This window comes from Lactuca sativa, chromosome 8, assembly GCF_002870075.4.
Source record: "Lactuca sativa cultivar Salinas chromosome 8, Lsat_Salinas_v11, whole genome shotgun sequence".
NCBI lineage: Eukaryota > Viridiplantae > Streptophyta > Magnoliopsida > Asterales > Asteraceae > Lactuca > Lactuca sativa.
The window spans coordinates 94,196,524-94,268,612 of NC_056630.2; the positions used below are offsets into that span (position 1 = coordinate 94,196,524).

General features: G+C 37.5%; 2 protein-coding genes across 2 annotated transcripts; one reads left to right on the forward strand and one right to left on the reverse strand.

Annotated features, from left to right (window-relative positions):
- The first annotated feature begins 20,576 nt into the window (after positions 1-20,576).
- Positions 20,577-22,143, forward strand: LOC111908354 (protein IQ-DOMAIN 19). The gene has a single exon (XM_023904176.3). The coding sequence runs from the start codon at positions 20,703-20,705 to the stop codon at positions 21,852-21,854; it is 1,152 nt and encodes a 383-aa protein (XP_023759944.1). The 5' UTR covers positions 20,577-20,702; the 3' UTR covers positions 21,855-22,143.
- Positions 22,144-48,179: 26,036 nt separating this feature from the next.
- Positions 48,180-48,808, reverse strand: LOC111908353 (uncharacterized). The gene has a single exon (XM_023904175.3). It carries the CDS (start codon positions 48,750-48,752, stop codon positions 48,417-48,419), a length of 336 nt encoding a protein of 111 aa, XP_023759943.1. The 5' UTR covers positions 48,753-48,808; the 3' UTR covers positions 48,180-48,416.
- Positions 48,809-72,089: the final 23,281 nt, after the last annotated feature.

Consider the following 72,089-nt stretch of genomic DNA (forward strand, 5'->3'; position numbering starts at 1 on the left):
TACTTGGAAAAATAACTAAGTTACCCTTCGCTGGTACTTGTGCTAGCGGTGAAGGTTTGTTGGACCTCATACACATAGATGTGTGTGGACCCTTCAGAACCGCCACAAGAGATGCGAGCTGCTTCTATGTGACTTTTACTGATGATTACAGTAGATATGGTTTTGTCTACTTAATCAAGCATAAGTCATAAACCTTTGAAAAGTTCAAAGAGTTTAAACAGGAAGTGGAGAATCAGTTTGGCAGGAACATTAAGATGCTTCGTTTCGATTGAGGTGGAGAGTATCTTAGTACAAAGTTCCTTGACTATCTTAAGGAATGTGGAATTGTTTCACAATTGATACCTCCCAGAACACCACAGCTTAATGGTGTGGCTGAGAGGCACAATCGAACCTTGTTGGACATGGTTCGTTCCATGATGAGTCGAGCTTCGTTACCAATCTCATTTTGGGGGTATGCCTTAGAGACTACCGCCCATGTCCTTAATCTAGTCCCTACCAAAAAGGTTGCCAAAACACCTCATGAGATGTGGACTGGGAAAGTTCCGACTTTGGACCACATTAAGGTTTGGGGTTGCAAGGCTTTCGTGAGGCGCGAGACTCAGAACAAGCTCGAACCTCGAAGTGAGTGATGTATTTTCATCAGCTACCCACAGAAATCCTTTAGTTACCTCTTCTACAGACTCATTGAGAATGTGGTCTTTGTGGCAAGGAGAGGAGTCTTTCGCAAGAGAGAATTCATAAGCCAAGGAAATAGTGGGAGGCAAATTGAACTTGAAGAGCTTTAGGATTCAAGTGGTGAAGGAACCTCAAACCCTAGCAATCAACCTGAGGAGGAAACTCATGTTGAACCAACTGATGAGTCTATACCTCTGAGGCGTTCCACTAGAGTTAGAAATCCGCCTGAGCATTACTATGGTTTCCATATTACTGCAGAAGGTGATACATTTATTAGTGATAGTACACTGGAAAATATGGATGAGCCTAACAACTATAGGGAAGCCATGGCAGGCACTGAGTCTGCTAAATAGAAAGAGGCTATGGACAGCGAGATTCAGTCCATGTATGACAATCAAGTTTCAAACTTTGTTGACAATGCACCGCGTCATAAGACAGTTGGGTGCAAATGGATCTTCAAGAAGAAGACCGACATGGATGGGAAAGTGCACACTTATAAGGAGCGACTGGTTGCAAAGGGCTTCACCCGAACTCAGGGAGTTGACTATGATGAAACCTTCTCACCAGTAGCAAAAATTAAGTCTATTAGGGTTATGCTAGCCATTGCTGCATTTCATGATTATTAAATATGGAAAATGGATGTCAAAACCGCTTTACTTAATGGAAAATTGGCTGAGGATATTTACATGAGTCAACCAGAGGGTTTTGTCAATGCAAAGTACCCTGATAAAGTGTGTAAGCTTGAGAAATCCATTTATGGATTGAAACAAGCATCTCGCAGTTGGAATCTTTGTTTTGAAGAGAAAGTCAAAGAGTTTGGTTTTTCGAGAAGCGAAGATGAGTCCTATGTATATGTCAGAGCTAGTGGGAGTATAGTTAGCTTTTTGGTACTGTATGTGGATGACATACTACTAATAGGAAATGACATCCCAACTTTGCAGGAGATTAAGTCCTGGCTTGGGAAGTGTTTTGCTATAAAGGACCTTGGAGAAGCTGCCTATATCCTAGGGATAAGGATATTGAGAGATAGGAGTAAAAGACTAATTGGACTTAGTCAGAGTACCCACTTGGATAAGGTGTCGAAAAGGTTCAACATGCGGAATTCCAAGAAAGGTGATTTACCGATCCAAAGCAATGTCAAACTGAGCAAGTAAACTGAGTAGGTCAGACTTGGGGAAGTCTGGTGAGCACATAGGGTTTCAAACCACAACAACTAAATTCCTTAGTTACATTATTTACATCAAACAATTCAACCCTATTACCTATTCCCGTTATCCTCACTTTATGACCCTAAATACTAGTCTCAAGGGACCTATCCTAAGGATCATTGTAAGTATCGAGATAGAGAATACATCTTCGGGGATTCCATAGAGATACGTGTAAATAACGCAACCCTGGTAGATGGAGTACATATTTAGTGAACACATGGTTCAAAATACGTACAGGTTGTGAACCTGCTAACGTTTCCCTCTACTGTCTAGAATAGTTTGTGATCTTCATCTATACTCCGCTAGACGAATAGATCACCTATAAAGTTAAGGCCTTTCATCTTATCATCATTTCATCTCATTTATTTGTAACATCCCGAAATTCAGGTAAAGCTATTCAACCCTTCTCTTTTGTCAAGTTGTCAAGTTTAGCCCTTGAGTCGAAATTGTAGCAATTGAGTATGCTGGTCGTACTGGGGAGTATGTTGCACGTACTCATGCACTTAATTTGGACGCAGACTCGCCTAGGTACGCTGGGCGTACCCAGGGTTACGTTGGGCGTAGCGGGCCCAGATGCAAACCCTAATATTTGGCTTGTGCACTATATAGGGGATGCTAAGGCTTACTCCTCAGCCACCATATCAGAGAGTGAAACCCTAAGAGAGCCTTCCTTCATCCTTTAGCTTGTGTGTGAGTGTTTTGAGCTAAAAGTGCCTTGGTGTGTTATTAAAGAAGAAGGAGAGGAGCTTGTGGAGGCTAGGGCTTGAAGTGCAAGTTTGGATCTGAGATCTTCAGAGGAAGGAGATTCATCTAGAGGTATAAAGTTCAAAACTTTCCTCTTTATTTTTGGTTTGGTGTTGCATGGACCATTTCTAGGGTTGAAAGTCCCAAAGGTGGAGACTTTATGAGTGTAAGGGACTCCATGGACCTAGATTTGTCCCATTTCAGTGATATTTGTGTTATAGATCCATAAAAATCCCAACTTGATCGTTGTTATGGGGTCATGCTTGAGTTATGAGCTTTTCTAGGGTTGGAAATGGAATGTTATGGGTGTTAGTGACTTGTCCGACCATGAAAAGGCTTAAAGTCACCAACTTTATGGATTAAGAGGCTTAGAAATGGTCAGATCTAGAAGTTGGACATGTGTCTTAACTGTTTAAGACCCCAAGAGCTAAAGAGTCTGAAACTGGGAGTTACGCGGGACATAATCCCAGTACGCACGACGTTGGGGGTCGTGTTCCCTGTTTTTGTGAGGTCACCGAGTACGCTCAGCGTACAGGTTTGGTATGCGCAGCATAACACAAAGAGTTGACTTTTGTTGACTTTTAGCGTTTGGTCAAGTCTAGGGTCCTTGAGCAATGGGAGGACTAAAATCATCTTTTACCCTTCTGAGATTACTAAGAGAGAGAATAGTCTAGCCTTGAGAGTTGTATTGATTAAGAGTGTTTATTTCATATGATTAGGCGGAGGCTAGACCAGATTTTTTACTGAGTTTGAGATTACCGAGTTACCCGAGGTGAGTCTTCTCACTATACTTTACCAAAGAGTGGTAATTAGAGTTATGTGACAGAGTATCTTATATGCTTTTGTATGATGTGATTTCTATGTGATTTGTGCTATGTATGATTCACAGTTTATAGAGTTAGGACCGAAAGGTCCACTGAGTTAGGACCAGAGGGTCCACAGAGATATGGGATTGGAGGGTCCCACTGAGACACATTGACCAGAGGGTCATACAGAGTTATAGCCTCTATGTGGTATTTTGGGGAACTCACTAAGCTTGTATGCTTACAGTGTTGTGTTATGTGTTTCAGGTACCAATGAGGATCGTGGGAAGGCGCCGGCATGATCAGTACACACATGAGGAGTTTTTACACATTATGATCTTGGGTTGTGTTTTTATGAATTGAGATGTGATACAATGACATTTTTCATAATATTTGTGAATGAAAGTGTGTTTTTAAATTGTGAAAAATTATTTGAAAATTTGGGTGTTACAAGTTGGTATCAAAGCCTTGGTTTGAGGGATTCGGGTGCACCTTCGGGCGTATCTGAACTCAAACTGAGGATTTGAGAGATTTTCAAAATAAAAATTCACAAAATTTTTCTGAAATAGTAAAAAGTTTTTGAAAGAGCAGAGCAGAGCAGTGTGTACGATCAGCCAGGGCCCGAATGGTGATTTCCCAAAATACCCTTACATTATGAGTTATGAGATATGTTATGATATGATATGCATGCTAGAGTAGTCTAGGTATTCTTATTAGGACTAGAGTGGCCTGATTTGTGATGCCTTAGCCTAGGGGTTTTGCTGCAAGGAGATGCTTGAGAGTGAATAGATAGCAGCGAGGAGCTTATGAGAGTTCTACTAGAGAGTAGACTATGCATAGAGAGAGTAGAGTACTTGGGACTTGGGATCCTAGGAGGAGGACTTGGGGTGAATATTGATGCGGTGTGGATGGTAGTATTTGACCCGTACTACCGAAGGCACCGGATCACTGCGCAACCCAAGTAAAAATCCTTAGGGTACCAGGGATCGGATAGGAATGGGATATCGAGTGTGTGTACACTCGAGCATGTCTCTGATATTTTGTGTTGTACTTCAAAGAGACATCATGGTTGGGACACGCCACATGCCTAAGAGCAGTGGTGTTAGCGATGAGGAGATCCGCAGATTGATTCACGAGGAGGTGGTTGCTGCCATCCGAGCTGAGATACCAGAGATGTTTGGGTCTATCAAGACCACCCTGATTGAGACTTTTGACAAGCGTTACGTTGCTCTTACTGATGTTGTTGTTGCTGCGGCCACCGCATTCGTTGATGCTGCGAGGCCACAGGGGGGTGACTCGTTGTTGTACTGATAGTTCAGCAACACGAAGCCACTAGAGTTTGATGGGACGCAGGATCCGATCGCTGCGATGAGATGGATTTATAATATTTAGGGATGGTTCTATACGTGTTCTTGTCTGGATCATCTGAGAGTTTGGTTCGCACTGAACCAGCTTCGCGGGAGCGAAGGACTAGTGGAAGTTTGTGACAACACACTTTTCTTCTGCAGAGCTTGTCGCGGTGACCTGGGAGAGGTTCACCGCTATGTTTCTTGATAAGTACGTTCCCCCAGTGGAAAGGGAGCGTTTGGCCCAGGAGTTCATGACCCTCAAGCAGGGTACCAAGTCTGTTACAGTGATCACCAGGATGTTCCATGAGAGGGTGATGTTCTGCCCTAAGCACATGTCTTCCAAGCAGGCGTACATGAGCAGATATTTGAGCATTTTGAGGAGAGACATCCGCGAGTTCGTGGCGAACTCAACATACCAGAAATATGTCGAGCTTCAGGAAAATGCCCGGAAGAGGGAGATTGAGTTAGAGACTCAGGCCAGGGAGGAGGCGGAGTCTCAGGGGAGGGATCGGCGACCGGCACAGTCCCAGCCAACTGCCAAGCGGGCTAAGCACTTCAATTCGAGATCGGGAAACCAGAAGGGCCGCACTTGTGGCAAGTGCGGCAAGAGTCATGAGGGGGTGTGTAGGTCAGGGTCTTGCTACAAGTGTGGCAAGGAGGGGCACATGGCCAAGGATTGCCCCAAGGGGTTTGCAGTCTGTTTTCACTGCAACCAGACCGGACACCGGAAGGTCGAGTGTCCGCAGTTGCGGGGGTCAGCTTAGGGAGCATCACAAGGATCTGCACATGCTGTCGTACGAGCTACGGGGAGTCAACCGGTGAAGCCTGAGGCGCTGAAGGCTCGCGGGAGCGCCTTCCAGTTGACAGCGGAGGAGGTTCGCGCAACGTCCGATGTTGTGGCTGGTATGTATTCTTTCATCTATTTATTTTGAGTTTGTTGTGTTATGCTTATATTATGATATGCGTAGGTACATTTCTTGTGAGTTCTGTACCTGCTTTGGTGTTATTTGACCCGGGTGCGAGTCGGTCTTTTGTGTCGTTGGCCTTTAGTCAGCACATCAGTATCTGTCGAGAGGCATTGAGTCGACCTTTGCGTGTTTCCATAGCTGACGAGAGAGCGGTGTGTGCTACTGATGTGATTCGAGGATGTGTACTCGTGTTGGGGTGTAAAGTTATTCACTCATGACTTTGTAAATGTTTGGCTTGTGTAAACCCACTTGCATGTGGTGCTTTAGCCTTTAGACTCATTTGTTAGTGAGAGTGAGAGAGAGACATGTAAACACCTCTATATAAGGTGGGTTTGTCCACTTGTAGAGGTGTGCTTGAGAGATGTAAAAGTGAGTGTGTAAGTGTGTGTTATTTATGTAGTCTAGATCTAGATCCTTTTTGTGTAACACCATATACAATCAATACATCTCTTGAACACCCAAATCACCATGTTCAATTGTACAAGCTTTAATTCTGCATGCCAAACCATGTTCTTATGTCACTACAATTGGTATCAGAGCGGGTCTTCAAGATCAAGGTGATTTTTGAAGAACGATTCTCGGTTTGGCAAATTTTGTTGCAATTTGAACAATTTTGGTGAGTCTCTCTCTATGATCTCTCATAATTTCATTTAAATCGTGCATAACGCTTTTGAATTTTGATCGGTTTGTTTCGTTGGATCTAATCCGTTTCTAAACCCTGTGAAGATCCAATAATTTTTTTTAAGATCAAGCTCGATCAAAAGATTTAATCCATTTCATTTGTTCAAATCCAAATGTTACGATATGCTTTCTATTCATTTAATCGAGTTTTTAAGCCCAAATGATAACAGTCTGTTACTGTTCATAATTCATACATTGAGCCCAAATGTGTTTGATCCGATATCTTAAAATCAAGGGTCCAATATTTCGTTAGTTTATGATCCAAAAGAATGAGTTCGGTTACTGTTCATCTGATTAGAACCCAATACATTTGTTTTTGATCCGCTGTCATTAGGTAACCTCAAATTCGATTCCAGCGTCTTGATTTTTTAGCACGCTTCAACTGGATGTACCTTAGAACTCATACGCATCTGTTCTTGCTTCTTAATCTACTGCGTTTGAATGTTCTAATCAATTTCTCGATAATTTTTTCCTTCTTTCTTTGGATCGATCAATGATTAGAAAAAGCTTTACGATTTCATATGATTCATATATGATGAAATCGATTTTATATGAGTCATATCTTTGAAATCGGAAATTGGTACTTTGATTTTGATGAAATTGTTGATCAAGAACACTTGAATGTGTGAAGAACTGTTGAAGGAACACATTTTGATCTGAAATTGGACCTTAGATTCGTCAATTTCGTGTTTATGGTTCGTTGACTCTAAAAAGTCAAACTATGAAAAATATGATTGTGTGATGAATCGATGAATTTGTAACTAAAATTGGTTAATACAACTTGCTTTGAGGTTATGGATGTCGAAATCAAGTCCGATTTGGGGTTTAATTTCGAAATGGGAGTGTGTTCATGATGAACGAACACTGTGTTCGTTCATATTTGCACGAACAATTAAGAACGATTTCAATGCTCAAAGGATTAAGAACGATTGAAGATTTTGGAACGTATAATCAAAATTTTGGTGTCGATTTTGAGAAACCAATGATTTGGCTTGCACTGAAATTCAAAATGCGAAAGTTTGGAGTCTGGATTTGTTAATGGGATGTCGTATGTTGGGTTGGATATCAACTGGTATTTTGATTTTGATATTGCGAAGGGTCTCAAGAATTTGGAGTCGTTGATGTCAATTTTGCGAAAATATAAAAATCGTGTTCGCATCTATGGATTGTGTTCGATGTGTGCTGATTTTTTTTGGGTTCGCATATGGGTGAAGTAACATCGAGTTCGCAATCCGGATATTTTTTTGGGAATGTTCGCATACATGGTCAAAATGGTTCGCATATAAGATAGTGATGTGGTTCATTCGCATTTGTTGAAGTTGATGTGCGAAAGATTATTCGCATTTGTTGAAGAACTGTATAAAAGTTGACATGCGAACACTTTGACTGGAACATGCGAAGTATTTCACTGTTAGTGAATTGGGGAAGAAAGCAAATAGTTTCGAATTTGGCCCCTTATATTTTCACGAAATGACACAATTGGTCCAACTTCGCAAATGGGATCATAAAATGACAAAAATGCAGAATATCATTTCGCATCCCTGCAATCTTCGCAAGATGGCAAATTTTACCCAGTTTCGCATTTGGGGTAAAAATTTTGAGAAATTGGAATATTTTCAAATCTGGTCCATGCAGGTTGTGCGAAGTTACATATTCTACCCAGTTTCGCAAATGGGAATGTGTTTCGCATATTTGGCTGTTTTTCGCGCAACGGGTCACTGCAGAATTTTGAAATTGACAATTTCTACCCACTTTTGAGAAATTTTGTCAAAGGCGATCCGTGAAAGAAGCTAAAAATTGAATATTTTTTGGATTTTCCGGATTAAAGCACAAAGTTTATGTCACATGTTAAGGGAGAGTTTTGACATGAAAAATTCCAAATAGAGCACGTTCTTTTTCCTTGGAGTTTTATAATCAAATTTCGATTGTAAAAAGGGGGAGAAGTTTTATATGGAAATTCGAAATTGAATTTTTCATATTACGCGGATTTGAAGACCAAAGTGATCTTGAAGTTTTAAAGCTCACGAGATGATGCAATTGGAAGTTCGGAAGTAATGTATTCGAAATGGGTTTGGTTTATTGAAGATTTTTGGGGTGTGTTTTTATGCGCAACTTTAGGGTGATTATTTGGAGTTTGGAATACTCTTGATCATTCGTTGCTGCTCGGTTTGTATGGTCTCACATCCTAGAGCCCAAATTGAAGAATCAATGAAGCATTGAAGATTGAAGTTCGTTTCAACATGTGTCATCTTTGAGGCTCGAACCGCGTAGTGCTTGACTTTGGAAGATTTGAAGTGGGTCATTCATTCCTAACTTTGAGGGGGAGAATGTTGGGGTGCAAAGTTATTCATTCATGACTTTGTAAATGTTTAACTTCTGTAAACCCACTTGCATGTGGTGCTTTAGCCTTTAGACCCATTTGTTAGTGAGAGTGAGAGAGAGACATGTAAACACCTCTATATAAGGTGGGTTTGTCCACTTGTAGAGGTGTGCTTGAGAGATCTAAAAGTGAGTGTGTAAGTGTGTGTTATTTATGTAGTCTAGATCTAGATCCTTTTTGTGTAACACCATATACAATCAATACATCTCTTGAACACCCAAATCATCATGTTCAATTGTGCAAGCTTTAATTCCGCATGCCAAATCATGTTCTTATGTCACTACAACTCGAGATCTTCGGCGTTGACTTTCCGATTGATTTGGTCCCGATTGCTATGGGAGATGTCTGTGTCATCGTGGGAATGGACTGGTTGAGCAGATTTGGAGCGGTTATCGACTGCGAGTGACAACTGGTGACCATACGAGACCCTAGTTGGGGAGTTCGTACGATTTAAAGCGAGGGTACCCGTTCTGGGTCACCATTTTGTTCGGCCACTAGGGTGAGGAAGAGTCTACAGCAGGGCTGTAGTGGGTTTGTGGCTTATGTGGTGGATACGATAGTAGGTGTAGAGAGACTGAGGTTGGTCGATGAGGTCCCGATAGTGTGTGAGTTCCCGGATGTTTCCCCGAGGAGTTGCCGGGTGTGCCTCCCGAGAGGCAGGTGGAGTTCCGTATCGATTTGGTTCCGGGGGCAGCACCTATTGCCAAGGGGCCCTATCGCCTTGCACCTCCAGAGATGCAGGAGTTATCCTTGCAGCTTCAGGAGCTGTTGGGAAAGGGGTTTATACGGCCGAGTAGCTCGCCGTGGGGAGCACCAATCCTGTTTGTCATGAAGAAGGATGGTTCACACCGGATGTGCATTGATTACCAGGAGTTGAACAAGCTAACGGTCAAGAACTGTTACCCCTTACCGAGGATCGACGATTTGTTCGATCAGTTGCAGGGAGCTTCTTAGTTCTCAAGATTGATTTGAGGTCTGGATATCATCAGATGCGGGTGCGTGATGAGGATATCCAGAAGACAGCGTTCAGGACTCGTTACGGGCATTACGAGTTCGTGGTGATGCCTTTCGGGCTCACCAATGCACCGGCTGCGTTCATGGATCTCATGAACAGGGTGTGCAGGCCGATGTTGGATTGTTATGTGATCGTGTTCATTAATGATATTTTGGTGTATTCGAGATCCAGAGAGTAGCATGAGGAGCATTTGAGGGAGATCCTCGGAGTTCTAAGATCGGAGAGGCTTTACGCCAAATTCTCCAAGTGCGATTTCTGGTTACGAGAGGTCCAGTTTCTAGGACACCTCTTCAACCAGAATGGGACATTGGTCAATCCGGCCAAGATTGAGGCGGTGATGAGTTGGGAGGTGCCGAAATCCCCTTCATAGATCAGGAGTTTCCTGGGGTTGGCCGGTTATTATCGGAGATTCATCCAGGATTTCTCCAGGATTGTTGTTTCTCTCACCAGACTGACTCGGAAGGGCGTGGCTTTCAGTTGGGGCCCGAAGCAGCAGGCCTCATTCGAGAAACTTCGCCAGAGATTGTGTAAAGCCCCAGTGTTAGCCCTTCCGAATGGAATGGAGGAGTTTGTGGTATATTGTGACGCGTCAATATCGGGATTGGGTGCGGTGCTGATGCAGAGAGGGCCTGTGATAGCATACGTATCGAGGCAGCTGAAACCTCATGAGATAAGGTATCCTACCCACGATCTGGAGTTGGGGGCTGTGGTGTTTGCCCTCAAGATATGGCGTCACTATTTGTATGGGGTTCGGTGTGCCATATACACGGACCACAAGAGCTTGAACTATCTGATGGATCAGCCCAACCTGAACATGAGCCAGAGGAGATGGTTGGACGTGGTAAAGGATTATGAGTGTGAGATCCTATACCACCCGGGCAAGGCTAACGTGGTAGCCGATGCCTTGAGTCGTAGGGCAGAGATTGCCCCGATACAGGATGTTTGCTTGAGGTTGACAGTGATGACTCCTATGTTGGACACCATTCGGGAGGCCTAGGTAGAGGCCAGGAGACCGGAGAACAGCAAGCGAGAGCGGGTGATCGGACATATATCTGAGTTCATTGCCGATACTCGGGGGCTTATGACCTTCCAGGGCCGGATTTGGGTGCCATTTGAGGGCGGGGCACATACCATTTTGATGGAGGAGGCGCACAAGTCGAGGTTTTCGATCCATCCCAGGGCCACTAAGATGTATTTGGACCTGAAAAGAGATTATGGGTGGCCCTGTATGAAGAGGGATGTTGCGTGGTTTGTAGAGAGGTGCTTGACCTGTCGCAGGGTTAAGGCCGAGCACCAGTGTCTACATGGCAAGTTGCAGCCACTTGACGTTCCCTAGTGGAAGTGGGAATAGATTTCCATGGATTTTAACACCAAATTGTCGAGGACTATGAGAGGTGTCGACGCAATTTGGGTGATCATTGACCAGCTGACAAAGAGCGCTCATTTTCTTACTATCAGTGAGAGCTCTTCCACAGAGAGGTTGGCAGAGGTGTATGTGAGAGAAGTGGTATCGCAGCATGGTGTACCGATCTCGATTGTGTCAGATCGAGATGTGCATTTCACTTCCAAGTTCTGGAAGAAGTTCCATAAGGAGTTGGGTACTGGGCTGCATTTCAGTACAGCTTACCACCCACAGACGGACGGACAGAGTGAGCAGACAATTCAAACGCTCGAAGACATGCTTCGGGCATGCGTGTTGGACTTTGGAGGGAGTTGGGACACGTATCTGCCATTGGCTGAGTTTTCTTATAACAACAGCTACCATTAGAGCATTAGTATGCCTCCCTTCGAGTTGTTGTGTGGGAGGAGGTGTCGGACTCCCATCTATTTGGGAGAGGTAGGGCAGCGAGAGATGAGCAGCACTGAGACAGTGCTTCAGACGACAGAGCAGATACAGCAGGTTAGACAAAGGTTGCTGACGGCCCAGAGTCGCCAGAAGAGTTACACGGATAAGCGGTGATCCGAGCTCGAGTTTCAGGTTGGAGATTTTGTAATCCTAAAGGTGTCTCCTTGGAAAGGAGTGATTCGATTCAAGAAAAGGGGCAAGTTGGGGCCCCGGTACATTGGACCGTTTAGGGTAATCGCGAGGGTGGGCAGGGTAGCATATCGTTTGGAGCTACCTGCGGAGTTGAGCCAGATTCATGATACATTCCACGTGTCTTAGCTGAGGAAGTGTATAGCCGACGAGTCGGCAGTGGTGCCGTTAGAGGATATCCAGGTGGACGCGAGTCTGAATTATGTTGAGAGATTGATCGCGATCTTGGACCAAAAGGGCAAGGTTCTGAGAAACAAAGAGGTGCCTCTGGTTCAGGTCCAGTGGCAGCATCGAAGGGGGTCCGAGCTAACTTGGGAGTCGGAGTCCGAGATGCGGGAGTAGCATCCGGAGTTGTTTTCGGCATGAGACTTCGAGGGCGAATTCTGGTTCTAGTGGGGGAGAATTGTAACATCCCGAAATTTAGGTAAAGCTATTTAACCATTCACTTTTTTCAAGTTGTCAAGTTTAGCCCTTGAGTGGAAATTATAGAAAATGAGTATGTTGGGCGTACTTGGGAGTACGTTGCGCGTACTCATGCGCTTAATTTGGACGCAGACTCGCCTAGGTACGCGGGGCGTACCCAGGGTCACGTTGGGCGTAGCGGGGCCAGATGCAAACCCTAATATTTGGCTAATGCATTATATAAAAGATGTTAAGGCTTATTCCTCAGCCACATTTCAGAGAGTGAAACCATAAGAGAGCCTTCCTTTGTCCTTTAGCTTGTGTGTGAGTGTTTTGAGCTAAAAGTGCCTTGGTGTGTTAGTAAAGAAGAAAGAGAGGAGCTTGTGGAGGCTAGGGCTTAAAGTGCAAGTTTGGATCTGAGATTTTCAGAGGAAGGAGCTTCATCTAGAGGTCTAAAGTTCAAAACTTTCCTCTTTATTTTTGGTTTGGTGTTGCATGGACCATTTATAAGGTTAAAAGTCCCAAAGGTGGAGACTTTATGAGTGTAAGGGACTCCATGGACCTAGATCTGTCCCATTTCAGTGATATTTGTGTTACAGATCCATAAAAATCCCAACTTGGTCGTTGTTATGGGGTCATGCTTGAGTTATGAGCTTTTCTAGGGTTGGAAATGGAATGTTATGGGTGTTAGTGACTTGTCCAGCCATGCAAAGGCTTAAAGTCACCAACTTTATGGATTAAGAGGCTTAGAAATGGTTAGATCTAGAAGTTGGACGTGTATCTTAACTTTTTAAGACCCCAAGAGCTAAAGAGTCTGAAACTGGGAGTTATGTGGGGCGTAATCCCAATATGCGCGGCGTAGGGGGTCGCATTCCCCGTTTCTATGAGTTCGCTGGGTACGCTCAGCGTACAGGTTTGGTACGTACAGCGTAACCCGGTGAGTTGACTTTTGTTGACTTTTAGCGTTTGGTCAAGTCTAGGGCCCTTGAGCCATGGGAGGGGTAAAATCGTATTTTACCCTTCTGAGATTACTAAGAAAGGGAATAGTCTAGCCTTGAGAGTTGTATTGATTAAGAGTGTTCATTTCATAAGATTAGGCGGAGGCTAGACCAGATTTTTTACCGAGTTCGAGATTACCGAGTTACCCGAGGTGAGTCTTCTCACTATACTTTACCAAAGAGTGGTAATTGGAGTTATGTGACAGAGTATCTTATATGCTTTTGTATAATGTGATTTCTATGTGATTTGTGCTATGTATGATTCAGAGTTTATAGAGTTAGGACCAGAGGGTCCATAGAGATATGGGATCGGAGGGTCCCACTGAGACATATTGACCAGAGCGTCATACAAAGTTATAGCCTCGAGTGGCTAATATGTGTTATGTGTTTCAGGTACCAGTGAAGATCACGGGAAGGCCCCGACATGATCAGTACACACATGAGGAGTTTTTACACATTATGATCTTGAGTTGTGTTTTTATGAATTGAGATGTGATACAATGACATTTTTCATAATATTTGTGAATGAAAGTGTGCTTTTAAATTGTGAAAAATTATTTGAAAATTTGGGTGTTACATTAGTTCATCATTATAATCCCTATTCTACCTTATATATATATATATATATATATATATATATATATATATATATATATATATATATATATATATATATATATATAGACACACACACACGATCAAATAAAACCATGTTATAATATTTCATCTTGCACAGATATTGGGAAGTATAGATAATAGGCACATTTAGCATATAATTCAGGCAGCACTTTACTTCTAGTCTTTGACCTTTCCTTTGGCATGAGCTAGTATCATTATTACTAATTCTTAGTCTAATGTTTATAATGATAGCCTAGACCTAGTAATCATTCCAATAAATACGAATACTTCTATCAAATAAGGATTAGTCAATCATGACAACTGGAAGATAGGACCATTTCGGCATATAGCCTTTATTTAATCCAACAACCAAGTCAATGTGACCAATCTAGACACCTCTCCCATAAGCAGATTTTCAAGACAACTACTATGACTATAAATATAAATTACACTAAAATAAGGATGAGTGTAATTTAACTTATTGAGATTTTCATGACAAAATAAGCACTTGTTGAACTTTGACTTGCTAGCTACTAGATGACAGGCTCTCAAGGCCTCAGGGCTTCGCCAAAATGCCAAAAACTCTAAGAAAAATTCAGATTAGGGGAGTAGAAATAGAGATAGAGAGAGAGAGAGAGAGAAAGAGAGATAGAGAGTTTTAAAAAATGTGGGGAAAGGAATGAGCATTTAACAACAATTTATAGACTGATCAGGACGCCAACAAGCCGCGTACAGACCAGATGTGTGTCGCGCACTGTCATGGTCGTCCATCTCTACTGCTGATACGTGTTCGAAGCCTGGTGGAGCTACGTGGCAGCACCGATTACATATTTCAAAATTGCATAACTTCTTCATATGAGTTATGTTTTTGACGTTCTTTATATTCACGCGTAGCAATCGACGAGATCTACAACTTTCATTCAGACTCTGTCAGATAGTTTTGATATTATTTATTTTATATAGGCTTAAACTGTTAAAGCTCATATAAAATGCATAACTCTCTCATCCGGCGTCTGTTTTCGACTGTCTTTATATTGTTGGACTCCTATTTACGAGATATTTCAACTTTCGTTTAGATTGTTTCAGCTAACAATCAACTGATCAAAATTTTGATTTATGTGTCTGCACTATTGTGGTGAAACTTCGAAAAATCATAACTTCCTCTTATAAATTCATATTCGGACGTTCTCTATATACACGCTCTCAATTTAATGACTATTAGGACTTTTTTCTAGATCACTTAGGCTGAAAAGTAATATATCAAAAAATCACTTTTTCCGATATGTAGAGTCGTGATGGTTCAATCGCGAAACTTTGAAAAAGAATAATTTCTTCATACGAAGTCAGATTTGAGCCTTCCTTATATCTATGGAATCCTTTTTACGACTAGTTCATCTTTCATCAAGGATATTTGGCTTAATTATTATTTTATTTTAGATGCCTATTTTATCCTTATTTTCATTATATTACTACAAGTACATATACATCATATAATTACATGTAAGTCACATAATACTCAAATAATTCTCTTTATTTATTTCAAAAAATGTTAAAATTATTGAAGGTAATTATTACATCATATTATTAGTTCCTAGCGAGGAATACGGGCATTACACATTTGTATCTTTGTTTCCCATAATAGTTTTCTCAAGTGAATCCATACTTTATGCATATTTGAGTCTTTCTTGAGTTCCATCTAAAGAAGAGATTGAGATATTGCACCGAACGTAAATCTAAACGTTGATAACAAATTCGGTCTTCGTCTATTCTTGTTCCCTTGGTTTAGGGATAGAATCGTCATAGGTATCATCTATGTGACGAGCTACATCATAATCAATCCAATGGGAGTTCAAAAGTTCCGTCCATGCATTTGATTGAGTTTTTCAAGAATAAGGGGGACATGTGATTTTATATTTGTGATACCGAATGCTTTGTGAAGAGTGTCGATTTGGTCTTTACATGCAATGAGGTGTTGGAGAGAGAGAGAGAGAGAGAGAGAGAGAGAGAGAGAAAGAAAGGATCAGATGATGGGAAAAACTAGGATAGCTTTTAGGAGAATACTAAGGGAGTGATCAATTTGCTTAGATACCATGATAAACTATATATTTCAATAATTTTCACAAGGGGAAAACATTACATATTATATATAATCGATGAGAACCAACACTACTAGAAAACAAGGGGTTTTGATACAGAAAAATAGCTACGCAAAATTTCCGTAGGTAATAACCTACACAATACCTACGGAATACCTACAGAATGTGGTGCCCTAATTTAGTAACGAAATAGCAACAGACAATAATCCCTAGTTATTCTGTTGGTAATTAGCTACAAAATAGTTACGGAATAGCAACAAAACTAAATTTGTAGGTTTTCCATAGGTAATTAGCTATAGAGTAGCTAAGGACTGTCGACGTAAGAGAATGACTACATAATAGCTACAAAATACCTTCAGATTTATAAATTATTATTATTATTATTATTATTATTATTATTATTATTCACAATATTATTATGTTTTATTATTTGAGTCTTAAAACTTTTTTTGGATCGTTTTGTTTTTACATATTTAAAACACAAACAGTTAAGTAGTAGTAGTAGTAGTAGTAGTAATAATAATAATAATAATAATAATATCATTTATCTGTTTAATGATGTTAATTGTCGAATAAGAACAAACATAAATAGGTTTTTGTATATATATATATATATATATATATATATATATATATATATATATATATATATATATATATATATATTAATGGGTTATAATGATGCATACATTTGTATTTAAGTTTATGTTATGTATAACTTTGTGAAAATAATGCAATCAAAATATAATGATATTGTGAAAAAATGAAACGAAAAAAAATGGCATTTGACCATTTAAAAATTGAAAAAAAAAAAAAGACCGTAGGTAATCCGTAGTTACCTACCGATTACCTTTATATGTAGTTAATCTACAAGTATTTACCTACATATTACCTACGGTCGTTTTTGTATTTTCTATTTTTCGAGGGTCAAATGTAATTTTTTTCGTTTCATTTTTTTTACGACATAATTATACTTTCATTGTTTTGTTTTCATCTAGTTAAACATAACATAAACTTACATACAAATGTATGCATCATTAGAACCCATTACTCATTTAGAACGTTTTTTTATATTAATAATAGTTATTTTCTATACACAAATACAAATAAGTACACATATTTACATACACACCATATGTATGTATTATGTTTGGTATATCATGTGTTTGTTTAATGATGATAATTATCTATTAAGAAGAAACATATACAGGTTTATATATATATATATATATATATATATATATATATATATATATATATATATATATATATATATATATATATATATATATATATATATATAGTAATTGGTTATAATGATGCATACATTTGTATGTAAGTTTATATTATGTATAACTTGGTGAAAACATATCAATCAAAGTATAATGATGTTGTGAAAGAAATGAAACGAAAAAAAAAAAAAAAAAAAAAAAAAAAAACATTTGACCCTTTAAAAATAGAAAAAAAAAACAGATCGTAGGTAATCTGTAGGTAAATACATACTGATTACCTTTATCTGTAGGTAATCCGTAGGTATTTAGGATTACCTACAGATTACATACGGTCGTTTTTGTATTTTCTATTTTTTGAGGGTCAAATGTCGTTTTTTTTTTTTCATTTTTTCACATCATTATACTTTCATTGCATTGTTTTCATCAAGTTATACATAACATAAACTTACATACAAACGTATGCATCATTAGAACCTATTACTCATTTTGAAATTTTTTATATAAATCAAAGTTATTATCTATACACAAATACAAATAAGCACAAATATTTACATACACACCATATGTATGTATTATGTTTAGTATATCATGTATTTGTTTAGTGATGATAATTATCGCTTAAGAACAAACATAGATAGGTTTTTGTATATTATATATGGTAATGGGTTATAATGATGTATACGTTTGTATATTAGTGTATGTTATGTATAACTTAGCGAAAACAATCCAATCAAATTATAATGATGTTGTGAAGAAAATGAAATGAAAAAAAATGACATTTAACCCTTTAAAAAAAAAAAGACCGTAGGTAGGATCCATGGATCTTCACTTTTTGATGACGGGTGCATATTCTTCTGAGTCAATTTTAGCTTCTGCTGACTTTGCAAGTCATAACAGGAGGTATAGTTATTTGCATGATACTTTAAAGAGAAAAAAATTAAGTAAAGAGGTACCTAATATGGATGAAAAAAGTATGTTGATACTGGTAAAGTACATTGCTGTTATGGTTAAATTTTGAAATACATTGCCATTATTAATATTAGTTAAAGTGTTTTGCTATTATGGTTGAAAATGATACCATGTTGCTAATATTAAATTAGGTACAACATAATGCTATAATGGGTGAAAATTATAGTATGTTGCTATTATTGATATTAGGTAAAGTAAATTGTTGTTATTGATAATAATTTAAGCACGTTGATATTATGGGTTGGATATGTAAAGTACAATGCTATATTAAAAGTTAGGTACATTCTTAATATAGTATGTTGCTATTATAGATGAAAATTAAAGTATGTTATTACTATGGATATTAAAAACAATGTACATTATTATTATGAGTAGTGCGTTTTTATATTGAATTAAAAGTAAAGTACATTGCTATCATGGTTTAGAGTTGAATTACATTTACTAAATGCATGTGTTTGTCTTGCTATTTTTAGATAAATGATTGTGATAACAAGTGTCAAACATGGAACAAGGCATGGATTAAAAGCAAAGTCAAACGGATTTGCAACTGCAACGAATGCGAAATGAAATGGAATTGCAAGTGTAATGACAATTGGCGGCCTTAATGAAATATATCGATCCGTTAGGTAATCCACCAAGTAGTTTTTAGTTTTTATTTAAATACTTAATGAATGTTCTATTATTGAATGGTTCTTAGGTTTTGGCATGGTATTTCGAGTATTTGATTGTGTGAATGGTATGTTATTAACTATTTTAATGTTAATTAATGTAATTGTATTTGACTATTATTTTAATTACTTTTTAGGTTTTTTTAGTAAAAGTTTGGATATTTTTTAAATTATAAATTTAATATAGCAATAGATTTTTGACTGAATTTTATTTAACAAAAAACTGATAAAAAATCATAGAAAAGTTGTAGGGAATAAATATTCTGTAGAAAATAAAATGCAATAAAGTATGTGGATAATCTATAGGAAAAACAGTTGGTAGATATTCCGTAGGAAAAACTGTTGGTAGGTATTTTGTACGAAAAGTTGTTGGTATGTATTCTGTAGGAAAAACAGTTTGTAGGTATTTTGTAGGAAAATAATTCGTATGTATTTTATAGGTGTTTCGTATGTAAATAATCCATAGATACTCCGTAGTAAACGTGTTTCGTAGATATATTTGTGTCAGAATATTCCATAGGAAATGCGTAGGAAGGTTTGTAGGTAATTTGTAGAGAAAAAATTACCAACAAGGGTTTTTCCTACAACCCGTTTTCTGTAGTAAATCTGTAGGTAACACCTTGCTCATACAAATTTCCTACACATATGTAGGTAATTACTTAGTTCTCTAGTAGTGCTCCAAATTAATTAAAATCATTTGCCCTAGCGGTAATTAGTGATTCTGTCAATTGAAAGGTCAGAAGTTTAAATCTTACTAAAAATATATGTAATAGTTATGAGTAGATTTATTGTCGTTCCAAAAAATAAATAAATATACAATCAATGACAGAATAAATATACAATCGATGACAGCCCATGAGCCGAAGCCAATAAGCTAAACACGTACAAGTTAGAACATTAATAAATCGGAATATATACATAGTTTAACAGTTTCTTCTAGTCATATTAAATATTATAATTAACAATTATTATTGGTATATTAACAGCAACACTCAATTCATATATGGATTTTCTATTTGACGAATTGGATGATTTTGACACACAAACTGAACTTCAGACTTTATTTCACTTTAAATATGTGACCTTCCATGCAAAAAATAATAGAGACATGCATATTGATTCAGAGTGGGTCCGATAGTCGATCATTAACTATTATTTTGGAAATGAATACATGTTAGCATGTATGATTTGAGATCACTGGACACATGAACATGCATGTGTCGTCCAGACTAATATCCTCCCAATTATTTTGAATCTTCAGCCTGTCAAAGATGCTACATTTATACTGTTTTGCTTGTATTATATTATCGTCCACTTATTTATAATTTAATTCATCAAATTTATAAATTTTATGTACCAAAAAGAATATCTTGGACAACTTAACGTGTTGTGTTGGTTTAAGCAGTCCAACTATCTCAAGAATATTAGTGATTTATATAAAAACTTACTTATAAACAATGCACAGTTAATTACTATAAAATTTAGCATATTCAGATTAATTTTGTTTTTCTAAATGATTTTATTTAACTAAAAATTGTGCGAATGCATATATTTTGATTTTAGAAATTAAAGTTTAATCGGGAGAAAAAATATATAAAAAAAACATGTTCACTATCATTTTCTTAATAGGAATAAAATCTGAATAAATCTAATTCAATAGAGACAAAATATTAATTGCATGAAACATATACAATAATCCATTTTTGAATTATTATAATAAAGATTGGTCGATCATAATGTTTTCCAGGGAGCAAGTTGGTAATGATAATCAATTAGAAAGAGAAATTTTGATCTGCATATTATTGGGTTTTGTGATCCTTATAATTCATGGAAAAGTTTGGAAGATAGTCCCAGAGAAATAATGGGGAAGGCAAGAAAATGGATCAAGAATTTGTTGGCCGGAAGAAAAGTCAAACAAGCCGTCGATGCAACCCAAACACCACCCACTTCCATCGCACCGGCAACTCCTAAGGAGAAACGTAGATGGAGCTTCCGGCGGTCATCCGCCACACCTCCCACAAGCACAACCACCAACTCCATAGACGTAATCTCCTCTGCACCACCATCGTCATTAGTGCATGAAGCAGAAAATTACGAGCAAAAGAAGCATGCTCTGGAGATGGCCTTCGTGGCTGCAGCCACTGCAAATGCAGCAGCCACAGCCATAATTGTCAAACACACTGCTGCCACAAAGATTCAATCCGTTTTCAGGTCCTACTTGGCGAGAAAAGCTTTGTACGCTTTGAAAGGATTAGTGAAGCTCCAAGCGCTGGTGAGGGGTCACTTGGTACGGAAACGGGCAACTGCGACGCTCCGGTGTATGCAGGCGTTGGTAACAGTTCAGGCCCGAGCTTGTGCCCGACGAAGGCGCAGTAACGATGGAGTTGACTCTTATAATTACGGGTGGCCGGACTCTGAACTTTACCAGGGTTTCAGAACTCCGGACGTATCTGAAGAACACATCAAAATTGTAGAAATGGACACCAGAAGTACTAGAAAGAGTTACTCCAAAGAACGAGTCTCCATGCACTTCTCGCCTGCACCATCGGAGCCAAGTCCGAGGGCTTACTTCCGCAACTTTGAGGACTTTAGATTGGCGTCCGCTCAAGGTAGCCCTACCATGAAACCTGATTATGCCGAATCACTATACGAATTCCCAAGTTACATGGCGAACACAGAATCATCGAGAGCAAAAGCACGATCCCACAGCGCCCCAAAGCAGCGCCCAGCGGATTTTAGTTCTGTGTATGAGAGACAGTCTTCTAGCGTCACTAGACGGAGGCCTTCCATAGAAGGAAGGAACGTCCCAAGAGCTGTCAAGATGCAGCGGTCTTCCTCTCATCTGGGTTCGAATTCAGGTGCTCAAAATCACTATCCATGGTCAGTCAAGTTAGACAAGTCGACTGTTTCTCTTATAGGAAGTGAATGCGGTTCAACAAGTACAGTCCTAACCAATGTCAATTACTGTCAATCACTCATCGGATTTGATACTTATCATCGAAACGAATACTGAACGGCTGATCATGTCACGAAGCTCCTTGATATATGATGATGCCATACGTCCATACCTTTTTAGTTTATTTCTTTTTCGATCGCTTTCAACTTCTTTGTATAAAGTAAGTGGATTATCCAGGTTTTTTAAACCACAAAGTTTAAATGGTCCATCTACTTTTATGAAAGTCAAAACAATCCAAATGAAAATGATGTAAACTACTTGAATACCGTTAAGTTATTGGATTTTAAATATTTAAACAGTGTGATTTTTCAATGTTCAAAAGTATTAATGTATCAAATTTTTCGACGAGTGTTCAACATGCCATCGGAAATGCATTGTTAGGGTATGAATTTTCTTTTGGACCACAAGAACTTTTAAAATACAGTCTATGGCGCATTTGACAAAACTAGAAGGTATAATCGGTAATGTTTCATTAAACGCATCATGCGATAGCTTTTAGATATAGGGTGTGTTCGACACACGGTGTTTAGGAGCTTAAAACGCTGGTAAAAAATGTCTCGTTGGGCGATAGGAATGTTTAGCTTTTTAACCTAAACAAAACACTCCAAAAGCAAAAGATACATGGAGTAGCTTTCAACAAAACGCTCCAAAATCAAACGCTGCCTGCTACCCGCTATCCGCTACTAGCTAGTTTTGTCGAACACGCACATAGAATGTTTTGTGTAAACTAAACGCTAAAACTTTGTAGTATCAAATGACACATTTTTTTTTCAAAACGGAACGTTTTATAAAACGATAGAAGCTAAAAAAATTCCCAAAAACTCTGTGTCAAACACACCCTATATTACAAATTAGAGATCTATTTATGACAATAATCGCATGCGACACAATTCGACCTAATCACTAGCCAAAACTACAATTCTTCACATTCAAGTTAAAAGGCTTTTTGGTTTAGTGATTCTAGATGATCCACATGGTTCCAGCGAGCAAAACAAATGAATCACTTGATAAATCAAAAATAACATGATTCACAAAAAAAATCTCGGGAAGATTCATTATGATAATTTATTCATATTCACTAAAATTGTCATAAAAGTGAATTTTTCTTGATTTACTTAAAAATGAATCATGAAGGTTTTTTTCGAGAATCTATTCTTGTGAATCATCTTACTTTTGAATAATCTAATAATTCATTTAGGGATGTCAACGGGGGCAAACGGGACGGGGATTTCATCCCCCGCCCCCGCCCCCAAAATTTTCCCGTTCCCCCGCCCCCGCCCCCGAAATCTCCATCCTTTCCACCCCCGTCCCCGCCCCCGAATTCCCCTTCTGACCCCCGCCCCCGCCCCCGATTGATTTTGGGCTAACTTATTTGGGCTAAAATAAGTTTTTGTTTGGGCTAAAAGAAACTATTTAACAAATAGATATTTATAACATAATTTTACATATTACAAACAACTTAAAAACATGTTTTTGTTGAATTTTTGTACGTAAAAATCATTTCGTTGTTTATTATACTTATATAATTAACATATGTCAATTTATATAATCTATTAATGGGGCCCCCACGGGGGTTTTGGGACGGGACTGCCAACCCCTGCCCCCGCCCCCGAAATTAAAACGAGGGTTAACCTTGCCCCCGCCCCCGCCCCCATCCCCGATTTATTTCAACAAATGCCCCCATACGGGACGGGGCCCCCGCGGGATCGGGGTCCCACAGGACTTTTTGACATCCCTAAATTCATTTTGTTTATTTGATAAAAAAATATGTATATAACAAATTTCTTACCTTCTTACCAAAATTATCTATCAATATCATGTGATGGGCTCCGTCTCATCACATCCATCAGATGGAATCAGGTGTTGCCTGGTATACATATGGGAACATGACATACAATAATCGCTAATACAAATTACCTACAATACACTCATCAGGCCTTGCCTGGCATCGGGCCCTGCCCGATATACATAACACATACATTCAACGCAAGAGTCACACAGACAACTAGCATCCTAACCATAAAAAATCATGGGTCGGCATTGGTGTCTTTGACCCGCCAAACATAGTGAGGAAACTCTCCTCAAGCTGTCAAATATATCAAATAAAAGCTCGAACTATCGATCCGGAAAATCCACACGCTATCTAATCAAATAAAGCCCAATTAATAAGTTGGGTCATAAACCAAGCTATGAATCTCATTCTTCAGTCCAACTCGTAGGGTAAACGACCATTTTAACCTTTTCACACTTGGCCTAATCCAATAGCTCCAAAAGCCCAAAATCCTAAATGGCCCCTAAAGCCCATTATGGCCCAATCCAAGAAGGCCCAATGTCCAGCAATAGCCCAAAGTCCAGAAATGATCCTTAGAAGTTAAGGGTCCAAGCCCAATCAAAACAAAACTCAAATAAACCAAGCCCATAACTCCATCGACCCACTGATTAGCATACGCTCGACGTACCAAACTCGTACGCCCAACGTACGCGATTGATCCAAAGACGGGGCTCGCACCCAGTATGCTCAGCGTACTTAGAAGTATGCCCCGCGTACTGGCCTGATTCCAAGCTCTTGATCAAACTTCTTAATCACTTAAGAACTTAACATCTAACCCTCAAACCAACATCATATTAAGGTCCTAAAAAATAAAATCGAAGAATTTAAGCCTTTTACATTGCTAAAAACACCCCGAAGTCCAAATCTAGCATCTTAACTCCATTAAGAAGAACATCAACCTTGCATGGTTTAGCTAAACCCATCCAAGTATCATTTTTATGTACAAGGGACCACTGGAAAATCCTAGATCTATCATCCCAAGCTGCTGGAGTAACCTATACTCCCAAACAAGGCTTAAAGGGCCCAAAAGTCCACAAATGAAGCCCTAAATTAGATCTAGCATAAGGAACCATCAGGTTAGGAGCTTTATACCTCAAATAGCTTGCAAATTTAATGAAGATCCTGGGTCTTCAAGCTCCAAGTCCACCAAGGCCTCTCCACTAAGCTTCACTTCCTTCAAGAGGCACAAAAACACCACAAAAATCATACGAAGGCTCACAAACACTCAATGAAGATTAGGGTTTGGTTCATAGGGTTTGGAGAAGTGGAGGTTGATCATAAGATGCACCCAAGGCATCATAAGTTGTTTAAATAGGGCACAAACCTTAAAAATTAAGGTTTGCCCCTGCTTAGTGTATGCCAACGTACGTGGGTACCTCCGTATCCATTCTTCGAGCAAGTATGCTCAACGTACTGATAGAATATGCCCTTCGTACTTGGGTAGGGACCAATAATGAAAAGAATTTACACATAGCGGTTAAAAGGAACATACCCCTAAATCGCGAATGTTATAATTCTCCCCTACTTGAACCAGACTTCATCCTCGAAGTCTGCTACTGCAAATAGCTTTGGGTAATGCTCCCTCACATCGTGCTCAGAATCCCACATCCATTTTGAAGCCTTGCGGTGTTGCCACTAGACTTTCACCAACTCAACAACCTTGTTCCTCAAGGTTTTCGTATTTGGGTCAAGGATCGCCACCGGCCACTCGATATAATTCAGGCGATCATCCACCTAAATATCCTCCAATGGAACCACTATGGAATCGTCCAACAAACACTTCTGCAACTAAGAGATGTGAAATGTGCTATGGATTTGACTAAGCTCCTCGGGAAGGTCCAAGGGTCTTATCGATTATGCGTTGATTCTTCAATCCTCATTTGTCATCTTTCTTGGGATCTTATAGTAACTGGATGTTATAAAGAGTTATTTTGTGTGTGATTTAATATGTAAATTGTATGACTATATAGTCAATGTAATTCGTTCCTCTTTCCCTAATAGGAAAAGCAACATTTGTGGGCCTTTCGATGATTTGAGTTGATCTATGAAAACTAGGTGCCTGGTCCGAACTAATTTGATGCGTTCAATTTAGTAGTCTGAAATTTGATCACAAATTGGGAAATCGGGAAACATAACAATTGAATCAATGACTCAGTTCATACGATATCGTGTAGAACGAAGTAATAGCTAATCACTTATCTTAGGGCCAACATTTAATTTTAATCGAAGTTAGGCAGTAAATTTGGAAAGCACTCTTTGTTGTTTAGTTCAAGGTATATACTTGCAATTATAGTTACGGACTTATCAAAGTGAGAGACTATTGGATTAAGGTATAAGAAAATTCCTTTTTGGGTTGCTCTCATAACTAGAAATAGATAGAAATGATATTAGGAGAGAAAGGTATAATTTATTAGATTATTATATGATTAATAAACTAATTGAAAATTATGGAAAAATGATTTATTAATATATTATGTGATTAATATATTAATACGAAATAGACAGCTGATTTGTTAATTTATTATGTGATTAATAAATTAATATGAGATCGATTGGTAAATAACTGATTTGTTAATTTATATGATTAATAGACTCATGCGAAATCCATTAGAATTGATAAATTATTAATCATAATTAATTTGGATTTAATTTGGGACTAATTGGAATTAATTAAAGATGCAAGGGTGTACTGTAATTGCTCAATAGTTGAACAAAAGAAGCAATTCTAGAACCCTCCATGCTATGAACGGTTTTGGAGGGTTTCCTAGGGTTTCTGGAAACCTCCTGGTTGCATAAAAGGAAATGATTTGAATTACGATTAAATCTATTATTTAATTAATTCAAATATGGCTTTGCCTTCAAATTACCTAAACTATAAATAGGACCCCTTGGCTTTCAATTTTCTTTCACCAAATTATCTAAAGGTATAGGAACAAAATTCCCTTCATATCTCCTCTCTCCTCCCCATTCTAGGGTTACTAATTTTGGGTGTGAGCCATTAGAGGCATCATCTTTTTGGTGCTTGCTTTCCAAGGAACTTCAAGAGGATTTGATTTTATTATTTGCTATAATAATCAAAAGGTATGTAAACCATAATCTTTATGTTAATTTAGATTTTTATAGCCTCTCTCTAGGGTTTCTTGATCTTCATAGTTTATTGCTATCAACGGAGAAAACATAGATCCTTTCTAGGTTTCATGTGAACTTAAGTGTTTAAGTGTTTTTCCGCCACATGAATTTTTATAACCTACAAAAACCCATCACATTGGATGTTAACGACATGAGAAATGCCAAAACAGAAGTGGTGAAGATTTTATGCAATCTTGAGTTGATATATCCTCTAGCATTTTTGACATAATGATTCATCTAGCTCTTCATTTACCTGAAGAATCCATTCTTGGAGGGCCAATACATATGAGATGGATGTATCCCTTTGAAACATAGATGAAAAAATTTAAAAATTATGTCAGAAACAAAGCCAAGCCATAAGGCTCAATAGCAGAAGGTTATGGTGCAGATGAAGTTTTGACATTCTGCTTTATGTGTCTTGAGGGTATGTGAACCAAATTCAATCATGTTGATAGAAATGATGTCCTTCCAAAAAGGCAATTTCTCTGTTCTCATCACAATGTCGACCTATGTCCACTAAGAAGCTCGTCGAACTTTGTAAAGAGGTCAAAAAATCATTGCATTGGTTTGTACTAAACAAATTGCGATAAGGATGAGATGAAAGGCTACAAATCATAAGTTTTGTGATCTATTAACTACTTGTTTATAGTGTTATGATATCTTCAAACTATTCTAATTGTTTTGTCCCACATCTAGCGAATTTGAATCAAAATCGCTTGAAATTGTTTTGAAAACGGATTTTCCTCCATGGTTCAAAAGAAATGTAAATATGTTATATTCTAATTGATAATGTAAAAATAATTTATATTGTTACATGAACGTACAATATTATATTTCCTTATAGATTTATCGTCTCCAAAAAAAATTGCCTTCGGAATATAATAACGAATTAAAAGTGTTGGAACACAGTCCGTTGAATGCAACTTCTTACACTGCATGCATAGTAAATGGTGTTTGATTTGTTGTGCTTAGCCGTGATCTCCAACGCATTACATTAGGAGTATATGTTACATAATTCTATGGTCAACCGGAGGACATCATAGAGTTGCACTATTTACATGGTTATTCAGTTGTACTCGTTTATGGTAAGTGGTTCGTTGTTTCTTAAGTAATGGAAGTTTAATTACTAAAAAGAGTATGTTTTTTATTGATACCGGTCATGAATGCTATGTCAGTAAAACATGGTATGATGATCAACAATACATCTTAGCCACTCAAGCTAAACAAGTGTTTTATCTCCAAGATCTTACTCGAAACAATAACTCGAGAGTTGTGGAAAATTTTCATCATCAAAACTTTGGGATCATCCAAGTATCAGTGTTAATGAGATAGATGTGGAGAATGACACTCGATCAAATGATTTTGCCTTAACTGTCGACTTAGGCGATGATGGTGATACGTACTCTGATGATGGTGATGATATGTACTCTTTAGATAATGATGACAAAGGTGAATCAAGTGTGGCTCTTACTATAAATGATGATGATTTCATTAATGGTGACTATGACAGTGGTGATACGTAGTCTTTAGATAATGATGACAAATTCATTAATGATGATCTTGTACATGTATATTGTTCTAGTGATGATTCTGATTGATGGTATGTTACGGTTGTTATACATTTTGATTGCTTAAAATTGATAATTAGTTTTTTTAAGTATGTTTAGTGTATTTTATAATATTTGTTAAACAGCTGGAAACACATGTTGCGAGGGAGAATGGAGAAGACGACAGGGAAACACCTCCACACGAGGGCGCAGTCAAGATACCAACAGGTTGTGAATCTTGTAAGTTACATCAAATTTTTAAGTATATTGAATATATTTTTAAAGTTTTAAATTTCTTAACTTTCAATTCTATGTGTCAATGTAGCAAACCCGACGCGTCAGCGTGGCAAGGGAAGATGTTTAAATATGCGAAAAAACGTTCTCAAGCAATGGTGCAAACATTTACACATGGAAGTTGATAGCGATAGGGAAACCTATAAATTCATAAATGGAAATGGAAAAATGTTGACAAGATTTATGTCAAATTATGTGACAGAACATGTATCACTCCATTTAAGGTCTTAGAGGCGTGTTTCTTTCCATTTCTATGAACCAATGTATCTTGAGATATAAGTAAGTACACAATACTTTTTATATGTGAAAATGTTTATACTTTTTAAATATTTTTTTAATAATTAAATTTTTTTTATTGCAGACATATTGTGATCTTTATATGTATCGGGGTACATATATGTGGGAAACCGTTCAAGTGGTTGTAAATAGCGACTATCAAAGAGCTTATAAAGAACACATGTGAAAAGATATTTTGATGAAGTTGGCGGATATTATGATGTAAAAGGTGTAAGAGAATGTTCCTTGAAGATATAGACGACCAAGCTTGGGATGACATGAACGATCTTCTTTTTTTGGACGAAGGTTATAAGAATCAGTGCAACAAAAAGTAAAGAAAGTAGGGTCAAACTTCCACATACGAGTTCTTATGGAAGTAGATAAGGACGTAAGTAAATTTATTTGTATTATATAAATTTTTTATTAATAGTTATATAAATATATCAATTGTTTTTAGCTTATTATAGAGAGCAAAAGGACAAGACCCCCAACATATTGGTTGTTGCAGACAAATGTGCTTTAAAAAAGTCGGGATTGGTGTACACTACAAGCAGAAGTAGATTGGGTAAGTAATAAACAAAGTTAATACATTCTTTGATAAATATGTTGTTGTTATTGTTGTTGTTATTATTATTATTATTATTATTATTACTATTATAGATATTTTAAGGTATATTATTAACATTTCAGTGTATAAATATTGTTATTTGTTAATTTTAATTAATGTATGTTTATTGTTTTTCCTTATTTTAATAAAAAAATCAACGAGAGAGGATGTTGATATAAGAAACGCTCAACGAGGGAGAAAAGCTAAATGAAAAACATTGTCTGCCTCGTGCCAACGGTGAGAGATGCAGACATATTCGCGGAGTTGGAAGAAAATCAAGCATCAACAACAATTTAATTCCAAATGAACATTTCAAACGTTGCAAAGCTTCCACATCCCAATTTTCAGATAATATAGATAATTCCTAAGTTGTAGCATTAACCCAACAAATGCAATACATACAACAACAAATGTTACAAATGCAACAAATGTATAATAACACATTTGCGTCCGTAATTCCTAACTTACAACCACAACCAATACCACGATATCAATTCAATCCCAATATGTTTTCACAAAATACCATCGAAGCAACCAATAAACTTAAGGAGAATAAGAGCAATGAAGATTCTGATTGAACTTTTATGTTATTTTGAACAATGTTCATTGAAGATTTTTTTTATGTGTAGTACAATTTGAATTTGAATTTGAATTTTAATTTTAATGGTTTGTCATGGTTATGCAGTGTTTGAATGATTAAGGCAACACATATTTGAACCAATGAAAACATGACAACACATCACTTTCACAATAACTTCTACAATACATTACTTGTAAAGAAAGAAATGGACACGTGTCATTTGATTATTGGTTCCGGTAGATGTTGCCCTAGTTATTTGTTTTCCATAGAACTCATTCCTATATATATATATATATATATATATATATATATATATATATATATATATATATATATATATATATATAATTAAATAAAAAAACCCTAAAAATAAACACTAAAAATCATAAAAATGCATGAAAAAAAAATACTTAGAAATCACAAATCTTTTTTTTTCGACTTTATATTCTTAAAAATAGCAACTTTTTATATAATTTCGCTGAAATTTTTTTTTGAAAAAAAAAAACCCAAAAATTAAAAAATTAAAAAAAAAAAGCGATTTTTTAATTTTTTTTTTTCAACGAATTTATAAAAAAAAACCTGTGATTTTTAAAAATATAAAGTTAAAAAAAAATTGAGATCTCTAAATATTTTTTATGCATTTTTATGATTTTTAGGGTTTTTTTGTTTTCCATATAACTCTTCCCTATATATATATATATATATATATATATATATATATATATATATATATATATATATATATATATATATATATATATATATATATATATATATATATATATATATATATATATATATATGGAAGGAGAAGGGTTATATGGAAAACAAAAACCCTAAACGTGTTTCCTTAAACTATGCTAATCATTACCTTCATATATATACAAAAACTTTTTTTTTTTGTTTTTTATTTTTTTATTTTTAGAAAGCTATTTTTATTGAAAAATTATTTTAAATATATCAAAATTCATAATTTTTTATTCTTTATAAGTAGAGATCCATAATGATATAGTTAAGATAAAATAAAAAATTTATTTTTTTAGAGTTTCGGCTTTTGTTATTCAAAAGGGAATAAAAATTCATCAGATTTTTATTAGAGGACATTCTTTATTCACTCACAAATAAATCATATGCTTAATTTTTTTTATAGTTTGAGTATCGTTCATATATAACATAACACGTAATAAAGTTTTCTTACTTAAAATATATTTTTTACATCATTTTTCATCATATTTTATATTTATATATGAATAAAGCGTGTATTAGTTGTCGTTATATTTTATATTCATATATGAATAAATCATTTATCAGATTTTTTTTCAGTTAATTTGCTATTAATATATGAATAAGTAGTATAAATGATACTTAAACTGTAAAAAAAATTAATTATATTTTTTTTTATTCATAAGTGAATAACGAATGTACTATAATAAAAATCTGATGGATTTTTATTCACTTATGAATAACGATAGTTGAAAGTATAAAAAAAATTATCTTAAAACTATATCAGTATAGATGTTTATTTATAGAGAATAAAAAATTATGAATTTTGATATATTTAAAATCATTTTTCGATAAAAATAGCTCTTTAAAAATTTAAAAAAAAAACGAAAAAAAAAACTATGTTTTTGTATATATTAAGGTAATGATTAGTATATATATATATATATATATATATATATATATGTATGTATAATGTTTGTGTTTGGTTTAAAAAAACATATTTGGTAAATACAACAAAATCAGTGAAAAATACTAAAAAAAATAAAAATAAAAAACTATATCGATGACATATCTTCAGTATAACTTTTAACTGTAAAAACGATTTACCTTTACAGACCACATGCCGCTTGTATAACTATAATAGAAGTTGGTTGTTACCACCTTTTTTTCAACCACATATCGTTTGTATTGCTTACACCTGTCCCGACGACATGTCGTTGGTAAAGGTCACAATTATACCGACAATTAATCGTCATAATAGGTATATGATAAAACTTTTTTTTCATCAAAAATCTCTCCTGATGAACCTTTGCAAATGAAATATCGTCTGCGTTGGTGGCTCTGTACCTACTACATCTATCCCGATGACTTTTTCCACTTTTAACGACGGGGATATGCTGACGACTTTGTTCTGACGAGACATCGTTGGTATAGGTTATCCCGACATGTAACACTCGTGTTTCTAGCCTATGCATTCATATTGAGGTGATAGTGAGTTTTTGATAAACTACTTTTTAGCCTTAGTGATCTAAACGAAAGTCGTAGTATTCATTAAACCGAGAAGTTCGATAAAAAGAACCCTCAAATCTGACTTCGTATGAGGAAATTATGATTTTTCGAAGTTTCAGCTTAGCAGTAGACAGCTAAAACCTCGAATATTAGATCGAGCGATTTTTAGTCGACACAACCTAAACGAGAATTGAAGGTCTCGTCGTTAGTAGCACAACGGTAAAAAGTATGACAAAAACGGACGTCGGATGAAGAAGTTATGAATTTTTAACGGATTTCCTGTCCCGGTTAAAAATAATAATAATAAAATTAAATTCAAAATTAGCCGACGAAGTCTAAACGGAAGTTGTAGAGCGTAATTTTAGCTACGTGTACATCTAAAGAACGTAAAAAACGGAGCTCGTATGAGAAAGTTATGGATTTTACAAGAATGGGCACAATTTTCGAGAAAATTCGCAAGGAATGGTGCTGGCCAAGTGATCCTCGCATGCATAGCCTGTCCGCAACACGCGTGTCGCTTGCTGATTGGACCAAGGGTGCGGTCCAATGATCTTCCGACGCCTCGCTTCAGACTCATTATCCGAGCCTCGCTGGCCCAATCCGAAGGCTATGCGTGCCCTTCGCGTATCTGAAGCTCGCACCCGCCACCTGTCCTCGCTCCGCGGATGCCACCTGCCTTCGCTGACTCCTCCTTCTCGACCGAACCCTCACAGCTCTCCCCTATAAATAGTGGCCTTGCGAGACTTCCCGGGTAATTTTGGGAAATTGCCCATTCTTACCCCTTTTTCAATATTTTGGTTATTTTGACCTCCCCCAATGCCCCGAGATCATTTCCAACGCCCGGAACACATCCCGGAGTGCCCGAAGGCCCAGAAAAATTATCTTTTCGGTTTTGAAGCCCGACCTTTCGTAGAGCCCGGTTTCTCAATAAAACTCCCGGTTTTATTAGAAACGATCGTTTTACGAAACGAATTGATGCCCGATTTTCATTAAATCAAGTGAGTGTATAGTCACTTTCACCTTACACATAGATATGAAGTATTTACCTTAAAATACGTGCTATGTGTAAATATATTAATTGTTTATTTGAAGTGATTGTTGAATTGATATTTTATACAAGTTTTAAACTGTATATATATATATATATATATATATATATATATATATATATATATATATATATATATATATATATATATATATATATTTGTCTACAAATATGTTGGGTAAAACATGGGTAGATGAATTAGATGATGTGTGATGAAATAAAAGTGATGAGAGGTATCGATGTTTAAGATGATCTAGTCATCTAGCAGAGTATAGACAACGGCAACAGACTATTTTAGATAGCCCAGTGGAACGTTAGTAGACTTTTAATCGGTACGTATGTTTGAACTATATGTTCATTAGGTATTTTTGAACTATGTGTTCATCCATTAGTTCTTCCTTTTGACACTATTACGTGTCGGGGTACGGGAGCGTACGGGAGTACTTTATCAGTATGTTCCCTTTACTTTCATTTGGAAGAACTTTGGAGTCTTTGTTCTTTTATGAAGTGATTGGACAAGCTTCATGAGTTAGTGATATAGATCATGAGTTAAATAGTGGGTGTGTGATGAAAAGTGAGTTGGATAGATGAGATGATCAGTGATATAGATCATGAGTTGAAAGTGAGTGGTGAAATATGGGAAAAGCTTTTACCCAGATGTTGGCCTGAGTGGTGCAGTATGAGAAAAGCCCTTACCCAAAGTTGACCCCGTCATTCAGCAGAGTATGGATGACAACCATGGACTGTTTTGATGGTCTGTGGAACACTAGCAGGCTCGTAACCTGTAGGTGTTAATGGACTTAAGTGTTCATTCGTTGTACTCTAAAACCCCCGTCATTCAGCAGAGTAGGGATGACAACCATGGACTGTTTCGATGGTCTGTGGAACACTAGTAGGCTCGTAACCTGTAGGTGTTAATGGACTTAAGTGTTAATTCGTTGTACTCTAAAACCCCCGTCATTCAGCAGAGTAGGGATGACAACCATGGACTGTTTTGATGGTCTGTGGAACACTAGCAGGTTCGTAACCTGTAGGTGTTAATGGACTTAAGTGTTCATTCGTTGTACTCTATTCCCCTCATGAGTGCCTTTAGGGCAAGTAAGGCTGGGGAAAACCCCTTAATATGTTCATCAGTTGTATGGAAAACCCATTGACAGGTATTGAGGGGAAGCCCCGTGGGAAATACCGTCAAGGAATAAGAGGTATGGACTTGGTATATGGAAAACCCATTGACATGTATTGCGGGGAAAACACCCGTGGGAAATACCGTCGATGAATAAGAGCTATGGACTAGCACATAGCGACGATGTGACTCCGTGCCTGTTTGACATAACTTGCTGAGGGAAAGCAATGTTGTCACTCCGATGTTTGTTTTATTTGACATAACTTGCTGAGGAACCCCCAAAGCAATGTTGTCACCCCTAGTGATAATCTTTAGGCTAGGTCCCTTATGATAGTTGTTTTAGGGACGTAAAGTGAGGATAATGGGAATGGGTAATTAGTGTTATTTTGCTTGATGAAATAAATAAATTTATTGTTGAATGAGAACTTAATAAGTTTATTATTTATTGTGGGTTGAAAACTCTATATGCTCACCAGGCTCCCAAGCCTAACCCACTCAGTTTATTTGTATCACAGGTATCGATACGAAGTTGCTTTACACTGAGAGATTAAAAGAGAAGTAGATCACTAGTGTAAATGAATGTAAGTTTTGTTTATGCTTATGTTTTTGTATTGAAAATGACATCCCAATGGTTTAAGTGAATAAAATACATTTCTTCGGAAATGATTTGATAACATAGTTATCATGTTTATCTGGGAACAAATTCCGCAACACTTTTAATCAAATGATTACTCTGAAATTATTTTAAAAGCATAAATTAAATCGGTCTTTTCTGGCCGTGAAATTGGGGATGTCACAGTTGGTATCAGAGCATTAGTTTAAGCGAACTAAGAAATTGTAGGATTTCTAGACTTAAACTTAGAGTGCTAAGTGATGATTATGAGTTGTGTGTGTCTATTATATTTTAGGTAGTACACCTAAATTGACACGAGCACTAGTTTATTTTAGGAAGGATGCCTAAAATGCTTTTATGTGTTAAAGGTTTTGTGTTATAGCTATAATGATGTTATTATTTGTTCGGATCTATGGTCTGTTGCCGACCGGATCTGAAAACCTTATGTGTGTAGGATTCTAAGCGTATGATTACAAGATTAGAACTAACATGTAAACGTTTCGAAGTGATAAGGAGATTTATACGTCTATCGTAAATAAATCTTTCTTATCTTAAATTCTCGCCTGGTACACCGAACGTCTGCTTGGGTTTACAAAACATTATGGTGAAGACTCGTAGAGAATTGAGTAGATGGAGGAAATGAAAATCTTATGATAGTGAATGATACCTATCAGAAGATATCGTAAGAGTGGTATCTTGCCTTTAGAATATGTCTAAGAAAATAACGGAACATTTAGAGGGGTACAGTACCTCTGAAGTACACCTCCGATTGGCAGGATGTTGGAATGGTTGGTGTAATTCTTGAACTTATTTCATCGTCTGGAACTTCCATCACCAACCAAGTTGAAGTAGAATTGATGATTGAAGATACTCATAGAAGAAGTCCTAGTAGAGTCTAGGAAAATTTTATGATTAATTGGACACATTCATATGTGTTAAATTGTTTTGTGATTTTAGGATTTGGGGACTGCGAGACAGTACTTGGGACAAGTATGAGTAGGTGTGAATAGTAGTAGAGATCTATACTACTGGAAGAACAGGACTCACACTTGGATCAGGGAAAGTCACATGGTTACCAAGGAACTCGTAATTGATTTCGTCTTATTCTAGTATGTCGTTACCATCATTTCGGTAATTACTAAGAAGATGATTGTTATTCTGACCCTAGTGGTCATATCGAATTGATTCCGACTACGATGAGTTTGTTATGTTGTTCAGAGAACCAAGTTTGATGTAGCAATTGACTTAAGCTGAATTGAAGTAAAGGTTGATCAAAGCAATCAATGGAAGTATCGCGTTCATTGTTAAAGAAGTTGGGTTAGGTTGTATTCTGACCTAAAGGGATGAAGTGATAGTGTATGCACTGAGGCAATGGCGCTGGATAGAGTTACTCAAGGACTACGACTGTGAGATACTTTACCACCACGGTAAAGCAAGTATTGTTGCTTATGCTCTCAGTCGGAAGGTGAATCTTGAAAAGAAAAGGCCAAGAGCGTTGAGAATTGAAGTTGTCTCTACAATTGTGGGAAGTATAAAAGAAAGCTCAGGAGGAAGCTTTAGAGAAAAATGACCGAAAGAAGGAACGTTTGGGATAAAACATTGGTGTTTGATACAAACGGTCAAAGACTGGAGGTATTCAAAGATAGGATTTGGGTACCTAAGATGGGAGGAGTAAGAGGTCTTCTGATGGAAGAAGCTCACAAAACCATGTACTTGATTCATCCCGGCAGTGTGAAAATGTATAGGGATCTAAAACCCTATTATTGGTGGCCGACGATGAAGCTCGATGTTGCTAAGTATGTGGCTGAGTGTGTAACTTGTGCTAGGGTTAAGGCACAACATCGGAAACCGTATGGGAGTTTAGAACCTATACCCGTACCCATGGGTAAATGGGAAGACATCACCATGGATTTTGTGACTAAACTGCCCAGAACAAGGAACGGTCACGACATGATTTGGGTGGTCGTTGATCGCTTCACTAAGAGTGCGCATTTCATAGCTGCCAACGAGAAATGGTCTATGGAAAAAGCTTGCGAATTCTTACGTGAAGTAAATAGTGATGCTTCACGGTGTTCCGTTAACGATTGTGTCTGATCGTGACAGCCGTTTCACCTCGCGATTTTGGAAAAGTCTACAAGAGGAATTGGGTACCAAGTTGTGTTTAAGTACAGCTTACCATCCGCAGACTGATGGTCAGAGCGAAACGGACGATACAAACACTTGAAGATATGCTGAGAGCATGTACCCTATAATTTCAAGGTAACTGGGATGAACACTTACCTCTAGTAGAATTCACCTATAATAATAGTTTCCACTCAATCGTTAAGATGGCACCTTATCACGCTTTGTATGGGAAAAAGTGTCGGATGCCATCATGTTGGTTGGAAGCTGAGGAAAAGCAGTTTATGGGACTTGAAATAGTCCATTAGATTGCTAAATAGTGGTAAGTGATTAGGGAAAAGGATGTTAGCTGCTCAAAAGAGCTATGCTGACAAGAAAAGACAACCGATATCATTCAAAGTTGGAGATTCGGTTTCACTTAAAGTCTCATCGTGGAAGGGACTTATAAGATTTGGTAGAAGGGGAAAGTTGAGTCCAAGGTTTATTGGACCATTTAAAGTTCTTCTGAGAATCGGGAATAAAGCTTACAAGCTAGAATTACCGGAAGAACTAGAGAGTATTCATAACACCTTTCATGTGTGTTATTTGAGAAAGTTCACGAGAGGTGTGCCCGACATAATTCCCATTTCTAAATTAAGGTTGTACGAGAACAAGAGGTTAATTGGAGAACCTGAGGCAATCGTTGACCGTAAGACTATGAAGCTACGACGCAAGATGGTCGATTTAGTGCTTGTGCGCTGGAAATATACGAATGGACCAAATCTCACTTGGGAAACAGAGAGTGACATGATGAGTCGCTACCTGCAGTTGTTTGGTGATATGTGATTTCAGGGATGGAATCATCCTAAGGGGGAGATAATTGTAACACTCGTGTTTCTAGCCTAGGCATTTATATTGAGGTGATAGTCTAGGTTAACCTTTGTAACTCATTTTGAAGAAATGAAAAGGAATTATGTGAATATTATGTGAATTATGTGTTTTATGCTTAATTATTAGGGCTTAATTAATTAAGAATAAAAATAAGCGTCAAAATTAAAGTGTGAGATAAGCCCGATATCTTTACATAAAGTTGTAGTGGTCGAAACAAGGATTTCAGGGATATAAAGAATGCCGAAATCCGAGTTATAACGAAGAAGTTATGACCTGTCGAAGTTTCGCGACAAACCAGCACGAGGCCGAGTGTCGTAAAAAGTGAGTTTTTGATAAACTACTTTTTAGCCTTAGTGATCTAAACGAAAGTCGTAGTATTCATTAAACCAAGAAGTTCGATAAAAAGAACCCTCAAATCTGACTTCGTATGAGGAAATTATGATTTTTCGAAGTTTCTGCTTAGCAGTAGACAGCTAAAACCTCGAATATTAGATCGAGCGATTTTTAGCCGACACAAACTAAACGAGAATTGAAGGTCTCGTCATTAGTAGCACAACGGTAAAAAATATGACAAAAACGGACGTCGGATGAAAAAGTTATGAATTTTTAACGGATTTCCTGTCCCGGTTAAAAATAATAATAATAAAATTAAATTCAAAATTAGCCAACGAAGTCTAAACGGAAGTTGTAGAGCGTAATTTTAGCTACACGTGCATCTAAAGAACGTCAAAAACGGAGCTCGTATGAGAAAGTTATGGATTTTACAAGAATGGGCACAATTTTCGAGAAAATTCGCAAGGAATGGTGCTGGCCACGTGATCCTCGCATGCATAGCCCGTGCGCAACACGCGTGTCGCTTGCTGATTGGATCGAGGGTGTGGTCCAATGATATTCCGACGCCTCGCTTCAGACTCATTATCCGAGCCTCGTTGGCCCAATCCGAAGGCTACGCGTGCCCTTCGCGAATCTGAAGCTCGCACCCGCCACCTGTCCTCGCTCCGCGGATGCCACCTGCCTTCGCTGACTCCTCCTTCTCGGCCGAACCCTAGCAGCTCTCCCCTATAAATAGTGGCCTTGCGAGACTTCCCAGGTAATTTTGGGAAATTGCCCATTTTTACCCCTTTTTCAATATTTTGGTTATTTTGACCTCCCCCGATGCCCCGAGATCATTTCCAACGCCCGGAACACATCCCGGAGTGCCCGAAAGGCCCGGAAAATTTATCTTTTCGGTTTTGAAGCCCGACCTTTCGCAGAGCCCGGTTTCTCAATAAAACTCTCAGTTTTATTAGAAACGATCGTTTTAGGAAACGAATCGCTGCCCGATTTTCATTAAATCAAGTGAGTGTATAGTCACTTTCACCTTACACATAGATATGAAGTATTTACCTTAAAATACGTGCTATGTGTAAATATATTAATTGTTTATTTGAAGTGACTGTTTAATTGATATTCTATACAAGTTTTAAACTGTATATATATATATATATATATATATATATATATATATATATATATATATATATATATATATTTGTCTACAAATATGTTGGGTAAAACATGGGTAGATGAATTAGATGATGTGTGATGAAATAAAAGTGATGAGAGGTATCGATGTTTAAGTGATCTAGTCATCTAGCAGAGTATAGACAACGACAACAGACTATTTTAGATAGCCCAGTGGAACGTTAGTAGACTTTTAATCGGTACGTATGTTTGAACTATATGTTCATTAGGTATTTTTGAACTATGTGTTCATCCATTAGTTCTTCCTTTTGACACTATTACGTGTCACGGTACGGGAGCGTACGGGAGTACTTTATCAGTATTTTCCCTTTACTTTCATTTGGAAGAACTTTGGAGTCTTTGTTCTTTTATGAAGTGATTGGACAAGCTTCATGAGTTAGTGATATAGATCATGAGTTAAATAGTGGGTGTGTGATGAAAAGTGAGTTGGATAGATGAGATGATCAGTGATATAGATCATGAGTTGAAAGTGAGTGGTGAAATATGGGAAAAGCTTTTACCCAGATGTTGGCCTGAGTGGTGCAGTATGAGAAAAGCCCTTACCCAAAGTTGACCCCGTCATTCAGCAGAGTAGGGATGACAACCATGGACTGTTTTGATGGTCTGTGGAACACTAGCAGGCTCGTAACCTGTAGGTGTTAATGGACTTAAGTGTTCATTCGTTGTACTCTAAAACCCCCGTCATTTAGCAGAGTAGGGATGAAAACCATGGACTGTTTTGATGGTCTGTGGAACACTAGCAGGCTCGTAACCTGTAGGTGTTAATGGACTTAAGTGTTAATTCGTTGTACTCTAAAACCCCCGTCATTCAGCAGAGTAGGGATGACAACCATGGACTGTTTTGATGGTCTGTGGAACACTAGCAGGTTCGTAACATGTAGGTGTTAATGGACTTAAGTGTTCATTCGCTGTACTCTATTCCCCTCATGAGTGCCTTTAGGGCAAGTAAGGCTGGGGAAAACCCCTTAGTATGTTCATCAGTTGTATGGAAAACCCATTGACAGGTATTGAGGGGAAACCCCGTGGGAAATACCGTCGAGGAATAAGAGGTATGGACTTGGTATATGGAAAACCCATTGACATGTATTGCGGGGAAAACACCCGTGGGAAATACCGTCGATGAATAATAGCTATGGACTAGCACATAGCGACGATGTGACTCCGTGCCTGTTTGACATAACTTGCTGAGGGAAAGCAATGTTGTCACTCCGATGTTTGTTTTATTTGACATAACTTGCTGAGGAACCCCCAAAGCAATGTTGTCACCCCTAGTGATAATCTTTAGGCTAGGTCCCTTATGATAGTTGTTTTAGGGACGTAAAGTGAGGATAATGGGAATGGGTAATTAGTGTTATTTTGGTTGATGAAATTAATAAATTTATTGTTGATTGAGAACTTAATAAGTTTATTATTTATTGTGGGTTGAAAACTCTATATGCTCACCAGGCTCCCAAGCCTGACCCACTCAGTTTATTTGTATCACAGGTATCGATACGAAGTTGCTTTACACTGAGAGATTAAAAGAGAAGTAGATCACTAGTGTAAATGAATGTAAGTTTTGTTAATGCTTATGTTTTTGTATTGAAAATGACATCCCAATGGTTTAAGTGAATAAAATACATTTCTTCGGAAATGATTTGATAACATAGTTATCATGTTTATCTGGGAACAAATTCCGCAACACTTTTAATCAAATGATTACTCTGAAATTATTTTAAAAGCATAAATTAAATCGGTCTTTTCTGGCCGTGAAATTGGGGATGTCACGCGACAACATGTCGTCAGCATAATAGTTGAACATGTCGTTAGCATATGCCTCATTCTTTGTAGTGTTTGAAAGATATAATCGGATTTTGGGGATGTTACATGGAAAATCTTGATGGATTTGGGAGTACAATTTGAATCTTGGAAGATACTGTAAACATGCGTGAGAATCTATGAGAGTTAGATGATGTGAATTATGAGTATTGATTTGGTATGCGGAATTAAAGAACACACAAAAAACACAGGTATTTGGGTGATTAAGAGATGCATTCAATTATGAAAGGTGTTTACAAAAAGAATATATATCTAAATCTACATAATTAACACATATTAACACTCTCAATGTTACATCTCTCAAGCATACCTCTACAAGTGGTATGAACCCACCTTATATAGAGGTGTTTACATGTCTTTCTCTCTCTCTCTCTCTCTCTCTATATATATATATATATATATATATATATATATATATATATATATAGGTGTTTACATGTATTTTTCTCTCTCTCTCTCTATCTATCTCTATCTTTATCTCTTATGTCATAATGCTACTTTACCACATGTAAGTGGGTTTACAAAAGTCAAACTATTTACAAAGTCATACGTGGATTACTTTGTACCCAAAATTATCCTCCTCAAAGTTAGGAGTGGATGGCCCGCTTCAAATCTTCCAAAATCAAGTAACTTCACGAACCAAACCTCAAGCGTGACACATGTAGAGATAAACTTCAAATCTTCAATTCTTTAATGGTTTTTCAATCTGGGTTCTAGAATGTGAGACCATACAAACCGAGCATCAAAAGGTAAATAGGAGTTTCTCAATCTCTAAATAATCACCCAAATTTGAGCATAAAAGCACACCCCAAAAATCTTCAATAAGTCCAAACTCATCATGAATCGAAATCACTTCCGAATCTCCAATCGAATCATTTCATAAACTTCAAATAGTCGAGGTCACTTCGGTCTTCAAGTCCGCATAACATGAAAAATTCAACTTTTGAATTTCCACATCTAAATCTCTCCCCCTTTTTAAAATCGAAAAATGATTATAAAACAAAAAAAGGGAATTAGAAAGCGCTCAATTCGGAATTTTTCTATCCAAAACTCCCCTTAACAGATAGCATAAACATTTTGCTTCAATCCGGAAAATCCAAAATATCTTCAATTTTTAGCTTCGTTCACAGACCGCCTTTGACAAAATTTCACAAATTTGGGTAGAAATTGTCAATTTCAAAATTTTGCAGTGACCCGATGTGCCAAAATAGCCAAAAATGTGAAACTCTTCCCCATTTGTGAAACTAGGTAGAAAGCGTCAATTCGCATTAACTGCAGGGACAAAACATAAAACTTCTTCACAATGCTTCAAAATGTCGAAATTATACCCCAATGTCGAATATGGGTATAAACGGTATATTTCGAAAAAAGTGCAAGGACTCATTGCGAAAATTCTGCCTTTTTTCTTCCAAAATGTCGAAAATTATATGTCTTCGAAACTTTAAGGACCAATTTTGAAACATTTGTGTTTTCTTCTTCAATTCATTACCCAATTCGTGAATCGGGTGACGAAGGCTTCCCGTCTCCTTCCCAACTCGTTATCAGACTTTCGAAAGTGAGCCACGTTAGTCAATTCCCGATTCTCACAACAAAACTTTCGAAACTTTTTAACCCAATTCATCAAAACCTTCGAAATTAAGATACCAAAATTCGATCATCGACATCAACAACACATATCAAAGCTTCGAAACATTGATTGCAAAAATCAACAATCCTTCGCTTTTTGATTCACTCGCTTTCAAAACAGGACCCTTCGCCCTTTGAAATTAACAACCAAGGCTTCGTTATTAGCCCATCGATGATTCGTTCTCAAAGCATCGACAATTGATATTCGACTTCAAGCATTATTCTTGACCCAATTGACTTCGCTTTTACATACCAATCGACACAAATACCATCCATTCGCTTTTCATTTAACACAATCGTCATCAAACCCAAATCATCGATACAACTCGATATTGACTCAACTATCAATCGACTTAAACCCAATGAACACAGGCGACTCAATGAACACAGTTGACTTAATTTTGTTATCTGCCATCCACATCGGCTTCAACCCAATTCATCAATTTCGAACTCAAAGATTAACAATCGACATCCCAAATAGCAAAAGACTTCAGTCGAATGTCGACTGATTCTAAAATCAAAAATCAACAACAAAAATCATCGATATCACAGGTTTCGTCAACAAACTTCGAAATCAAAACCCAAAACCATTTTGACTTCTAAACTAATCGACGGCACCAATTATCCCAAATCAAATTTGAGTCCCAAATCAATCCTTATGCGAACAGAAATACACACACCAGTCACAAGTTTGACTCCAAGGCATTCAACACCAAACAACATTTGAATTCGATTCTGACTCCAAAGAAAAACAGTCGATTATTGACCTCAAAACTGATATCGATCTGATTCAATTTCGATTCCAATAGTTTCGATTTTACAGGTCAACTGCAAATTATCCTTCGAAATTATTCAAAATCAATTAAAAAAAATCAATTCTCATGATCCAATTCAAACATCAAAACAATTATTAAGACTCGATCGAAGTGATGTTCTATTCACAGTAAAAGAAAATGAAACACAAGAACTCGATCTTAAAGAAAGTCACGAAGGTACTTTATGTGTATTGATCATAATGAAGAACTCAGTGTAAGTCAAATGATTTATGGACTCAATATTGATCGGTTATCGGGCTTACATCTTTAATCGAATGCATACTAAACAATTATCATTTTGGGCTCAAATATTCAGATCAACGAATAGTAATAAGATTGAGATTTGGGCTTACGATTGGATCTATGAACAGTAACCATTATTGATTTCGTTTTTTGTTCAAATTTTGATTCAAAGGAACAATTACAAATTAAGAATCACATTGAACTAACAAATATGAGATTGGATCGGGTTTTGATCAACGAAAAAATTTATTGAATCATAACAAATAGGTTTTTCAAAAAAAAAATTGATCCAATGAGTCAAAATGATCAAAAATTCAGCGCACGAATCAACGAGATTTAGAGAGATCATAAAGAGACTCACCATAAATATTCCAATTGTATTGAATGTAGCCAAGCTGATAATTGTTTCTTCAAAAATTACTTCAATCTTTGAAGACCCGCTTTGATACCAATTGATGTGAATTATGAGCATTGATTTGACATGCGGAATTAAAGAACACACAAAGAACACGGTGATTTGGATGTTTAAGAGATGCATTCGATTATGAAAGGTGTTTAAAAAAGGATCTAGATATAAATCTATATAATTAACACACACTAACACTTTCAATGTTACATCTCTCAAACACACATCTATAAGTGATATGAACTCATCTTATATAAAGGTGTTTACATGTCTCTCTTTCTCTCTATCTCTCATGTCACAATGCTACTTTATCACATGCAAATGGGTCTATAAAAATCAAATCATTTGGATGTTTTTTTTCTACACCCGATCTATTTTCACATCACACACCCATCTATTTTGATCAATCAGTTATTTAGAGTTAATTTCACTTATTATGTTTCCAAATCCATAATCACAGCCTCTTAAAAAGAAAAAAAAAAAAAAAAAAAAAAAGACGGATATCATGTCAAGCCTATCAATTTTTAAGTAAAAAGTTTTCTTCTTTTAATCCTTAAAATATGAGAACATAATTATTAAATATACATTTTTCTTTTATCTTTTTAATTTTACATACTATTACTTTCTAAAAGAATAATAAATATTTTTAAGACAATTCTTTTATTTAAATTAATGTGGTTTTAGTATACTCTACATCAAAAATTATCTTTGATCTTTTATTTATAATAAAAAGGATAATGATATTTTAAAATATAAACATTATTTTTTAATCATATATTATACATTAAATAAAATTTACACATAAGCATACATATAATTGTTGTAAAATTTTATTAAAACAAAAAACATGGTTAGTCTGAATGAAAAACAATACATGATTAGTCACAAAAAATAACACAAGATAATCGAAATGAAAATAATAACACAGGAATAGTCTCAACAAAAAAAAATATAGAGATACCGTAATTTCTTTTATTGAAAAATACATAGGATAACATCATTCATAAAAATAAAGATACAACTATATATAAAAATATATTTTTTAAAACACAAATAATTAAAAACAAAACAACATAATTAATTTAAATTATAATAATAACAATAATAATAATCTAATAATAAAAAAACAAAAATACAAGAAAAAAGTACAAGAAAAACAAAACCACAAAATGATAAAATGAAAAGAAAAAAAAATCAAAATATATTTATTCAAATCGAATGAAAAAAGGTTTATATTTAAATCCAATCAAAAGCAAATTAAAAGGAGTTTGTGTATGTAAATCAAATACAAAAGATATGTAAACCAACACCCTTATATAATAATATAAGTTGGATTAAGGCCTTGTTTGTTTACCTCTTAATTGAAAAATTAAGAGGTAACCTCTTAAAAATTCAGATTCAGCTTGTTTGGTAGCCTCTTATTTTTTGTCTCTTAATTTTTTAAAACCCTCTTAATGTTTCAGATGTGGAGTCGTGTCTGAAAAAAAATAAGAGATGCGTATTCCTCTTTTACCCATCGTCGCTCCTTCTTCTCTTCTCTGTCTATTTCTCATTCTCACAGGTTGCTCTTCCCTCCGACCCTTCTACAACAAAACGCCGACATCTTCTTGCCCCTTTGCCCTAATATGCCTCCATTCTATTCCTCGGTGAAACCTTTTGTGCGAGACCTAGCGCCTTCCTTCTACTCTCTCTTCTTCGCCAATCTATCTGCTCCCTCCCACCGAAACTCCGATTGCAGCCATCCTCCATCCCGTCCGGGCACCACCTCTGCAAAGACGCAGTCTTTGCCGGCAGCGAAGCCCTCTGGCTCCCTCAAAGTCATCGACTGTGGTACATTTTTCTTTCTTTTCTTTTTGCTTGGAAGTTGAGTATTGTCGCTGGAAATCAAATGATTTACCCTAACTTCTTGTTAATTTCATCATATATTTCTGTTACAAGAAGTCAATGCTTGAAATCATATTAGTTTTTTTTTCATTTTCTTGCCCTCAAAACTATCGACATAAGTTCTTGACCTCAAACCTCAATTAATTTCGAGTAGTTCAAATTTGAGGGTTAATTCATATGCAAAGACAGATTGACGATGAATTTGTATATTTTCTGAAAAACTCTATTATCAGTAGCATCATGTTTCCAGAAAATATGAATATTGTTTGAAATCTCAAGATAGAAGATGATAAATTGGTTTGTTAATATTGTAGATTTTGGCAAAAAAAAAAAAAAACAACCAGTTGGTTGATGAATATGAAATAGAACACATAGATACATACGTTCGGTGAATGAAACTATATATTTGAACTTTGAAGTTAAAAAAAAACTGAGTTTGAAAAGTATGTTGCTATTTAAGGGATTTTGTAAAACTTTGAGCTGGGGATAATGATGCATATCATATGGACTTTGATACATTAGTGATGGTGCATCATTATCTAGCAATTATGCACGAGCTTTGTGTGAATTGAAAGTAGTTTATACAAGTTATAACAATTGGAGATTTTGAAAAAATATATATTCTAGCAAACATACTTTCAATAGTTAATGATGGATTTGGTATGGAATTCTATATATATGTTTAAAGTGATTTTTGGAAAACCTTGAGTTTAACCCAAGCCTAGTTATGTAAAGAACATTCATTCAATTTACAGTAATGATTATATAAATTTCCATTGAGTTGATTTGTTTCCTTGTTGAATTTGAATTTGCAGGTTGAAATGTTTGAAAGAAAACTTTAAGGTGATGGAGAAGGAGTACAAATCGATGTCAAATATGTTGTTTTTAACTTTGAAATCCTTGGGATATAAAAGCATGATGTTATTTTTGTAAATATATCTCAAAAAGATCATTATAAATTATTGAAAAGAAATTTTAATTTGTGTGAATTTTGGATTTTGTATGGCATTTATGTTTTTTTTATAATTATTCTGAAAAAAAAATAATACAAAGGGCAAAATGGTCATTTTGTTAATTCAGCACAACAATTAAGAGGTTCCAACCAAACAGCATGTTAAAAATTCAGATCTTAAAAATTCAGACCCTCTTAGAAATTCAGACCTCTTAAAAATTCAGATCTTAAAAATTCAGATCTTACCAAACAGCCCCTAACTATAAATGTATTTCTTAAGAGTTAAGTAGGTTTGATTGATGTATTGCTCCTTCCATGCGTTGTTCTTTATAACTTGTACTTAACTTTTTTTAGTGTCTTGTTAGTTTTAAAATTATTTTTTAAAATTATTTCTGCAGTTCAAAAAAATGTAAGAACATAAGAAATAAATTATAAATTTATTTTAAAATATAATAGATTATGATATAATAGTCGGATGTCTAACAACACCATAATCGAATTTATTTGTCAAAAGAATTATTTAATCAAAAGAAAGTGTGACAGTCGAAGACGCGGAGAATTCAAGGTGGTTTAGGCTGGAGTGACACACGCTTTATTCGTCAAGAAAACAACCTTCACGTTATTATTTCCCTTCACGACAGATATTTATTATATACCTTTTTATTTTTATTTGTTTTTTTATAGTATAACTGTTATTCCCTTTTATATTTAAAATAATAAAAAAAATTGCATCTATTTGAATGTAATATAATCCTGTAGTGGAATCCAACAGTGATATAATCATCAAAACTAAGTAAAAACCTCAATGAATCATTGTGAAGAATTACAAGGAAGCTCAATCACTCAAAACAATATACGAACAAAATTCATTCATTAGATCGTTCCACAAAAAAGAGATTAGAGAAAATCGACTAGTTCTATAACTCACAGGATTAGTAAATAAAACAAAGAAATTGTCAAAGATGTACATGATTCCCTGATTTAATTTGATTTGATTTTCCGAACAGATCCGATCAATCCAAACCGAAAAACAAGAAGAAACCCTAACATATCTTCAAACATTAAAACATACCACAAAACCTAATGATTTAACTGATGATTCGGCACATGCGGCGGCAATCTCGCCGTAACTGGAGCAGTCGGTGCCGGTGAAGAAGGACAACAAGGGGAAGAACCAGGAGAAGGCGCAGAGTTTGATGCCAACATCGCCACAAGACAACCTTCGCTCCAGGATCGTCTGATAGGGTAGGAGACTTTGTGATGAGATGTGTGAGGGCAATTGGTTTCGCCGGATCTATGAAGAGCGCAGCTGCAGTTGCGGTGGTACGGCCTCCTCTCGATACTAATGTCGTCACTGGAAATGCATCCTCCGAATACGTTTCCGAATACCCCGTCTCCGGCGGCTCCAGACGCCATTGTTGAACCCTTTTCTCTGTGGATCTAGAAAAAGATCTGAAAGTGAGAGTTAATGGAGGTGGGGAAGGCGTATGCTATATATACCCGCGGCCATAGACTACGTGTTGACTGGGGACAGCCAAAGTCCCTTACGTGCAACAATTTTAAGTTGCATTCAATTCAATTTTGTTTACAAATTTTTAATTTGACGGTCCATATTTTTTTTCTCATATCTCAGTTATAACAAAAAGTCAAAAATAGAATTTTTATATGGTCGAAAATATATTTAATAAGTCTCTTATGCTGGGTTTAAACAAAGAAAAAAAAGTAATAGAAAATAAAGTAATGAGAGAAAAGAAAAGAAAAAAAAAACTCTTTTGTGTTTTCGAGTTAAAGAGAAGTAGAAGGAAAATTAATTATTTTGTGTTTTCTTTTTAGGAGCGTGTTCGGCAAAATTAGCTGATAGCTTGTAGCAGGTAGCGGACAGCTTGTAGTTTGTAGCATTTTGTTAAACGCTACATGAAGTAGCATTTGGATATGGAGCGTTTTGTTTAAACTAAACGCTAGAAGCTTGTAGTGCCAAACAAGGCTTTCTATTCATAACGGAACGTTTTGTCAAAAGCTAGAAGCTATAAGCTCTCAAACGCTTCCAAAAGCTCTGTGCCGAACACACCCTAAATCCTTTCAAATCGGATGGAAAGTTAGAAGGGAAAGTGATGTTTTTTTGTTTCCCCTCACTTCCTTCCATTTCATTTAATGAAACTCAGGAACACCATTTTATTTTATTTTCTTCTCATTTGCATTCATTTTATTTCTTTTCTCTCATTAAGTTGAACTCGGAAACGGTGTGTTAGGCTAATGGGTGTGATGATGTGTTTACATGTCACAATATGATGTTACATAACACATAAGTTTTCCCACTTTTACTATGTTTTGCCTATGAATGGGGTATGGTGTCATTTATTGTCTACCAATTAAAAAAGTGTAAGAGAAAGAAAGAAAGAATAAACAAAAAGAAACCATTGGCAAGAATGTGTTGTTGATGACTGACGCTAGCAAAAAAATAAATTGAGAGGTGTTGTTTGCCCCCGACAACACTTACCAAATAAACATTGCAGGACATCGCATAGTCTTAGGTGTTTGTGTAAAACTAATTCATAAGACTATATGGTGTCCTATAGGTATTGTCGTCGACATATTTATTTGGCAAGTGTTACTGATGGTAAACACCAACCCTAAACTTATTTTTTTGTTAGCAGTAGCCATTAATGACACATTCTCGCTATTGGTTTTTTCTGTTTATTCTCTCTTTTCCTTTTACATTTTTTATTGGTACACAATAAATGGCAACAACCCCACTTATAGGGAAAACATGATAAAAATGGTAAAAGATTATGTGGCAACTATGTCGCTTTTCATGTCCTTCTCCAGTGGGGTCAAACGCAGGTAGGACGTCATCCTTCAATTCAATTTTAATCGTCAGTTATTAGGAAAACATGTGAGACCAATCTTGGCGTGTTTCTGGTCAGTTTCCGGTGGGATCAAATGCTACTGACTTATGAAAGATTGGCAAAAGACAAAGCATCATTTCAAAGAAGATTTCGTTCAGCAGGTTTCTGATGGGTTGTCTAGGTTATAAAAAATATACATGTGGCGGAAAAACACTTAAACCCTTAAGTTCGTATGCAACCTAGAAAGGATCTATGTTTTCTCTATTGATAACAATTAACTATGAATATCAAGAAACCCTAGGAGAGAGGCTATGAAATCGAAATTCATATAAAATTAGGGTTACATACCTTTTGATTATTATTGTAAATAATCAAAATAGAATCCTTCTTCTGGATCTTGGAAGCTAGCACCGAAGGAATTGATGCCTCTAATAGCTTGTACCCAAAACCCAAGTATCAAGAAGAGTTGAGGAGAGAGGTTACTTAAGCAAAATTTTGGCTTTATAAAGACAAAAAGAAGTTAATGAAATATTAAGAGCCACGGGTTTATATAGCTAAAGGAAACTTGAGACCAAAGCTAGGGTTTTTGGGCTAAGACCTAGATTAATTAATATAATAATCAAGTTGCCTTATTGTAACATCCATGATTTAAAGGTATTGCTCATTTATTTAATCTTTTATTTAATTGTTTTGCGCCATGAAGTTATTTTAGGATTAGAGGTTGGGCCTCTATGTGTTTGGGCTAGCTGAAGTCGTACGTTGGGTGTAAGCCTGGCGTACGCGGGGCGTAGTAAGAACAAGGAAAAAGTGGAGCCATGCAGGTACGCGCAGCGTATGTGTGCTGACTCAAAACCCTAATTTTTAGGGTTCAATCCATACATACATATACATATATATATATATATATATATATATATATATATATATATATATATATATATATATATATATATATATATATAATTATGTCCCATGCCCCAACATCCTTATCAACCTCCTTAGTTCAAAAACCCAATAATCTAACCCTCATCATCCTTGTGTGTGCTTGACCTTGTGGAGTTCATTTTTGGTAGCTTGGAGCCTTAAAAAGAAGCAGAGGAAGTTGGTGAAGGAGAGTTAGTGAAGCTTGAGCTCGAAGATCTGAAACATCATCATCATTTAACACTCATTTGAGGTATAAAGCTCGGAACTTGCCTTATTAATGCTTAGATGTCTTGTGTTTGAGTTTTGGACCTTTTTGGTCCTATGGATGAAGTTTTGTGGATCAAGTTCGTTTCTTAAGCTTAGAGTTCCCACTCTTTGTGCTAATTGAGTCCTAAAGTCATAAAGTTGCCATCTTGTAACACCTATAAAAATCATGCCAATTTAAACTTTTTAAATCATTCAAAAACCAATAATTATTACATATTTGTTTTCAAAATGGTTTCATGTCAGAGTATCCCATAATCAAATCATAAAAAACATAAGGAGTTACACGATCACGCCTTCGCCTTCTCGTGATCGTCAGAAGTACATGAAACATAATCGACAACTGTAAGCCCGAAGCTTCGTGATTTCCCCCAAAATACCAACGCCATACAAACCATATTAATATCATATAAACAAACAGCATGCATAATGAGCCATCAGCCTGACTGGACCGCCTTGCAGGGCCATCAGTCTATTTGGACCGCTCTCCAAGCCACCGGCACGTCTAGACCGCCTTTCAGGGCCTTCAACTTATCCAGACCGCTCGTCGGGCCTTCGGCCTGAATAGTACGCCCTAACCGGGCCTGCAGTCTAGCTGGTCCACCGTGGGTATGTTGACCTTCAACACAAAGCAGGTACGCCTCAAACTAACCCCCAATCAAACGATCATGTGCACATAAATATCATACGCTAGCATATATAACAGTCAAACCGATCCAACAAATCACTAATCATAGCATCATCCTATATATCAGGATACCGACCTAACATGTCACTAAAATAGCATCATCTTATTTACCAGGATACCGACCTAACAAGTCACTAGCATAACATCATCCTATATACCAGGATACCGACCTAGCAGGTCACTAACATATCAACATGCAATAAACCCAGATACAAATCCAAAAAGGGCCGACATTGGTGCCTTCGACCCTGTTAGTATAGTGAGGACAACTCACCTCACAAGTATCTCTGGATGATAATGTCAACTCTCCAAATGCAACTCCAAACTCAATCACCTACATCCACCAGTGATCCACTTCCATAAATTTCCAATTTACTAAAATACCCCCGGAAGTCAAACTAGCCAACCCATGGTCAAAGTCAAAGTCAATTGGTCAAGGTCAACAGTCCATGTTGACCCAACTCGTCCAGTGTAGTCCACTGACTCGTCGAGTTCTTCCAGAAATCGTGAAAAACCTAGTTGACTCGCTGAGTTTCCAGATAACTCGTCGAGTCCATGCGGTGTCCAAATGTTAAGAAAACCCTAACTAACTCGTCAAGTCATCTTACAGACTCGCTGAGTCCATGCATAAACCAAAAACGGCCAATCTTCATCTGATTTGTCGAGTTAACCATGCAACTCGTCGATTCCTTTCAGCCCATTTCTCATTCAAATGTGTTTAGGCTACCCCAAAGCTCCAAATGGTAGATCTAGCCTCCTAGGGCATTGTTACCATGTAAAGTTGCAAACTTTACGTGCATGAAAGGTCTTAAAGGCCAAAACCAAGCTAAAGAAGAAGTTTTAGGTAAGGAGAAGGCCATAACTTGCTAAAGACTAGAACCTCATGACTATAAGGGGCTAGAGGAGTCCATCTCTGAAGTTACAACTTCAGATCATGCATAAAACCAGAAATAACTCCACAACAAACTAGAAATAGTCCTAAACCTTTGCATGAAGAGATCTAGTTAGAGAGAAGTCAAGGTAACGACTCGTTACCTTTAAGATGATGCTAAGATGAAGTCGAACTCAGATCCACAAGCTTCTCCTTGCTCCACGCTCCTTAGACTTTAAGCTCTCTTCACAAAATCCTCCTTCCAAGCTTCTTAACACACAAAAATGGAGAGTAGATGCATGATTATTGGTCATTTTTAAGGAAATAGGTTATCATATTCCAAGTTTGGGTTCATTTGGGGGCATGCAAGCCACCAACTGGTCGACTTTATGGCTTAAGGCACTTCATTGGACTTAGATATGTGTTTGGAACCTCAGATCTTAAGGGTTTAAGTGCTTTTTAGGGTTATGGATTAATAGGAGAGTACGTTGGACGTACAAGCTCGTACGCGCAACGTGCATGTCATGCAACCTGTATGCTTAGCGTACAGTTGAGTACGCCCCGCGCACTCACTGAATTGGGCTTTCCGTTGTTTGGGCCTCAGTTTGGGTCACTTTTATGGATTGGTGACTTGGGTCATGGTGGACCATCTGGAATTAGACCGTTGGGCTAAAGAAGCATTATTGGGCCTTACGCTAAAGCCCATGCAAAAGGATTTGGCCCAATTGGAAATCGGGCCATATATTGGGTTCTATTGGATTGTTTATCTTTTGGGCCATAGGTTGTGATTTAAGGACCAATTTATGAGGTAGTTCCCTTTGTTAATTAACTTTTATTTGGAAATTGTTAGCTCGGGGTGTTGTAGGACTAGCAATCAGGGATCGTTCGTTTCATTCAGCTTATCGAGGTGAGTCTCCTTACTGGGTTTCGCAGGTCGAAGGCACCAATGTTGTCCCATGTTTATGCTATGTTAGTATGCTAGATGTCTTCGTGACTCTTGCATGTGTATGTGTTTATATGCTTTTCAATCTAAGGTCTGATGTCAGGCGGGGCCCGATGACTATTTGTATGCTATGTATCTATGTGATTATTGCATGTGTATGTGTTAGTTGATATATGTTTTATGTATGATAGGCGGGGGCCGATCTATTACCGAGCGGGGCTCGATGTTGGGCGGTGCCCGATGTCGGGTGGGGCCTAATCTCATGTGGGGTCCGATACCGGGCGGGGCACACTATATGTTTATTTTATGTATGGTATGTGGTATTTTGGGGGAACTCACTAAGCATTGTGCTTATGGTTTTTAGTTTATGTTTCAGGTACTTCCATTTCCAATGGGAAGAACTCGAGTTGACTACATCGAACACACCAGTGGAGTTTCGCATTTGACATTCACTCTAATTTTGATAACACTTGATATATTGGTTTTGTTATGTTGAATGATTGATATTTGAAAATACTATTTTTTCTATTATATGAAAAAGAGATTTTGGGACCACATTTTTGGGAGACTAAACTGCACAAATGGTCCCTGTGGTTTGCTCAAAATTGCCACTCTGGTCCAAAAAAGTTTTGACTAGCACCACATGTCCAAAGTTTTCATTTTGTTGCGATTTTAGTCCAATTTGAGTTAGAAATATTTAAAATGACGGATTTACCCTTTGTACTTTCTTTTTCTGTGTTTTATTTATTAAAATGTTTTTTCTGATTAAAAGAAAAATAAAAAAGAATATATATATATATATATATATATATATATATATATATATATATATATATATATATATATCTTCATTTTCGTTCTAGTCAAATACAGCAGCCCCAAACATCCTCAACAAAGATCAGAGAGATAGACAGGAGCAAATCAACTAGATGAAAGAGGGAAGGACATGGATTCCACAACCATCGCTTAGTCTGAATCAATTTCTGATGTGAACCCTAAACCTAAAATTGATTTTTGTAGATGTAGGGATGATCTTCACCAAAACGGATCTCTAAATCGTAACAATAAAGACAAATTGCACAACAATCGCTAAATCTGGAGGGTATGAAACTGTAATTCGCCAACCACCACGTTCTCCTCTACCGAGAAATCCAAAAATCGATATCAAGCCAGTGGTGCTCATCGATTCTCAGGAGGTTTGAGATCCAAAGAGTATGTCGACCCAATCACTTTAGGGTTTTCCTTCACGATGGATGGTCACCACAGGAGGTGAGTGTGCCTCTCGGTGGTTACCACAGTAACACCACCCTTGGTGGTGTTTGTCCTCGGCGGAGAATGGAAAGGAATGGTAGCAGCTGGTGGTGGTTCTTGGTTTTAATAAGGAGGAGGATGGAGGAGGTAGGGAAACAGTGGTATTGGCTGGTGAGATACGAACGAGAGAGAGAGAGAGAGAGAGAGAGAGAGATGCTTTAAGTAAGGGAAGGTTATATGTTTCTAGAGAGAGAGAGAACTATTTCTTTACAATTTTTATTTTAATCAGAAAAAGATTTAAATAAATAAAAAATTGAAAAATAAAAAAAACATAAGGGTAAAACCGTCATTATAAAAATATTTAAAGCAAATTGGAGCAAACTCTCAAGAAAATGAAAAGTTTGGACCTCTAGTGCTAGTCCAAATCTTTTTGGACTAAAGTGGCAATATTCAGCTAACCATAGGGGTCATTTGTGCAGTTTTGTCCTTTTTGGGATGTTATACTTATTTCCTTATCCCAAGCCTCATGAACCACATTTCTAAGTCATTCCTAGCGAAATTTCGTTCACCCCCATCTCATGGGGTTCTAGAACTTTTTTGCTTCAACTTTCAATAAATAACCAAATAGCCCCTGCATTTTTTATTAATTCAATTAATCCTAAAATTAATTCAAGTTAATTTCTAATTAATTCCAAATTAATAATTATTATTTCCTATTATTATATTAATCATATAAGATATTAATAAACTGTTTATTCCAATTTATTAATCGTATAATAAATTAACAATTCAGCCTCTCTCTCCAAAAGTCAATCTACTCAAATTCTAGTTTTGAGGGCAACCCAAAAAGGAATTCGCTTCTAATTCAAGAATATATCAATTTAGTTATTGGATTAGACACCTTAATCCAACAATCTCATACTTGGATAAGTTTGTAATTACAATTGCGAGTATAGACCTTGAAATAAACAACAAAGAGTGATTTCCAAAGCCATCACTGAACTCTGATTCAAATAAGCTATTGGCCCTAAGATAAGTGACTAGCTATTCCTTCATTCTTCAAGATTTTTTTATGGATACGAGACATGGATCAAAATCAATCTCATTGTCCAAAAATTTGTTTCCTGATTTTCTGATTTATAAAGACTTGATTGGACATCAAATTGAACACATTAATTAGTCCTGGCTGGGCCCAACACTATATAGTCAACATCAAATCATCGAGGGGCTCAATTATATCGCTTTTTGGGTTAGGGAAAATGGAACGAATTACTTTGACTACATAGTCATATAATTCACACATAAAATAACCCTTTATAACATCCAATTATGAAATGTGTTTAGTAAACCAATGCATAACCGATCCGTAATCTACGAGTTATATATCTCTGTTTTAAAAATATAAGATATTATCGTCTTAGAAATACTCGTGACAAGATCCATGAAGTAATATCTAAGCGTTGGTTTATCCAATACTTAAAATCCATATTTTCAAAGTACTCATGAATATTGCAACAATTCAAATTGCAATGTCTTAACCTCAATCAAAAATCTACAATCAATTCATGATAGTCTTAATTCACTGCTTACTTCCAGAAGTATGAACAACTGTGGAAGTTGAATAATTCAAATTACTCAATAAGTGTAAACATGCAAAAAGAAACACAAGAATAAATAATTTAATAAGGCAGTTCGATACTCATAGATAATTCTTTATTATTCATTCACCAAATCAGTTACATTTATTTTGTTACATGTTTCAAACATATCACCTAACTACTAAAACTAATATCGTCTCTGAGTCCTATGCTCCTAGCATTTTGGTAGTGTTTGACTCTGAACATAGCCTTTGTGAAAGGATCTGCAACATTATCTTCTGATGATACTCTCCTCACTAGAAGGTGTCCTTATTCTACCCGATGTTGAATATAATGGTAATTTATGTCGATATGTTTGGATCTAACATGATCCTTTGGTTCATTAGTCAAAGCAACCGAGCCTTTATTATCACTTAACGGTTCCATGGGTTCTTGAATAGTTGGAACGGCTTCGAGATCTCAGATAAAGTTCTTCAGCCAAGCCGCTTCCTTCGATGCTTCACTCGCTACAATGTACTCAGACTCACATGTGGAATCAACCATCGTGTCTTCAAGTAACCACTCCTCCTCCATTTAATAAGAATACCCATCCAGACTACAAAAAAAGTTGTCATGGTCTGTTTCAAAGCTAGTGTCTGTAACCACTTACTCTTAAAACCCTAGCCTCCATCCTTTGCTTGATTCTTGAGTTTTGTGGAGCTTTCTATTGGTGGAACTTGCAAGGACTCAGATTTATCATCACCTCATATTATCTCTGGACTGTTGTAAGTGTCCATATTCTCTGGTTTATGTTATTTGGTGGTTAGATCTTGAATATTATCCAATGGTCCTCATGTTTGAGCAAGTTGGGAGGGAAGGAACTCATAAAGTTGGCAAATTTATGATTCTCCTGAGTCCTAAGAGTATTATATGTTATGGATCTAGTCTTTGATGGAAGATCTTATCATTTGCCTAAGTTTTGGCCTTTAGGTTAAGGACTTAATGATTAAGACATCAAGGACTTTTGCTTTATTTGGACCCAGGGTTTGGATCTTGACCTATTTGGGTGTCTTAATGGATAAATTTGGAAACTTTATCCATTTAAAAAATAGTATGGACCATATCTGAACTTTGGAGCCCTTAGGATCAAGCGAGGTAACTTAATCCATTAAGTTGCTGAAGACTCAGCGCACACTGTATGGCACCAAGTCTCTACAATGTGGTGATAAGGAATATTACAATGGTCTATTGTTGGAGGGCCACGACGTGGCCATAGGTGGCCACAATGTGGTGGTTGGCTAAAGTCAACTCTAGTCGTTTACTTTTGGCATGGGTTGACTCTTTGGTTAATTCCGATTATTAGAAGGTAGACTCAGGGTATGCCTTGTATGGATTGTTAGGAGGTGCGTTGCACTCATATTTTGGCAGAGAGAGTTGTTGGTTGTGATCGGTGTGGCGTTGCACGAGGTTTTAGTCAACATTGTGATTTAGGTGAGTCTCCTTACTGTACATGGTGGTCGAATGCATCAATACCAACCCATTGGCATATGTTATATAGGAAGACCTGGGGTGGACCTTAGCATCTGTATGAATGACTCGAAGGTGGCTCCTGGCAAATTGTATGCAAGACCAAGGACTGGACCCTGGCAGATATATGTAGTATGCTAGTTGTCTATTTGATACTTGCATGGAAGACCATGAGGTGGCTCTTGGTACTCGTCTGTAAGACCCAGGGTTTTAGTGTAAGATCCATAAAAATCATGACAATTTTAAACTTTTTAAATAAAACCCAAATCCATAAAGTGTTTACAAAATAGTTTTCAAAACATTTCTGACATAAGAGTTTTCCTAAAATCATAAATCATAACAAGAGGATGTGTATGGCCACGCCTTCGCCTTCCCGCGGTCGTCAGAAGTACCTGAAACATACCCCAAAATTGTAAGCCAACACTTAGTGAGTTCCCCCAAAGTACCAACACATAACCAAATACATATACAATAACAACATGCAATGGGTCCGCAGCTAAAATATTGGTTTACTCATGAGCCCTCAGTATAAGTTTGACTTGCCCTACTCGACCCTCAACTCATATCTGGAATGCTTCAGGGTTTGTTGGCTACCGCACAGAGCAGTACAACCTCAACCCAAAATGACATGTCGACATATATCAAATAATAAACATATACATATAATCAAGAAAACAGAATCACAAGTGATACTACAGATCTACCAGACTAGCATATCAATATCTAGCATAATCATGAATATATATTCCATACTCAGCATATCAGTGAATATCAAACCAATTGGTCAGCCTTGGTGCCTTCAACCCACAAGTACCATGAGGCCTCGAATCCGAATCTCAACTCAATTCGTTTCCTATTCCAAATATATGACCGATCTAAATCAAAATCCCAAAATACCCTTAAGGTTAAACTTGGTCAAAGTCAAAGTCAAATTGGTCAACCAACTAAGTCAACTGAGTCAACCCAGCCAAGTTATGTTAGGCATACACAAGTCCTCGCATGTTGACCACCATTGGGATGGTTGACCTCGTACACAGGGCATACTCTGAGAATGCGGGGCATACTCCCAAAACCCAAAAACTTCCATTAAGAGCTTAATGGCTAAAGCTCTTATGTCCATATCTTAGATCCATGGCTAAAATACTCTTAGCTGCCATAAAGTCTCAAAATTTATGACTTAGCATGTCCAATAAATGCTTAACTCAAGGTCTTAATCCATTAAGAACTTCTACATGATGCATGGAACAAAACTAACCATTTGGGACCCACTTTTATGACTCAAGACCCTCCCAAAGGTCTAAAAGGACGACTTAATGGGTCAAGAACATGCTTTGTTCAAGAATCATTATTTTGGGACCAAAAAGAGACTATAAAGAGAAAAACTCTAGATCTACAAGATGGAGTGAAAAAGATGCAAGATTTATACCTTTTTGAGGTTGCAAACAAGCTAGAACTCCAAGATCTACAATTTACTCCACTCCAAGGTCTTTACACCATTTTCTTCTTTCTTCAAAACCACTCCAAACTCTCTTAAAGGATCACAAATTGGCTTCTTTTTGCCCTAGGGTTGCTTGAGGGTCGAAATCTCTAAAGGAGGTTGGATAAGAATAGGTTTTATGTCCATAATGATGCTTAAATATGAGCAAAGTCCCTAAAATAAGGGTTTTGCATGCCACCCTCGTACGCCCAGTGTACTAAGTTGCGCCTTAGTACACTTAGCGTACACCCACGTGCGCATGGCGTACTCATCCGGCCAAAAATCCACCAAAAGCCACATTGGGCCCCTTTTCACCATTTCTCAACTTATAGACCAAAATGCAATGCACTAAAATCATAAAACCCAAGATTAGAAGTACCTTAACATCAGGATGTTACATTTGGCCCCTAGCCAGGCAAGGAAAGACCATGATACGGATCATGGCATAGTGGGAAGACTATGGTTGGCACATAGCAAACTCTATTGTATGTATGGTATGCTGTATTTTAGGGAAATTACCATGCTTTGTGCATATGGTTTTATGTTTATGGTTTTAGGTACTTCTAGTATGAAATGGAAGGGCCCAACGTGACTGTATAGCATCCCCTAAAGTTTCCGCATTGGAAATTAATGATATTACTTTGATGTTTAAATAATGTATTCACTTTGATTGGTTTGGAACAACTAGTCTACATGATTTACTATTTTACAAATGAAAATTATACTATGAATTTTTGGGATGTTACAAGTTGGTATCAGAGCCTTGGTTTGAGGGATTTGGGCACACTCTCAAGTATGTCTGAACTCAAACTGAGGAATTGGTAATATTTTGAAAGAAAATAAGTTTCTAAAATGATTTTTTAATTAAATAAGTTTCCAAATAGATTTTTATAAAGAAAAGGGGGTTGTATGTGTGCAATAAGCCGAACTCAAGTAAGTGATTCCCAGAATACCCATACATGTTTGTTATGATATATGTTATGAGAATTGCATGTTAGAATAGGGCTAAGGATCTGCTCAGGATTTCATGATTAGGAGAGACGCCTTTCTATGCCTATTGTTTGAGCTTTTGGAATTACATGCCAGTATGGATTTTCAAATGATTGGATGGATTGCCTGATATGTGATGCCTTGTAGCCTAAGAGAATTTAATATTATCCTATAATTGGAATCTACATTGGTAGAAGTAATTGATAGGTGTATGCTTTAAAAACATTGTATACGATTAGGATCATATAGCCCTAAAATGACTAATTTTGCCTTATTTTCTATTCCTCATTTGGTTGTGGTCTAAGGGTAGAGTCTTTTATTCGACAATCTATCTGATCCTGTAATGTGTATGATTTGTATGTATAAGGAAACCGGTAGTGAGAGTGGAAGTTCCTAGCATGGGTTGTAGTCATTAAGCTTTGGATATTCTTTGTTTGTACTGTGGCTTGGAGTGTTACTGCATGAATGTTGCTTACTTTTTGCTTTCTGGGACTCTTAGTGATGTGAGTTAACTATTAAGTGAATATATTAAGTCACATGTTGCAATGGTTAAATAATCTCAGAGTGATGGATTTTACTCTATTACGCAGCTCTCATTTGATTGTAACCGTTGTAGGGTCCAGTCTTTCACTCGAAGGATTATCTAATCTTTGTGGCATGTGATTGTATTCATGAAGTAGTTAGCCGACATTTGTAGGAGTTCTTTAACAGCTGATGGCAGGGTGAGGTCAGAAACCTAGGAGAGCCTAGGAAGTGTTTTAGTGGGTTTGGTTGCGTTGTTTAGCAGGTATTTGGAGTATCAGTTTGAGATGGTGACTTGGAGGATTGATGATTATTCTTAAGGAAACTAAGGATAGGTGTGGAGGGTATTATTGGGCCCATACTTCTGAAAGCATAGGATCCATACTCAAATCAAGGAGAGTCACGGAGAACCTAAGAAGCTTGTGGAACGAGGATTTTTGGGTATGATCTGATTCTTTATAGTTGCTTTTCAGAATGGTGATGGTCATGCGTGGCGGAGGTTTAGGTTCAGGCTTGCGCTCAGGTGTGGGTAATGAGCCGATCAATAAGCAGATGTGGGAGTTCATCTTGTCGGAGATCACCCGTGGTATTTTGGAGCATATTCTTGTGATCTTTGGTTCGGTCAAGGAGGGGATTTTGGAGATTTTGGATGAACATTTGTTTACGTTCCATCCTGAGATTATGGCTATTGTGGGAGCTCGCACTCTTTCCTTCCGTGATTTCTGTTCTTGTGGAGCACCTGGGTTCTTTGGTGAGAAGGAACCCATTGCTAATAGGAGGTAGTTATTAGATATGGTTAACGCTTTTTTGGATGAGCTTCTGCCCTGAGGAGTCGAAGGTCAGATTTGCTTCCTGTCTTCTAAAAAACAAAGCGTGAGATTGGTGGGAGGAGGTAGACTTTTCCTTGGGAGGCGAGGCCATTAAGACAATGTATGGGGATGAGTTTGAGACCCGATTTAGGGAATAGTGTGCACCATCTAACAAGGTGCAACAGTTGGCGGGTGAGTTTCAGGACCTTCTCCAGACGACTAAGATTGTGGAGGATATCACCACCAATTTTAGGGAGAGGGCTCTTTTTGTTCCACAATATGTCACAGATAAGGAGATGTAGAAGACAAGGTTACATGATATGCTACATGACGACATCAGGGAGTTTGTGAGCTTTTCAGCTTGTCGGACTCTAGTGACATGATTGCTAGATCCCGAAAGTGGGAGATCAATTTGGAGCATATGGGAAAGAGGAAGCCAAAGCAGGTACAAAAAACTGGGGGTCCTATAAAGAGACCTAAGAATTCAGATCAGTAAGTAAGAGGCCAATATCGCCGAGGTCAGTGCATCATGTGCGGGAAGCGAGATGACAGGGTTTGTCGATCTAGGGGTATGGGTTGCTACAAGTTTGGTAGAGTTGGTCATGTCAGCAGAGATTATCCCCAGCCCCTAGGGGACGAGCCTGTTATGTTTTCACTGCAACCAAGTGGGCCACAAGAAGGCCAACTGTCCGGAGTTGATGACGAGAGTAGTGAGGGAACCTGTTCCAGCCACTATGAGGATTCTCGATGGTCGTGAGGGCAAAGTGGAGGTTCTTGTGGGGAGGATCTGAGCATTATAGTCGCAGGCTGAGGAGATTCGAGTTCACCTGCTGACACTGCATGTACGAGTTGTATTCCTTCCTTCGTGCTCATATGAATTGTTTTTATGATTGCATGTCTATGTGTGAGATGATATGTGGGGTGTATCTAAGTCTCCACCTAGAAAATTTGAGTTTTCTTCATGATGGTCTTGAGAATCTTCATATTCCATTCGCATACCGAGATCCGTGTTTAACGAATATTTGGGTGAGACAATTTTGGATTTCGATGTAGGAGGCATCGACCATCATCAGAACAAGCTTAAAGTGAGAAAATATTAACAGTTGGTCCTGTATTTGGTGGTATCAAGAATTCAAGGTATTAGCGGGGTAGGCATGCCAGGTTTGAATGCAAAATATGTAAGGGTTATTTATGGTTTCGAGGCAATAAGGAATTGGTTGGATCATGGGTGTAAGATCGGTAGTTGTCAAGTTCATACCTTTGTATTGTGGTTAGTTGCGGGTTCGCATGGGAATTGCTCTAAATACAAGTAGGTCGTGGAATTGGTTGGGTGCCGGCTTCGATACTTAATATTTTGTTCTTTGTCATCCAATAAAGCTGTTGAGGATTTTTAGTGGATTCAGTGGAAAGTGTTTGGGAATATTGACCTCGTTGAGATTTCGGGGAGTATTCATCCAATTTTGGAAGGTATGTGTTCTCTAGGATAAACTAGTAATGGAATGCTAGTTCTTGTAAGCTCAGGTTGTTGATAGTTTCGAGATGGTTTGGAAATACATAGATTTTTTGGTGGACAGGGCGCAGTCGAATCCAAGTTGGGGAACCATTTGTATTAATGGGAATAATTCCAAGTTCAAGACAAGGAGGAGTTTTATACCGCAGGAAAGTGGAGAACCAGTTCTAATTGCGGTGTGAACCGAGATTTACACATGGAATGAAGATTCAGGTTATTAAGCATCAACCATGACACATAGATGATATGTGATTATATATAGGTGGATGGATTGTGTTAGAGCCTCTCTGACTGTTCTTGTCTGATAAAGGCTTTGGGGTTCGAAGCATAACCCAAACACCTGGTTAGGGTAGTCAGATGTGGGTTCGACTCAATATGATTATGGTTGGAATTGTAGATGAATGGTAAGGCGATGGGTTGGGACCATGGTGGTATAGAAATGTTGTGTGACTGCGGGGTGGTCGTAGCATTCACTAGATTAGTAGATGGTGGTATAGAAGTGTTTTAAGATTGTGGGTTGGCCGTAGCATTCACTAGATTCGAAGATGGTGGTAGAAGTGTTGTAAGACTGTGCGGTGGACGTAGCATTCACTAGATTGACAGATAGTGGTAGACGTGTTGTAAGACTGCGAGGTGGCTGTAGCATTCACTAGGTCGACAGTAGTGGTAGAATTGTTGTAAGACTATAGGGTAGATCGTTGCATTCACCTGGTCAATGAGCATTTGTCTGGATGTTGCGAATCTGCGATTTGGCTTGTAGTTTTCTCTTGGTAGGGTTAGACCCTAGTTTGATGGGTTGTGAGGCTGTGGGAGACCATAATATTCGTGGTATTTAGGATGGTTAAGGGCCATTAGGGGGCCGGTTGTGATGTAAGACTACAGTTGGGCAAATAACATTCATTTAGAGTTAGTAAGTAGATTATGTTGCCTTGGTAAAATGGTTGGTTATGATATCCCTGGTTGGATTAGGAGGGCTGTTGGATCCATTATGGAAAGCATGATAGGATAGCTCTTGCCAAATAGACTCTTGTTCAGAGTCGAGTGGTGCGATTGTATGTGAGGCTGTCAGCCTCAGCAACCGGTTGGATATCCAGTACTTCGGTTAATTGATAGGTAAGTGCGAGGCCAGGAAGGTCTCGGTTATATCAACAAGGTGATTATGCATCAGCCAGATGAACCTGAGATCGTACCAATGATTGAGACTCGTGTTGGGAGTCGTTTTCATTTCCAAGTGAAATATTTTTGGAAAAAATGAATGGTCATGGATTCTGTTTCCTAATAGAATCAACAAGATAACTTAGGGTCTCACAAGGTCCTCGTTCGGTTTGGGTTGTGAAGTGAAGTTGTATTGGCAGTGATTCAGAATGGTTTGATATGTCAAGAATTTAGACAAGGTATTGGATTTCTGGATCTTGAGTTGAGTAGTGATGGTTATTCTTCATTGTTTAAGGTTACCAGGGTAAGGATTCGCTCGGCATCATTATGGGTCCTGCTAAGGTTGGGTTCAATTAATATATTGGAGGGGCAATGTATGTTAAGTTCGACTTTTATCAAGGGTTCTGGAAGAATTATTAGAATGATATGGGATGCCTAGAATGTAGTGAAAAGTGATTTCGAGGACAAAATCTAAATAAAGTGGGGGAGAGTTGTAACACCCTTGTTCTAATATGGTTTAGCCTTTAGTCTCTAGGGCTAAAGATGGAGTTTTTGGAGAAAATCTCTATGCCACAGCATGGAGCAAGGATACGCATGGTGTGGCATTGGATAAATGGCACACATATTTTGTTGATCTTCCATAGTGTGACCAAGAGTTGCCACAGCGTAACAGCTGTTTTGTCCCAATCTCATCATACTTTTAGGGCTCCCCTTCATATTTAAACCTCTCTAAACCCATTTTAGGGTTCATTATCAGCCTCCAAGCCCTCTTTCACCTTAGAAAACCCTAGCCTCCATCCCTTGCTTGATTCTTGAGTTTTGTGGAGCTTTTTTGGCTTGAGGAAGAAAAGAAGAAGAAGAAGGTGATCTTTGGTGGAACTTACAAGGAATCAACTTTATCATCACCTTATATTATATATGAACCTTTGTAAATGTCCAAGTTTTCTGCTTTATGTTATTTGGTGGTTAGATCTTAAATATTATACAATGTTCCTCATGTTTGAGCAAGTTTGGAGCGAAGGAACTCATAAAGTTGGCAAATTTATGGCTCTCCTGATTCCCAAGAGTGTTATATGTTATGGATCTAGTCCTTGATGGTAGATCTTATAATTTGCCTAAATTTTAGCATTTAGCCTTCATATTATGGACCCAATATGGATCTTAGACACGTATTGGATATGTATGTCTATAAAGCTTCCACCTGTATGATAGATCTTGTATTAGAAACCATTCTAGAGTAGTTGGGTTAAGGACATTTTGGATTAAGGACTTAATGATTAAGACATCATGTATTTTTGCTTTATTTGGACCTAGGGTTTGTGATCTTGACCTCTTTGGGTGTCTTAATGGATAAAGTTGGAAACTTTATCCATTTAGACAATAGTATGGACCAGATCTGAACTTTGGAGCCCTTAGGATCGAGGGAGGCAACTTAGAATGTTCTTTGGACTCCTTCTAGCCATGAAAAGTCATAAGGTTGGAAACTTTATGACTTAGAATGTTCTTTAGGACTATATTTGAGCTTTATACATGAGACCTTAATGAAATAAGCACTTAACGAAGGTAAATGGAATTGGTCGAGTATGTTTGGCGTACCTGGTGGTACGATGAGCGTACTAGACTGGAGCCACATAATCAGGAAGGGATCTACTACGATGAGTGTAGTGACTGAGTAGGTTGGGCATACTCTGGCTGTGTTGATACAGACCCAGGGGTTGATACGGACCCGACATAGCTACATGTTGTTACATGGAGTCATTATGGACTCGGGGTTGATACGGACCCGACACGACAACTCATTAATCTTTGTGCTTACTCTTTATGTTTTCAGGTACTTCTGTTTTCAAAAGGAAGGGTCCGACTTTATTGCACTGCATCCCCCAGAGTTTTATTCCGCACTAAATGTTCACAAATTACTCTGATGTATTTATAATACTTTGACTATGATCGTCTTTTGGAACAATTAATGAATGGCTTTAACTTAATAAAGATGAAATTTTAACTCGGTATTTTTGGGACATTACAAGTTGGTATCAGAGCCTTGGTTTAAGGGATTCGGGCACACTCTCCAGTGTGACGAAACTCAAATTGAGGAATTGGTAATCTTTCTGAAAGGAAATAAGTTTCTAAAAATATTTTTATAAAGAAAAAGGGGTATGATGCGTGCAATCAGTCAAGCTCAAGTAAGTATTTCCGAAAATACCCATACATGATGATATGTTATATGATATGGAATGTTTGCGTGCTAGGATAAGGCTAAGGATACCTTAAGGAATTGCAAGATAGATTAACCAGATTTGTGATGCCTTATACCCTATGAGGAATTGGATGTTAGGATCGATTTCGAATCTATGTTGAAAGAAGTGATTGCTAAGTGTATGCTTTAAAAATTTTATGGGGTTAGCATCATATAGCTCCTGAATGACATATTTAGACTTATTTCCTGCTCCTCGTCTGGTTGTGGTCCTAAGGTAGAATAATTTATTCGACAGTCTTTTTGATCTCATTTTGTGTATAATTTGCTTGCATAAGGAAATCGATAGTGTTAGTGTAATTTCCTAGCATCGTAGTATCAAGTGTGTTGGAAGATGCCTTTATGTTTTAGGGTGTTACTTTGCGAATGCTCCTTGATTTATGCTTTGTAGGATTCACATTGATGTGAGCTAACTATTAATTCAATATGTTAAGTTATATGGAGTAAAGGTTAAATAATTTTAGAGTGATTTACTTGGCCCTATTATGCAGCTCTTGTCCGAGTCCAACCCTTGTAGGTTTGGGTCTTTTATTCAAAAGATTATTTAAGGTTTGTTGCGTGTAATTGCATTTATGAAGTAGTTAGCTGATATTAGAAGGGGGTCTTTAGAAGCTGATGATATGGTGAGGTTGGAAACTTAGGAGAGCCTAGGAAGTGCCTTAGAGGAATTGATGTGTTGTTTAGTGGTGGGTATTTTTTTGAGAACGGGAATATGTCGTTGGATTGGATGGTAGAGGACATGAGTAGTTACTTAGAGCATTCAGAGTGATCCTTAAGGAAAGTACGGACATGTGTGGAAGGTAGTATTGGGACTGTACTACAGGATCCATACTCGAATTGAGGAAATTTTTTAGGGATTCTAAGGAGGTAGTTAAGGGTAGAATGTATTGTTTGGAACCAATACTCACTACAATGTGTTTATGTCCTTATCGGGTTATCGGTTATGGTTGTTCAGGTTGAGGATAGGTTTGGTGAATTTTTGGGGCCTTAGTGGCCACATCGATTTGGGCTTGAATGGTGTAGACCTAGATGGGTTAGTTCATTATGAGTGTGACAACCATCAAATTCAAGTGAAAGTCAAAGTCAACAAGTCAAACCGATCAAACTTAACTAGTACTTGTATGATTAAAAGTTATTCTATGAAAATGTACATTTGTATGTCAATAATTCAAGTGTATCGGATTTTTATGTGTTGAACAATGTAAAACCCTAAGAAGGGAGTTAAATGCATCAAAACACGACTATGGACCCTTTTGGGGACTTAAAATAATCATAAAAGAAATATAACGGGGTTCACGGACCTTGCATTACGAGACTATACACTAATGTTGACTAAAATCAAGTCTCTCTCAAATCTCTCTCAAATCTCTCTCAAAATCTCTCTTAACTTTTTATAGTCATTTGGGTCATCCCGACCCTTAACTTCGCCAAAAATCACTCAAAACGGGAAGTTTACTTGAAAAACAGCCCTATAGGGCCGAAACCCTAATGGAACCGAGCCTCTTGGAAGTGACACCCTAAAAGGCGAAACCCTAAGAGCCGAAGCCGAAGCTTCTTATGACCGAACTGCTTAGAACTGAAGGTCCCTTCATAATCGAACTTAGCCTCGGACCGAACCTTCTGAGGACCGAAGCCAGTCTCGGACCGAAACTCATAAACAACCGAAATGAACCTAGCCTTCGGTCCATTTCGCTTCCTTCTCACCTTCGGATCCAAACTCCCTTTCGCTTCCTTCTTACTCTCGGTCCTCAGAAACCACAACCGAACCTTCGCAGGTTCGCCCCCATTTGTCCGATTTTCGACTACTTTCGCCTATTAAGCCCGTTTTTGACGTTTTGACGGGGATTTTTCACCAAATTCATATTTTTATCATTTTAAACTCCCTAAACTCATATTCATATCCCAAGGATTTATTAATTATAAAATCATAATTTCATTAATAGAAATATCTATGGATATTCTACTCCACAAGTGGGTCAAGTGTGCCCAGTTGCCTCCATGTGTCATCTTCTCATTAGTCCAATCCTATCCACATCACACAAACCAAGGCAAACATCCTTTCAACTTTGCAAATTGCTCCAACAACTTTATATAAAGAAAATCCCTGGAGGATTTCTTGAATTTCCTTTATCATTTCCTTCACTTCCACACTTCTCTTACCCCTCAAGAAATCTTCTTTTCTCTCTACTTCCAACCACACAAACCAAGGAAAACATCCTTTCAGCTTTGCAAATTCTCTCTACTTCAGTGTGATGGAATTGACCCTATTGCGCAGCTCTTGTATGAATCCAACCGTTCTAGGGATGGGTCTTTTACTTGAAGGATTATCTTATCTCTGCTACATGTGGCTACATTCATGAGGTAACTAGTTAACATTAATTGGAATCTTTTTGCAGCTAAGGGCCGGGTGAAGTTGGGAACCTAGGATATGCTCTGGTGATCTTAGTGGGGCAGTTTGGTGAAGTTGGGAACCTAGGGGGAGCCTAGAAGGTGCTACGGTAGAGATTGTCTTGCTATTTAGCAGACATTTAGTGTACCGGTGGAGTAAGTGACTTTGAGGATTCAGGCGGATTGTTGAGGAAAGTATTGATAGGCGTGGAAGGTAGTATTGGGCCCTTACTATTGAAAGCACAGGATCCATACTCGAATCGATGAGAGTCTTGGAGAATCTAAGAAGCTTATGGGAAGGAGAATTCTTGGCTATGCCTTGATCATAGGATTTGCTACTTTGCAGAATGAGGATGAGTGTGCAGGGATGGGACAGGGTTTGGTCCCAGCTCCGGTGGTGAGCCAGTTAGTGGAAGGACTGCCAGGATTTCGAGTTCACCTCAGATCTTTTGTATCAGGCGGCAAAGGTTGATTGTGCGATCTATTTCACATTCGGGTTGGGAGACCATGTCTCAGGGATATTTTGTAGCCCAATTTAGAGCAGGGATTGCTCCAGCTATTGCAGTGTAGTCGTGACGATTGAGCTAGTAAGTGGATCAGGGTGCGAGACCCTGAATGATATGGATCTCAGAGTCGAGGAAGGAAGATTGAATAGGAGTACCTCATGAGAGAGGTTTAGGTTAGGCGAATTTATTGGAGGGTCTCGAGCAGAGACCCAAGAGTTTGGATCAACATATGAGAGGCTAGGAGGATCGAATCCAGTGCAATGCTTGCAGAAACTGCGCGATGAAGTTTCGTTCCAAGGTTTTGGATTGTCATTGTGATCGGAAGGAGGTGCTACATTAAGTTCTCAGGGTGGTCGGGGTACCACAGGAGGAGGTGGTTAGGATCCCTTCAGATGTTCGTGGATATGCTATCTTCGACCATTTCCAGTGGATAACGAGTATTTGTAACGCCTGGGAAATTGTGATGAGTTGGATCTCAGGTTGGTTTTATGCTATTGTCTGGGTTAGAAACGGTTGTCAGATGCCATTCGGCATGTCAAGGAATCTTTGAGAGATCTTCGGGCGGATGTATCTTGCGAAGCGAATTCTGTGTGTACCGTGATTGCTCCGAGTCATTATCGGAATCTGTCCAGTGATCTGGGTTGCTACAGGTGTAGTAGGTTTGGCCACGTCATCAGGGATTAACTATAAGAAGCAAGCCGTTACTTTTTCGTTGTGTGGACGACAAGGAGGTTGACTGTTTGGCGATCAAGGAGGAGCAGTGAGTGTACCTACTCCAGCCATTGTCGAGGTTGGTTCAAGGGCTTGAACGAGGGGGTATGGCTACTTTTCAGTAGCCTTAGTATTTATGTTTTGGGAGGAGCCATCGGGATTGTCGGGGAAAGAGAAAGTTGTCGCTGAGGTTTTGGTTGGACTTTCCGTTTGTTGGATTCCGAGATCTGAGCATGATGTCGCTTTTAAGCGTTGAAGTCATTGATGTAGTTGGGATACAAGAATTGTTAGCTGGATTTCAGGTAGTGTGCTGTTTGGGAAAGGTTATTCATGGTGTTATAGCTTTGGGAAGCACTAGTCGCCAGCAAGGTGAACATTGGAACGTAATGAGGATTAAGAATCCTTCAATTCTCGTGTGCCAAGCAGACTTAGTTGAATCTAATTGGGGGAGAACCGTCCAGGTATCTAGGTCAGAAGCAAGGGTGAGAGTGATGTAAGACTACGGGGGAGTCATAGCATTCACTAATGGTCAGTTGGGGTATAGTGTTGTAAGACTGCGGGGGAGTCGTAGCATTCACTAGTAGTTGATAGTGATGTAAGACTACGGGAGAGTTGTAGCATTCACTAATGGTCAGTTGGGGTATAGTGTTGTAAGACTGCGGGGGAGCCATAACATTCACTAGCAGTAGAGAGTGATGTAAGACTACGGGGGAGCCGTAGCATTCACTAGTGGTCAGTTGGAGTATAGTGTTGTAAGACTGCGGGGAAGCCGTAACGTTCACTAGCAGTGGAGAGTGTTGTAAGAATGCACGGGTGTCATAGCGTTCACGGATTCTTTTAGGTGATTTGGGCTAGGGAGGCTAGTTCACAGGGTTGTGGGGGAGCCATAGCTTAGTTAGGATCAGGACCAGAGGTGATTGACCGATCGGTTATTCGGGGACAAGCCCGAATGGTTATGGGAATTTAGGATGGAACTGGTAGAGACTGCTGAGCTAAGGGTTGGACCTTGTGATACAGGATCTTGTGGTCGAGCAGTGCATGTATCTGTAGGGCTACGGAGCCCTGTTATTGGATCTCATAAGAACCTGGTGGTTGGACCGTTTGCAAGACTGGAAGTCTCAGGCAATCGGCTAAGGGTATTTATTAATCAGTCATGTAAAGGATAACAGGAAGTCATGGTACATTATACAAATGCCGATTCGAGGATCTTAGGATAGGACCGGAGTAACAATTTGGATTTGGATAGGAACCCGAATCGGAATTTGTGCGGGATTTTTTTCAGTGAGTTGGGATGTGGGGAATCTATATGCCAAGGGCTCGACAGCAGAATTCCAGGGTGGTGATTGGGTTGGTTTGATGGTAGTTTAAGGCATTGTGATGTGTTTCGGGTGGCTCTATACATAATAGAGCCACGACTTGTCAGAATCAAGAAATGGTGGGTCGAAGGAGGTCGGGTATGATGTAAGGCTACAATTATGTTGGTAGTATTCACCTTTTTGCATCAGATTTAGTGCGACAGGTTGTCAGCCTATCTCGATTG

What these genes read in the sequence shown, in the direction of transcription:
- LOC111908354 (XM_023904176.3), top strand. Translation starts at nt 20,703, where the DNA reads ATGGGGAAGGCAAGAAAATGGATCAAGAATTTGTTGGCCGGAAGAAAA.
- LOC111908353 (XM_023904175.3), bottom strand. Translation starts at nt 48,752, where the DNA reads ATGGCGTCTGGAGCCGCCGGAGACGGGGTATTCGGAAACGTATTCGGA.